Source organism: Carex rostrata, chromosome 21, assembly GCF_964058835.1.
Source record: "Carex rostrata chromosome 21, lpCarRost1.2, whole genome shotgun sequence".
Lineage (NCBI taxonomy): Eukaryota > Viridiplantae > Streptophyta > Magnoliopsida > Poales > Cyperaceae > Carex > Carex rostrata.
This window is the reverse complement of record NC_135938.1, coordinates 6,824,930-6,897,018: the sequence shown is the minus strand read 5'-3', so window position 1 is coordinate 6,897,018 and position 72,089 is coordinate 6,824,930. Positions and strand designations below refer to the sequence as shown.

At 33.0% G+C, this 72,089-nt stretch overlaps 5 protein-coding genes and 1 long non-coding RNA gene across 8 annotated transcripts in view; 2 read left to right on the top strand and 4 right to left on the bottom strand.

Moving 5' to 3' along the window:
- LOC144573097 (uncharacterized) overlaps window positions 1–1,179 on the bottom strand; it is a 3,087-nt gene extending 1,908 nt beyond the window's left edge. Inside the window, exon 1 of the mRNA XM_078322785.1 lies at window positions 1–1,179. This exon is cut by the window's left edge and continues 102 nt beyond it. Coding sequence (XP_078178911.1) covers window positions 1–1,170 — 1,170 coding nt within the window. The 5' untranslated portion in view covers window positions 1,171–1,179.
- A 30,933-nt stretch (window positions 1,180–32,112) lies between these two features.
- On the top strand, window positions 32,113–33,550 carry LOC144573490 (uncharacterized). Its single transcript, XR_013517987.1, has 5 exons — window positions 32,113–32,346; window positions 32,421–32,565; window positions 32,664–32,971; window positions 33,081–33,432; window positions 33,522–33,550. It is a non-coding gene; the product is annotated as an uncharacterized LOC144573490 (long non-coding RNA).
- A 7,553-nt stretch (window positions 33,551–41,103) lies between these two features.
- Window positions 41,104–46,995, top strand: LOC144573681 (uncharacterized). 2 transcript variants are annotated; one of them, XM_078323458.1, is made up of 3 exons: window positions 41,104–41,284; window positions 41,392–41,501; window positions 46,796–46,995. In XM_078323458.1, exons 1-3 carry the CDS (start codon window positions 41,161–41,163, stop codon window positions 46,916–46,918), a joined length of 357 nt encoding a protein of 118 aa, XP_078179584.1. In that variant the 5' UTR covers window positions 41,104–41,160; the 3' UTR covers window positions 46,919–46,995. The 2 variants fall into 2 exon arrangements, with proteins under 2 accessions (XP_078179584.1, XP_078179583.1); XM_078323457.1 differs by lacking the exon at window positions 46,796–46,995 and adding an exon at window positions 41,606–41,732.
- Window positions 46,996–51,858: 4,863 nt separating this feature from the next.
- Window positions 51,859–53,659, bottom strand: LOC144573460 (protein IRON-RELATED TRANSCRIPTION FACTOR 2-like). Its single transcript, XM_078323242.1, has 3 exons — window positions 53,334–53,659; window positions 52,536–52,889; window positions 51,859–51,998 (listed from the first exon to the last, which is right to left on the bottom strand). The coding sequence occupies exons 1-3, from the start codon at window positions 53,601–53,603 to the stop codon at window positions 51,918–51,920; spliced, it is 705 nt and encodes a 234-aa protein (XP_078179368.1). The 5' UTR covers window positions 53,604–53,659; the 3' UTR covers window positions 51,859–51,917.
- Window positions 53,660–59,450: 5,791 nt separating this feature from the next.
- Window positions 59,451–61,257, bottom strand: LOC144573367 (protein IRON-RELATED TRANSCRIPTION FACTOR 2-like). Of its 2 annotated transcripts, XM_078323141.1 has the most exons (4): window positions 60,884–61,257; window positions 60,332–60,440; window positions 60,087–60,178; window positions 59,451–59,583 (listed from the first exon to the last, which is right to left on the bottom strand). In XM_078323141.1, the coding sequence occupies exons 1-4, from the start codon at window positions 61,151–61,153 to the stop codon at window positions 59,497–59,499; spliced, it is 558 nt and encodes a 185-aa protein (XP_078179267.1). In that variant the 5' UTR covers window positions 61,154–61,257; the 3' UTR covers window positions 59,451–59,496. The 2 variants fall into 2 exon arrangements, with proteins under 2 accessions (XP_078179267.1, XP_078179266.1); XM_078323140.1 differs by having other exon boundaries at window positions 60,087–60,440.
- A 7,027-nt stretch (window positions 61,258–68,284) lies between these two features.
- LOC144573096 (protein IRON-RELATED TRANSCRIPTION FACTOR 2-like) lies at window positions 68,285–69,927 on the bottom strand. Its single transcript, XM_078322784.1, is given in 4 exon segments — window positions 68,285–68,407; window positions 68,880–69,081; window positions 69,125–69,234; window positions 69,658–69,927. Coding segments are annotated over 4 exon segments (663 nt in total). The 3' UTR covers window positions 68,285–68,326.
- Between the last annotated feature and the right edge of the window lie 2,162 nt (window positions 69,928–72,089).

Sequence of the window (72,089 nt, the reverse complement as noted above, 5' to 3'; positions counted from 1 at the left end):
TTTAACCAGCAGGAAGACACCCTTCCCGTCTAATGGACAACGTGCCACTCCAAGCTCAGTGTTCCCGTTGAATTCTTTCTTCTTCTTACGGTATGAGTGATTAATAGGAAGAAACCTACGGTGCCCCATGAAAACATTCTTTTTACAATTTTTCAACCTCAGCACCTGCGTGTCATCTTCACAGATAGGGCACGCTTTTGCTCCTTTAGTACTATAGCCCGATAAATTTCCGTACGCGGGAAAATCGTTTATGGTGCAAAATACCATGGCCCGCAGCTCAAATTGCTCTTTACCGTACGCATCCCACACCCGGACGCCATCCCTCCACAATTTTTGGAGGTCCTCAATTAATGGTGCGAGATATACATCTATGTCATTTCCGGGTTGTCTGGGTCCTTGGATTAGTAATGACATCATTATATACCTGCGTTTCATGCACAACCAAGGAGGAAGATTGTAAATGCATATAAGAACTGGCCAAGTACTGTGCCGACTGCTCATGCTTCCAAACGGACTCATTCCGTCTGTACTCAACCCTAGCCTAAGGTTTCTTGATTCGCCACCAAATTCTGTGAAATCTCTATCAATGTTTCTCCACTGAGGAGAATCAGCTGGGTGTCTTAGTTTACCGTCCCTTTTGCGCTCGTCTTCATGCCAACGCAATAATTTCGCATCTTTGGGATTTGCAAATAACCGTTTGAATCTCGGTATTATCGGAAAATACCACACCGACTTAGCCGGAGCCCGACCCTTGTTTCCTTCATCGTTACCATCGTCAGTGTCCTGGTTCTTACGTCTGTACCGTGAAACACCGCATTTAGGACAAACATGCATGGCCTCGTACTCTCCACGGTACAATACACAGTCATTCGGACAGGCATGTATTTTTTCGACCTTCAAGCCCATTGGACAGATCAACTTCTTCGCCTGATATATTGTACAGGGTAACTCGTTGTTATCTGGGAGCATTTCTCGTAAGAGCTCTAATAAGGACGTGAAACTCTTGTCGCTCCAACCATTGTCTGCTTTTAAGTTCAACAATTTCAACACAGCTGACAGTTTTGAAAATTTGGTACACCCGGGATATAACGGCCTTTTGGATTCATTAGACATATACTGAAATTTTTTATAATTTTTATCACTAATTTCATCTTCCACATCACGTAACATGTCTTCTAGATTTTCAATAAAATCGTATTATGCATTTTCATCAATATTCACACAATCATCCTCGTTGTAATTAAGTTCAAGTAGATTATCAAAATTTTCGACATTCTCAAAATCATCGTTGGAATGAAGCTCAAAATTATCATCAACTTCTACATTAATATCAACATTGTCTTCCAAAACAAAATTTCTATTGGTAGCACTACATTCCCCAATTTTCTCACCATGCATAAACCAACACGTATATCTCTTCTGAAATCCCCAACAAATCAAATGAGCTCTAATTTCTTCCAAGTCCCCAAATCTTTTAAAATTGCTACAATCTCTACAAGGACACAAGATGTCGTTATCCTTTGTCTTCGCTCTATAACTCTCGGCACATTTTATGAACTCATCAACGCGAGCCAAATATTCTGCAGTATCATGTCGCAATTCGTACATCCAACTTCGATCCATCTGTAAATTAAATTAAAATAATGATTCCAATTAGTCATGGTGGTCGAGCAACATACATTGTTACAAATTCTTGGCTTACAAACGGGCCGGTTTACAATCGTAACCCACTCCTTGAATATTATGCCTCATATGTGAACACATTAATTAGCGGGATTTAATTAGTGTTTAAGAAAAATTCGACAGCATTTCCCCTTAACTCCCCAAGTATGCGTAAACCACATACTCGTAGGAGCAATAAGGAGAAATGCTGACGAATTTTTCTCAAACACTAATTAAATCCCGCTAATTAATGTGTTCACATCCTAAATGAGACACAATATTCAAAGAGCAGTCCCAAACGGGGGACTATCCAAAATTAATCCCTATTAGATTAATTTTGAACGGGCATGGACCTAAAAGCATCAATAGGTCGGTTATTGGACCACAATACACTAATTATTTACATTACCTTAACAGATCAAGCATGCATGCATTAATAAATAATTGACCTAAATAATTAAGCAATAATAAGTACCAGAAAATTAGCGAGAGAAAAGAGGAAGACTAACCCTAGCAAGATAGAGAGGAGAAATGCAAATTAACTTCAAAGATCTCAGCTTCGGTCTCGATCCTTCTGCGCAGAAATCAGACCAACAGAGAGAGAGAGAGAGTAATTGATCAAAACGGTGCTGGAAGAAGGCCTTTTTGTAACCCTAAACCTTTCTACACGGACATTTATCTATAAAGCCGTGTAGAAAGTCGAGAGAGCTACACGGACTTTTATATAAACAGCCGTGTATAATTATTTTTTAACTCTTTTTAATTAAAAGAAACAACCTTTTTTAATTCTACCTTTCTACACGGCTCTTTATTAAATGTCCGTTTAGCATTGTATTTTTTTTTGGTTTTTTTTTTATGTTTTTCAGATAGCAAAACAAACAATTTCCAAAAAAGAGGAAGACATTTAAAATCCTGAATTCCAAAACATATATAGCAATTTGAACAAAAAATTCATGTACATTAATTTATACAAAAATTACAAATTCTTATTGAGCATTAATTACAAAAGTTAAATCCATATAAACTAAAAAATTCTATCAAGGACTGGAAGAGGTGGATATATGAAGGACCCTCAGAATCGGATGGAGAGTCAGATGAAGACGATCTCGTCCGACTCCCCACCCGGCTCTGGTCCTTCATCCGACTATCCGGCTCTGAAATTATCCTCCAAAAAAACTTTAGCGCACAAATCAGACCAATTAATTGGGGAAATGAAGCAATTCGCATGGGAATTCGAGATGTAGGTTATCAATTATATCGGACTGGTCATCTTATGAGCTCCAAAAATAGTAGCTCATCTTTATAGATTTGCGATCCGAAATAATTGATAAACCTAAATTTCCGCCCAATTGTTAACTGCGAGAGGGAGAGTACAGATTGATCAATATGTTCTAATAAAGAAAGAGTTCAATAAAGATTCATATGTAAACTAAAATTTCCATTAAGGACTGGAAGAGGGGATCCCCTCTTCCAGTCGTTAATGGATATTTTTAGTTTACAAGTGGGTGATTCTTTCCTTTTGGTGCCAGTAGGGTTTACAGAGGGTAATATGAAGATACATATTTTAATAAAGAAAGAGCTAGCTGAAAATAAAAAGTTGGATGAAGGACCTTCAAAAAAAAGAGAAGAGGTGGATGAACAACCTTCAGAGTCGGATGAAGAGTCGAATGAAGAGTCGTCCGACTCTTCATTGGACTCTTCATCTGACACTTCGTCTGGCTCTGAAGGTCATTCATCCCTCCTCTTCCATTTTTTTTGAAGGTCTTCATCCCAACTCTTTATTCGATCAGCTCTTTCTTTATTAAAACATGATCTTCATATTACCCCCTCTGTAAATAATCAGATTACAGAGAGAGAGAGAATTGATCAAAACGGCGCTGGAAGGAGAAGGCCTTTTATATAACCAAGTCAACTTGGTGCTCGAAAAGGCGCGCCCTTACCAAAACCCTAAAATAACCTTTCTACACGGCTTTTTATTAAACGTCCGTGCAGCTCTCTCAAGCTTTCTACACTGTTATTTAAACAAACATCCGTGTACAAGTTGGACATTTCTTCACGGTTCTTTAATTAAATATCCATGTAGCTCTCTCAAGCTTTGTACACTGTTATTTAAACAGACATCCGTGTACAAGTTGGTCATTTCTTCACGGTTCTTTAATTAAATATCCGTGTAGCTCTATCAAGGCTTTCTACACTGTTATTTAGACAATAAGCCGTGTACATTCCCTAATAAACGTCCGTGTAGCTCTCTCAAGGCTTTCTACACCGATTCTTTAATAAAAAACCGTGTAGAGATTTCACAGATATTCCGGGCACCCAAAAAATTACAATTTCTCCACGGTTTTTACGTAAAATTGTCAAATCCGTGTACAATGTGCAGTGTACAATGACCATTTTTGTAGTAGTGACGGTTTTTAGAACCATGTATTTTTTTTATACAATTAATAATGGGCTAGCATCCATAATTGCTAGCTATTAAACATACAATATTACACACCCATAATTTAAGAAATATTGAACAATTACATCATACAGAAAATAATATTCAATATACATATACATCCATAATTCAACAAATATTACAACAATTACATATTCAACAAATATTACATGTTTTAATTTTTATTACATGTTTTATCTTTCAGTGGTCAGTTTGTCATTTCAAGACAACCATTGATTTTCCTCAAAAAAAAAAAGACAACCATTGATCAAGAATGCACATTAGCTTTAGAAATGTGGCGGGCCAATAGAACATCCATATGGTGTTTGACCCGACTATTTTACTTGAGCTGAGTTGATGTATATATAATTTTTTTCACGTAAAGAGATTAAATCATTACTCTCATTCCAATTAGTCAGATGTGTCGAACACTACATGGACGTTCTATTCGCCTTACACATTTATGAAGCTAACAACAATTCTTGATCCATATATAGTAATCTTAAAATAACAAACCAATCATCCTACAAATAAAAAATGCTGTAAAAAATTAAATTAACAAAGGTAAAAAGAAAGGAAAAATAAAATCCCAAAACCATTCCCCACAAGAAAATTCAAAAAAATAATAATAATAATTACAAGAACCTAACAAAATAAAACCTAAAGAAAATAGAACCTTACATTAATTTGTGTTTTGTACCCAGTGCATGTGTCAGATTCTGCTTTCAGTTGGGATGATAAAATTAAATTGCCATTAACACCACACTACTCCACCCTTAAAAAGGAACTATGCCCATATTTCTTATCATAATTTACACATATTACTAAGTTATTACATACTTAAATTAACTAATTAGTACCCAATGACTAATCACTACTACAAAAAAACACTTTGCTATCGGTTGCAATCGCGTTCTGCCATCGGATTTCGAACCAATGCTTACCGCCCCGATAGGAAAAGTACATACATATGCCATCGGCTTAAAACCGATAGCGTTAATAGAAATAACATCGACAACGCATGTTCAGCCATCGGGTTAGGCGAACTCAACGCCATCGCTTTCGTTTTGCCACCGACGGCAAATGTGATTAACGATGTCTACTGAATTTCAATAGCCGATTTCAATAGTGTCTTGCACAATCAGTTTTGTTTGTGTTGGCGTTGGCAAATCCTAGTTTTCTAGCGAGTCATTAAATTCTGGGCCGATGGTGATCTATATGTAATTATTATTATTTTTTATTATTAATTCTTGTATTATGGACTAGCCTAGCCATTTTTAAAACATATAATATAGGGGAAATTGGTTATTTGCCACTCCAAAACCTTCAAATTTGAAAAATGCCATCCCAAACTTTGAAATTGTAAAAATGCCACTCTAAACTTCATTAATTCCTAATTTTGCCACTCCAAATAATTAATGACAACCCTTCTCCTCCTCTTCTTCTCTTGTGTTTATAAACCCCATAGCCGGAGGCCGATGCGCTTGATTCACTGTGGCACACCGCAGACACCAAATTCAAACCCTCTAAGACACCTCAACTTTTGTGCACTTTCGGAAAATCTTAACCGTTCAAATACGTTCTGCATGAATATCAAAGGACAAATAATATTGACCCTCTGCGCTATCTTCGAATAGGCACCAGACACGTCCGTCACGCAAGAGTTAAGATATCATACACAGTAATTACGTGTACAAAGCTGCAATGGAATCAAATAATAGTCATTTCTGCCATGGCAGGAGAAATTATGCACCTGATAGTCTGCAGTTCGATTATTATTTATAAGTTTATCGTAATGCCATGGCAGGAGAAAAAGAGGAGACAACAGAAGAAGAAGAGGAGAGGGTATTTTCGTCATTAATTATTTGGAGTGGCAAAATTAGGAATTAATGAAGTTTAGAGTGGCATTTTTACAATTTCAAAGTTTGAGATGGCATTTTTCAAATTTGAAGGTTTTGGAGTGGCAAATAACCAATTTCCCCTATAATATAATCAACAAAACATGCATCAACAACACATAGGCATCAGTAACATAGGCATTGATATCACATTATTAGACCTATTATTTCGACTTATTTCCATACAAAATTATATGTTTTGAACCAACAAATAGTGTCTTTTACATTGAATATCCATAGAATGTGGTACTGCTATGTTTTGGTTCTTACTTTGCAGGAATCAGGCGAAATCGGGTAAAATCAAGCAAATGGAAGACTTCAGGAAGATCTGATGCGAGTCACATTCACCTGATGCGAGTCGCATCAAAGCCCAAAGCGACCTGCGATGCGACCCTCACTCCTCACTTGAAGACCAGATGATGCGAGTCGCATCCACCTGATACGAGTCGCATCAACTGTTGCCGCCCAATTCAAATTCAACCCGATAAGCCCCAAATCAGATCCGTTACCTATATAAGTAGGTCCTATGCCAGAATTTCGAGAGCTTTTTTTCCCCTTTACATTCCAGAACACTTAGAGAGCAGAGATCAAGAGAGAAGAAGGAGATTGGAGCTTGCTTGAAGAAGAAGAGAAGAGAAGATTGCAAGATCCTCTCCAATCCACCTTGGATCTTCGAGCTTCATTATGATCTGCCTATTCTCTCTCTCTTTTGTGCTTTATTTCATCATGCTTGAGTAGATTCTTAGTTCCTAGGGTTAGGATGTAATCTCTAAACTTTGTCTTTTGAGTTGCATGTTGTTTTGACCTAAGTTTGAACTTGTGTGATTCTTTGTTTGAGTATTCATTGATTGCTTGATTTTGATTGCTTGATTGATTCTTGATTGTCTACTGTTAGATGTCTATAGCATCTCTTCTAGTAATTTGACCTTGATGTTTCTTGCAATTGTGATTGAGTATTTGGAGTAGATTTATGATCAATAGTAGCCGAGAGGTGAACTTTCCATTATCGAAAGGTTGTGGATACTTCTAGCAAACCAGACAATCAATTTAGGTTAGATACCAGTAGGTGAGAGCTACAGGTTGAAGCCTCGCACAAGAAACCAACTTAGATACGAACACATGTCAGCTCTGCTCGAGGGCCATGCGACCCGCATCAGAGATGATGCGAGTCGCATCATACGGGTCGCATCAGAGATGATGCGAGTCGCATGATAGGTCCAGAGAAGGCAAAGTTTGGGATGAAACCTGAAACCCTGGGAGCGCCTTTTATCATTGTTCAAAACCAAAACCTTTAATTGCTTTCATTTACTGTTAATTGAATTGTCACTTGAAATTAGGAAATATAAACAAACCAAACCCAACTTTTCACACTTCTAGTACCTAACTCAAATTAGTAAGAATTTAGAGTCGAATTATACCGTCCCTGAGGATCGATACCTGATTTTACTATACGAGCAGGGCTGTGCACTTGCAGCCTTAATCGAGAGTAACTCAAGGTTTTAAACTGGTACAGTTAGCTGTACCTGAAACTTTGTAGCATACTTTTGTAAGCGAACAGGCATCAACAAAATATATATTATACATATACAAGTTGTTCTCCTAGATAGGAAATACAATAGTTAAAATTAACTTGCAAGTCGTATTCAAATCATACAATAGTTACAAGTTGTCTTCATCCTTCCCTCTAGCCTGCAGCCTTTGTGCTTGATCAAACTCATTAAGTGCAGGAGTGACCAATATGTTGATCAAATAGATACATCGCGGAGCCTCATCCGATGGTCCTCTCTCGGAATTATCTTCATATATATTAACTACTAGTGGCTGAAATTAGAACAAAATTTGAGTGCATACATTATTAATTAAGTAACAATGAATATTTTTCAAAAATTAAAACAAAATACAAATAATTGGCTTTACTGCCTTTTGGAGATATTAAATATTACAGTATTGGTCTTTTCCTCCAATATCACGTTGAAGTTCTCCATATCAGCTACTAACAAATAGAAAAACTTACAAGCATTATCATTTTGTTATAATTTAAATGAACATACATGCATGTTAAATGCCATTCTAAGAGCCACATTCAGAGAGGAGATCGATGTAGGTGAACATACGTACACAATAAGTAACATTGAATTTATAATAGTTTTCTAAAATTAAAACAAAATACAAATGATTGCTTTAATATTGCAGCATTGGTCTTTTCCACCAATATCACATTGAAGTTCTCTATGTCAGGCCCTAACAAATAGAAAAATTAAAAAGCATTACCATATTATGTTATAATTTAGATGAACATACCTTTTGTTCAATGCCATTCTGTGTGCCACATTTAGAGAGGAGATGTAGGTTTCGAATATTATCATACCTCTCCTTGATAGATGAAATATAGAAGAAGTCCAATACTATCATAAAACCTAAATCACCACCCAAGGGTTGAAGCTGTAAATCAACAAAAGAAATTGGCTCAGATCGAAAACCCGAAGTCCTAAACCCATTTAATTCCTAAACCCTAGATAAACCTTAACAAAAGACATTGGCTCAGAAAATAACCTAACCTCTAAAAGAACCAAAAAATTAACCTTTTAGAGATAAATTAATAAGTAACAAAAAATATTTTTCAAAAATTGAAACCTACAATTAATAAGTAACAATGAATATTTTTCAAAAATTGAAACAAAATACAAATGATTGGCTTTACTACCTTTTGGAGATGCAGCCTTGGTCTTTTCCTCCAATATCACGTTGAAGTTCTCTATATCACCACCCAAGAGTTGAAGCTGTAAATCAACAAATGAAATTGGCTCAGATTGAAAACCCTAAGTCCTAAACAAATTTCAAAACCCAAACTCTTAAACCCATTTGATTCCTAAACCCTAGATAAACCATAACAAAAGACATTGGCTCAAAAAATGAACAAACTTTAAGTTCAAAAAAAGAACAATAAGATCTTGACCTAGGTATTTAATCTAGGTAAAAACTACTAGAAACACTGCATAAAATCCTAGATAAAAAAAAACTAGACAAAGAGTGATAACAAGGAACCTTGGAAGGAGAGAGAGCTCTGATGGCGAAAAGGTTATTTCAAGTGAGAGAGAGAGGAAGTTTCGAAATTTGAAATTGGGGCCGGCCAGGAAGATGGAAGGATGACAAACACAAAGTGATCCAATATTTATAAAATAATGAACCTGCTTTAGCCATCGGTTGAAAATTTGTTGTTGTTCTAAAGGGATAACAGTACCCTGTTATTTCTATCAAAACCGTTCAAAGTTTCTCATGAGCGAATCTCAGGAAAATATGTCTTTTTGACCGAATCTCAACAAAGGTCAATAGCTAGGATCAGAATAACTGAATCTTGTGATCCCTTTAGGAATAATAGCAGATTTATTTCGGATCAAATGATCGTCATCGGTTTAACCGATAGTATAGGTACCTTGTTAACACAATGATCGCCATCGGTGCATTACGATAGTGATTCAACTTCTGGGGAGGCGCGTGATGATCATAAATTATGTATACTTTTGCCTAGGGTTTTTGACTAATTTCTATGCATTTAGGTTAATTTAGTTTAGAAGTATACCAAGAATCAAGTTACTGTTAACATAATGATCTTGATTAATTCACCTTCCATTATTGGTTGCTTGCTCCCTAAGTCACAAAATAGCTATAAAGGAAAGAGGAGGCAGCAAGAGCAGGGGATCTCTCCTTGGAGGGAAGCATCTCCCTTTTGGGGGAAGCCTTCTTTGGACACCACCATTCTTCTACATATTTGGAAAGATGAGGCTCGGCTGGGAACTTCTTTTCTTGGAGTTTTATCATTTCTTTTTTCTTTCTATTTGTTTTGTTTTCTCTTTAATAATGTTAGGTTAGACATTTTTAGTTTCTAGGATTATGATGTAGTCAAATGCTTTGTTTTACATGCTAGTTATTGGAATCTGTTGTTGAAATTTGTGTTTGCTTGTTTGTGTAGTATTTTAATTACTTAGTTGAAATTTTTTGCATTTGATTGGTTTACTGTTAGATTAACAACTGCAACTTTCTTGTATTTTGGCCCTGATATCATCTCAACCAGACTAAGTATATGAGGTAGGTTTGTGAACCGAGAGGTGAAACCAAGTAATAGACGAAAGGTGAACTTTCCTTGTGTCGAGAGACGAAGGTTACCTTTAGTAAACCAGACAAGTAACTTGGGTAGGAAGACCAACAGACGACAGTTGATGTTTAGAACCCTGAGAGGGCAGAAATTGCAATTCCAGTACGAGTTTATTAAGCCAACAGATGACAGTTGAGGTTTAGGAACATCAAGTATGGTCAATAGAACCCTACACAGAGTTGCCGACACAGAAACAAATAGCTGCTATATTAACTCGAGTGCCACACGGACCAACAAACGAGAGTTGAGGTCCCGTGTACATTGGACATGGCCCGTGCATGAGAGTCCATGGACCGGGCACCGAGAGGCAAAGCTGAGATGAAGTCAAAAATCCTAGAAACTCTTTTTTTTATTCTTTCTAAAACCAAAACCAAAAATCTTTAGGGGAGTGCTATATTAAGGGCATTTTTTCTGATTTTGAGAGCTAAGAGAATTCTTTTATCTAAATACCAATTTTGTCCTTTTACCTTCTCTCTCACTCATTTAATAGCATTAACTAATAAAGAAAATACCTAAATGGATTATCATTACTTTCCAATTTTGATAGCATTAGTTTCCAATTTTGAGAGCTAAGAGGTTGATGTACCAGTTTCAACATATTTCTTTTGATTTACTTTTCCTTCTTCTCCTCTATTATTTTTATACCATATGGTATATACTGTTGTTTCTACTACTGGTACGGCATTGTCCTTATTGAATCATGTATTGTAATAACAAGGTAATTATTTACTGTACCGTTGTAATACAATATTGTGGTTCAAATAAAAAGACCAAAATGCAGACCAAATTTTGAGTATTTACAATGTTGTGTAATTATTTGTTTTTATTGAGTATTGTACCCACTGTTATTAAAACCGGACCGGACCGGACGGATAGACCGGAATAAACCGGACCCGGAACCAAATCCGGTTTGGTTCGAATAAAGGACCGCATATGCATACAAACCGGAAGAAAATAAAAAAACCGGACGGTTTTCACAAAAATCAGTGAACCGGTTTGAGTTGGTTCCTTCATTTTTAAAATTTTAAAGTTTGAACCTTGCGTGAACTTCCAGGGTCATTTATTGCTTTTACCTTTCCAAAAAATAAGCAAAAAGCAACTAACATGGGTTAATCTGTGAACAACTCTATGTTGTTTTTTGTGTTGCTACAGGGTATCATCTTTCAAAGTTCAAACAATTATGTATTCGATAGTCGTCGTGACATTATTTTATAAAAAATAAAATTCAAACTGCACAAAATTTTTTAATATAGATTGTTGACGAATTTTTGTATAAAAATAAATAAAGAATTTTTATGATGTTAATTTTTTAATTCTAAAATAAAGTTCTAAAACTGCAAAATCTCCTTGATATTGTTTTTATATATAATATTAGAAATAAGCTCAATCGATATTAAGCTTCACAAAAATATATTTCTTACATTTTGATACCATTAAATTTAGAGTTGGTTTTCACTTTTCTGTTTAGTGTTTTTTAAAATCTTCAATTATTAATAATAATAAAAATTAGGATGTTGTATATGAGAATGTATCTTACTAAATTAATTGGACAGATTTGATTATTGAATGTCAATTTATTCAGCTTTAAAATTGAATTTTTAATCATTTAGTTTTATTGCTGATTTTTTTATTCATTAGACAAATTAAACTTTTATTTGATGTATTAGTTCAAAATATACATTTTTATATCCTTGCACTTAGCTAAATTAATCAAGAGACAATACTTTCATTTTATTTGGACAATAACATGTCTATTTATTAATATATTTAGTATTATTAAAAAATCAGCAATTAAACCGGTTGAACCACCGGTCCGACCAGTGAACCATTGAACCGAAGCTTTAGCAGTTCGATGTCCGGTCCGGTTATGATAACATTGATTGTACCTCATTCATACCTGATTCAAACCTGTGCTTTGAGTATATACAATTTTAAGTGTCTGATTCATACTTGATTCATACATGCGCTTTGAGTAATGTACCTGATTCTCTCTATTTTGAGTATTTACAATTTGAGTGCCGTACCTGATTCATACATGCGCCTCACTTTTTACTTGATTCCCATTGTATCAATAGGTTTCTTAATTGAACCAATTCGATCAATTCCAGACTAGTATGTCAAGGACCTTAACCTAATCAAATTAAATGCTAAGAAACAACATACAATCCAATGATTCTAATTTACGAATTTTAAAATTTAAATATAAAAGAGTTGTGTGCTGAATTCAACAATAAGATCAAATAACTTACATTATGAGGTTTTGACCAATTAATGCAAATATTTATTTATCTCAGAAGAAATTATTTCCTTTGTTAACATTTCCTTTATTAACTTTATTAATTAATTAGACAAATGTAAGAAAGAAAGAGTTGAAGGGTAAAATAGGTATTTACAAAGATAAATTTCTCTCAATACTCAATATTCAATTACAAACCTTAAAATAGCACTTCCCAAATCTTTATTGTTTTAAGTACAATAAAATTACCATTTCTCACTTCTAGATTTTAGTTAACTTAAGTTAAGTCTGGTAAAGTTTAAACTGTCCCTTGGATCGATACCTGATAATACTACGCGACATGATTGTATACTTGAAATCTAAGTCGAAAGTGTAATCAAGGTTAAAAAGTATAGCTTGCTATACTGAAACTTTGTACTATACCTTTTGGTGTAACAGGCAATGTCACTGCCGCTTGCAATATAGATTGTCCCGCAAGGCAACCCATATACGGTACTGTCACTACCCGCAGACACCTTGTGATTTATGTTTTATGTGATTTGAAATGTTTTCCGATCTTTCGATCAGCTTTTGGGCTAACAATTAAGAATGTTATAAGTATGCAATTGTCTTCCTCACACCAACACAATTGGTCATATCCTATCCTACCCCAAATTAATATCCCAAAGACCCTACTTATGTCTAAGTAATTCCTAATATAAATAAAAGACGCAACCTATAATATCTTGCCAAGGGAGCACCTTGGGTTCTAACCCTAGTCTTTGAATCGATGCTATGAATCGTTAGCTTAGGTGGTAGTACTTACATGTTTGTCCCTCACACAATGACGCAACGACTATGCAACCTTATGGCATGTAGATTACTTTGGCATTTAGTAGACGGAACTATGTATGCAAAGATATTTATAAAAAAGGAATTCAAGAAATAAAGAAATCTCAAATCAACATAAACAAAATATAAATTATACTAAAACATAATAAAGAATTTGATACACCTAAACCCTAGAGATGAGAATATTAGCTTTTCAAAGCCATGACAAAATAAAAGGAATTAAATAAGAAAGACATAACCTAAAATCAAACCAAAAATGAAGATCTCTTCCTTAGATGACACATTCTTCTCCCATCTTAGACCTTGAGAGCTGCCCTTCTCTTCTCCCGAATTTACGCTCTTATTCTACTCTAAATTCTGGAATTTAACGCTACTAAACAGACACACTAAATCCTATTACATGAGGGGTTTATATAGTAATCCTAAGGGTGTGGAGTCATGGAGATCATGGGAGAACATGGGTGCCAAATATAGCATTTTGTGCAATATTTGGAGCGCTAAAAATAGACTTCCAATCATGGCATACGCCGAAAATAGCTCTCTAAACTTGGAGGTAAGGTATGTGTGTCCTTCTAGAAGGATTTCAACTCAGGAATAGCATCAACGGATGAGATTTGATCCAAATATGATAGTCCACGGATTGAATCCGTGGACTCTTGCGACCACTGGTTTAGTCCGCATGCGGTATCAGTTTAGGCCGCACGCGGGTCTGCGGCTGTTGAACCGTCAGACACTCAATCGTATTTTGGCCGCAGTTTGGTCATCTTAACTCTGATTTAGGTGATTCATAGCTCGTTGGAAACACTACTACAAAAAAACATTTTCCCATTGCCTCTTTACCATCGGATGTGCTTCTGCACAGATGGCGTTCGTCACGAGTGGCAGCGCTGTAATTACATTGAACTTTTTACCATCGTCCTGACCCCCTCCTTTGCCATCGGTTGAATTTCACGAACCGTTAGTACTGGGTGACTCTTCTACATCGGTTTGGCTAAACGGACGATGGCACTGAGGGGATTACTTTTACCATCTGGCTGTTTCATGATCGATTGGCTTTCGGGTTAATCAACACTGACTGATATCCTTACTGGACCGATGGAGATATTTTTTAGTTCCAGTGGTGGTAAATAATTAGAACTTAGTCATGTGTGTACATCAGTTTAACCAATGGTGTTAGGGCGAGTCCTTGGTAATTCTCTAATCCAGCCGTCTAGCTCTAGCTCCTTATGAGCGAATTTAAGGTGATATATATATATATAAATGATCAGCATGCCACATTAATTTCTGAGTCATTTGGATTTAAGGCACCACTACCCTTCACAGTAATTATTCTCTCAAGGTTAAATATTATTTATTTTTCTGTTATTTTGTTATTTTAATTTGTGTCATTAATTTAATTTTTTATCTGTAATTAGTTTAACCAGATTATTAATTGTAGATATATATGGATCCCGAGACAGAAAGGGTTCCGCGAAAAGTTTGTATGTATGACTGAGATTGTAATAGTCCTGAGTTTAGGCAGGGTGTTGATGAATTTATAAAATGTGCTGAGAGACATAGGAAAAAGGTGGGAGCAAAAACTATTTGTTGTCCCTGTCGTGAGTGTTATAATATTAAAACGGTTGATGACCCTATTGATATTAAAATTCATTTGATTTTTAATGGGTTTAGAAGTGGCTACACACGTTGGGTATAGCACGGTGAGGGATCAAAGAAAGGAGAAATTGTTGGTGATGTTGGGCAAACTAGCAATGGTGCTGGTAATTGTAATAATAGTGATGAAATTAATGCAAATGAGGTTTCTGGTGGGGAAAATAAGGAAATTGGTGATGATATTGGTAATGGAGAAATTGGTAGTGGATTTGGCTATGATGATTATGATTCAGACCTTAATAATGATGACTTTGATGATATTTATCTTGAGGTTGAGCAAGAATTTACTGAAAAGGAATGTAAATGGTTTTCAGATAAATTTCAAAATGATTACAAACGAAAATTATATCCCGATTGTACAAGATTTACAAAATTACAAGCTGTTTTGAGACTATATCGTTTGAAGGCTAGTAATGGTTGGAGTGATAAAAGTTTCAGTGAATTATTAGAACTCATGGGAGAGATGCTTCCCGATGGCAATGAGCTCCCAAATTCATGTTACAGAGCCAAACGAATGTTGTCCATTGAGTCTGAAAGTACAAAAAATATGTATGTTGTATGTTATCTAATCTGATAACTTTTATTACTTAAGAATGTCAATAAACTCAATACACAAATTAATACAAATTGACACATACATACAAATTTTAAACATATCAGTTGAGAGGGTGCAAATGCATCGTACATTTTTTATTTTTTTTAGAAGCCATGTTTGGAGATTGGCAGAATCATACATGGTTTTTTTGTTTTGTTTTAGACATGTATGAAGTGGTAAAATGGTACACAGTCATGTTCTTGTGGACAGTGTGTGTATGGTACGTTGGGCGCACCTCCTCCTTTTATACAATCTATTGTTGAAAATTTGTCATATCCATGTATGATATGCCGTGTATGATTAACATACGTTTTTGTAGTAGTGTATGATTTTCAGTATTTAAATATTTATCATATCACGTTTAAGCATAATTTTAACGAATTAATCCAATTCTTTTTATGGTGTTAACCCGTGAAATTTATGCATATTGTTTTAATAGCCATTAATAAAATTTTGATACAATTTTTTTTTTTGGTTTTTGAATTTTTTTTAATACATTAGCATTGAAACTCTCCAGCTAGTTATAATACAATTTTTGTTAGCTCAATATTAATTATGCCGAAATTTTTATTAATAGGAAATATATTAAATAAATATCGAGATTAGAGAACGCTTTTGGTTTTTATCAATAAATAGGGAAAACGTGATGGAAAATCACAACCTCTGGCCGTTATGAATTATCATGGTCAGAGTTAGCACTTAATTAACTGAACCATAAAAAAAACTGGAAAAAAAAACCTTCTTCGTGATAGATTGGAACGGCCAGGCGAAAAAAAAAAAATTATGTCCGTGATAAACAGTAACGGCCAGGCGCGAAAACAAATAAAAAATCTTTTTTTTTTCAGGCCGTGATGGGCTATCACGGCCAAGCCTTTTTTTTTTCCACCTCTGGCCGTTATAGATAGTAACGACCAGGGTTTTTTTTTTCTGGTTTTTTCATTGTGCGATTCAGTTAGAATGGATGGTGATTAATTAAGCGTTAATGCTAGCCGTGATAATCCATAACGTTCAGAGGCCATGATTTTTCATCACGCTTTCCCTATATCTCGAAAAAACCCAAAAATGTTCTCCAATTTCGATATTTATTTAATATATTTTCTATTAATAAAAATTTCGGCTATACTATGATCAGTATTTTTTAAACGAGACCGTAAAGCTTATTCAGTGATATTCACATGCACATGAAGCATGCACCTCATATTCAATATCAATCTATAAATTTAAAATAAATAAAAAATAATCATCTTGTTATATAGATAGAACTGATGATGATATGATTTTTTTTTAATAAATTTAAGATTATACTAGTATGTTATTGTATTTTGTTGTTTATAACTAAAATTATTTTAAAAAATATATATTTTATTTATAAGTTTTAAATTTATTTTCAAAATATATATATATACATGATTAGCAGTAGAACTAGGGTGTTTAAGCCCACCAAGTCTCTAGCTGTGAGCTTAACTCAAAAACTTAACGAACTGACTTCAAACAACACATTTAAAGTGTTGAAACCATCAACTTCACGAGTAATGTGTTTACATTTCAAATTTATAAATTTTAGGACTAATTTCACATAAAGTCAAGTGGTAAAAAAAAGATGGTTTATAAGTTAATTTTAAAGCGTTCATTTTTTAACATTTTTTTACCGCTTGACTTTCTATTAAAATAATTCAAAAATTTATAAATTTAACATATAAACACATTACTCGTGAAGTTGATGGTTTCAATAGTTTGGAGACGTCGTTTGAAAATAAATTGATAGGTTTTGAGTTAAGCTCACAAAGGGATTTAGTGAGCTTAAAAACACTGAAGTTCTACTTCATGATTAGAACTAGAGTGTTCTTAAGCTCACCAAGCTTATTGGTGAACTTAACCTCAAAACCTATCAGATAGGACAAATCCAAACCGTTGAAATTATACTACTTCACAAATGATTAATTTGCATGCAAAGTTTTTTTTTCAAATTAGTTTAGTATATAGTCAAGAGGTCAAAAATATTAAAAAATTAATACATCAAAAATTAATTTATAAACCTTCTAATTTTGACCGCTTAACATTGTATTAAATTAGTTAGAAAATCTATATTTTTTGTATTTAAATGCATCACTCGTGAAGTAGATCGGTTGAAACAGTTTGAATTTGTAATTTGAAGCTAATTCAACAGATTTTGAAACTAAACTCACTAAGAGACTAGTAAGTTTAAAGACACCCTAGCTAGTTATGCTCTACATACTATAGCGAGGGTAGCTGTCAGTAGCGAGGAGGTCTAGAATATGGATGCCATAAATCGGGACCCATACTCATGTTGAGTCCCGCTACCAGAGGCCTCCATATCGTGAGCCCTCTCTGGATACGGCTGACACGGGGAGACAGCTGTATCATATGGTTCACCAAAATCATCAAGGCTGAAAGTGGTGTTGTCCTCGTATGTAGGGTGGATCTCCAAAGATTCATGCATAGGCTGGATCTCTAGAGATCTAGCCTGCTGCTCAGGCGGTGGCGGCATCTAGGCAGGACCCTACAAGGATACCAATAATTTATTAAATCTTAGAATGACATACCGGGGGAAGAACTCAATGTCCATGCTCGTCAAAGAAGCTGTGCCAACCTGACATGCTTAGTACCCAACGATGGTAGTCCCACTCTGGCTGCTCCGGGAGGGCCGGTGGCATCTCACTAGCCCTAACATGTGGCTTTTCGGGCACATCCTTTGTACTTTGTGCCAATCAATGTCCTCTCCGGCGTCTCACAGCATAGTGACTAGCTTTGCGGACTGGCTGTGGTCCTCAATGCAGGGGCAACCGAGTTCAACATCACATGCCCAAACGCTCTGTATGTTGGGTAATGCTTATACTCTTGTTTAGGCTTAAGGTGCGGAAAGACCGTAAAACAAAAATTTTACTTCTATCTTAAGCCGAGGATATTCTCCCTGATTGATTTCTAAAACTAAATTTATTTAACATTTAAATAAACTAAAACAACATTTATACCTTGTTCCAAATTCGAATTGGAATTGAAGTCTAGCTCGTCTCGGAGCACCAGACGTCTTATGCCTCTACAGGTTATCCACCAGGAACAACCAGAGAGTGGATATTTCTTTTGCCAGAGAACCTGCAGTATTCGTAAAAACACTATTCACGGAAGGCGTAAAAACACTATTCATGACTCACGGAAAACTGATTCACAACAATGTGCAAAAATAGAAATACCACGACTTTCGTAAAAACACTATTCACGACTCCCGTAAAAACACTATTCACAACTCTCGAGAATATATGTGAATTACGTATGCCTTTCTTTTCTAATCGAATCACTATTTGAGAGAGAAAAACACGAAAGAGAGAAAACTGACTTTCAGATCGATCAGTCAGATTATCAGAAGTGAATTATTAACTTTTCTCTTTCACCCTTCACGCCTTTATATATGCCTTAGGGTCGATTTCCAAAATTACCAAAATGCCATTATGAGGATAAGGATGATGGCATATTACAAAAATGTCATTTTACCAAAATGTCATTGAAAGGATAATGATGAAGACATTATGAAAATGCCATAAGCCCATAATTCAATTGATTAATTTTGGGCTTTTGAATTAAATTCTAAATTAATTTAGGTCCAAATTCAAATGGATTTAAGCCCAAAATATTAATTCATAATTAATATTTGTAATCCATTTAATATCTATATAATTGTTCTGAACAATTATATTTCTTGTGACTGTTGTTGCGATAAATTTATACCGTGTCATATACGCTTATAAATTTAATCTGTTTAAGCGTGTCATCTTTATGACATTTATATTAATTATAACATTTATAATTAATCATAAACTTCTTATTGTTGATTATAACAATTTATAACTAACCATAAGATTCTCTAATTACTTTCCTTTCGATGTGACCCGATAAGATCTGTGTTATATTAATAAATAGAATTAAAACTATTTTAACTTATACAAATCATAAGCGGCACCTGGCAGAATACATTATGACCATCCAATTACACAGATGATCTTGTACAGTACAATATCCCAATCCAGTAAACTGTTTACTCGTGTTAATTCTTTCGTCTCATAGTATCAGATCAGTTTCAAGGTAGGTGTGTGTCATCCTTACAAACTTAATCTTGCCTCGATCTTAAGCAGATTATCAAATATGATTAACTCTAGTAATCATACCGCATGTAGATAACCTTACTTCATCAAGAGAACTAGTGATACTATCACTCGTATAGTAATACTAGGGACAATAGTAGTCTTGGAGAACATCTCCCCTCCGCATAAGTCATGTATACTGAAATGTCACTGTTATAGCTACTTTTTACAGATAATGTTAGACAACACTCACGAATACACACTTCTCATGTAGGAAAGACGAATACCTCATACTTTAGAACTTAACACTGAATGAAAACATTAATGACACGAACACAATTTCATTTAACGTTTCATTTAGGGTTTGTCAAATACCATGTTCTGTAACATATATCTATGTGATTTAAATGACATCTCTTTATCTATGGTCTGTAAAACTTAACCATCATTTAATCCACGTACTAACATTTTAATGGTCAATTAGTGTTCCTGCTAATTACCACGGTTAGAGACTTTTAAGAGTATTTATCATCTATATTATGGAGTTCTACAATTTAAAGTCATGAACTCGAAATGATTCATAAATGCGATAATACTCAACGAACAAAATGATATCTTTATTTATCATCCAATTCATGAACAAAATATATATGATACAATTATTGTATGATTGACTTCTATATTATTACACTAACACTGTAGCCATGTTTTCCAAAACAAATGATTGAATGCCCGGCACCTTTAATTGCTAGTAGCAACTAAAAAAACAAAGTTAGATAAAAAATGTGTTTTTTTAGGTGCATTATCTAACGAGCACCTTTCCGGCCAGTGGGGGTATAACCATCATTGTTGAAGATCTTCAAGCGAAGGTAATTACCGTAATCTCCCTCTAGATACACCAATGTCATGCAGACCCGCAGGTACCAAGCCTAATACCTCAATAGGGGAGGTCCCTGGAACTGCATCCCATCTAATGACATCTGCCACAAGTTGTCACTCATATCCACTGCCCTATTGTAATGTATCGATAAATGCTCACCTCCAATCTCTATTGGCAAAATTAGCGTGGGTTGTCCTGTAATTAATGTGTTAGTTGTAATTTAAAGTCAAGAACTAATGTTAAGTACAAAATGCTAAAAGAACATAACTTACCCGTGTAGACTCTGATCACAGATTTCGGGAGTCTGGATCTACGGGGATGAGTATATCATATCCAAAATAATGGAGCACCCAGTCTGGATAGTGGTGCTCCACTATCCAGAAGCACACCAGCGGACCTCTATAAAGCCACTTGTCCTGATCATCCAATACAATCTGCGGCAGTCTCCCCTCAATGTATAACTCATGGTACGAAGTCCAGATCACCTGTGTGTCACCCAGACTCTGAATCTGACCTCGGACCAGCCTAATATCTACTGGCTTTCCGTTAGGCTGGTCCTTGAAGTCCAGAGTACCATTTCTTGCCAAATGCCAGCCAGTTTTCACCATCGGGCTGTCCCCAGTCTGGCGAGACATTCGGCTCAGGTACTCCCACTGGTAGCTGTGACCATGACCAATGCTGCAGTAGAAGTACCGGCCCGTAGATACCCCTACTTTTCTTCTATAATTTGAAGAATATTAACCATCAGGGACAAGTTAAATAATTAAAATAAGACAACAAGTGCATGACAAGTTAAATAATTAAAATAAGAAAGTAAGAGCATACTAACCTGGCAACTGGCACAAGTTGGAGTAAAGATGTGCTATGATAGCCCCACCTCAGTTGTACTTGCGCAACGGCTGAAGGTCTTGCAGCAGCTCTAGATACATCATCGGGATGGTATCACCCGTCAAATCATCGAACATGACAGAACCAAATAGATCCATCACGAAGCCCCGTGTGTATCTGTAATATCGAACGTGTGCAAACCCCATAGGGCAGAAGCACACCAGCGAACCCTTGTAAAGCCATATGTCCTGATCATCCACTACAATCTGCGGCAGCCTCCCCTCAATGTATAACTCATGGTACGAAGTCTAGATCATCTGTGTGTCACCCAGACTCTGAATCTGACCTCGGACCAGCCTGATACCTACTGGCTTTCCGTGAGGTTGGTCCTTGAAGTCTTGAGTTTCTTACCATTTCTTGCCAAATGCCGGGCAATTTTCACCATCGGGCTGTGCCGACTCCTGACATCTACAATTTTTGTACTCTGCGTTGAAAAAAGTAAACAACATAAAAACCTGAAAATACGAAAACTCAACAAAATTTAAACTTAAAAAAAACAAAAAAAGATAAGTAATTAAGTACCTAAACTAGAGGTGAAAACAGAGCGGATAATGCTTATACCATATCCATGTCCACCTTTCAATGAGCATATACGAATACAGATATGGATAGTAAACGGATTTCAAAACTCAAAATCAAATCCACCTTAAACGGATATGGATACGGAGCATATAGTCTACGAATATGACTTTGAATACGGATACAAAACGAATAATGATCGGATAATTAAGGTATATGAATTTTTAAGATAGAAATATTAATTAATAAAAAAGTTGAGATAAATAGATTAATGTTCAGATCCATCTATGTATACAAAAATAATAATCACTGGAGGTGGCTGTTGGTCCAGTAAATGAAGACGATTCAGTGGAAAGGAAAAAACAAAATCAGAAAAAAAGGAAACGGAGAGAGTGAAAAAGAGTGAGAATCCCATTGACACCACAGTAAAAAAAAACTTCACCCCATTATTTAAATATAAATATCATCTACTCAAATCAAAACTCAAATAGGCGAGGCTCTCCGCTACGGAACTTTAATAACTTTCAATAGTCCGACTTAGGAAAGATAAATTAGAAAGAGAGAGCGCTTATATAAAATGGGAGCAGAGCGGGAGCATTAATAATAGCGAATACGAGACTTGGAGGGTTTTAGATAGCGAATTCAAAACTGAACAGGATTTCGGATATATTCGCGTTTACAGATTATCAAATTTATCCGTATCCGATCCAGATACTGTTCACTGTATATGGAAATATTTGAATCCGTTTCATCCGAATTCGGATATTAAATGGATACGTGTCGGATTTGAAGCGGATAATTTGTATCCGTTTTCAGCCCTAACCTCAACAGATGCCAGTGAGACTCGGTGGTCATCGTGTCTCATCCATAATAAAGGATTGAAATAGTCCTTGATGTCCTCGGAAATGGGCTCATCAACAGGGTCAGCTGCTGGTGGTCTCTTAGGCCGTCCCCTAGCCATCCTACGTTAAAAAGAATAAATAAACATGCTACAATTGCCTAAAACACGCTAATTGCGTAAAACACGCTAATTGCGGTAAAAATATGCTCAAATTGGCTAAAATACGCTAATTGCGTTAAAAATATGCTAAAATACGCTAATATGCAAAAAATATGTTATTCGGATAAAATATGCTAAAACAAGCAAAAATATACTCAAATTGGCTAAAATCGCTAATTGTGGTAAAAATATGCTAAAATACGCTAATATGCAAAAAATATGTTATTCAGGTAAAATAGGCTAAAATAAACAAAAATATATTTAAATTGACTAAAATACGCTAATTGCAGTAAAAATATGCTAAAATATGCTAATATGCAAAAAATATGTTATTCGGATAAAATATGCTAAAATAATCAAAAATATACTCAAATTGACTAAAATACGCTAATTGTGATAAAAATATGCTAAAATACGCTAATATAAAAAAAATGTTATCCGGGTAAATTATGCTAAAACAAGTAAAAATATACTCAAATTGGCTAAAAAATTAAAAATATGTTAATTACGGTAAAACTTTGGACTAAAAAATTCAAAATAAAATTAAAACTAACGGTGGTACCTTAATTATCACTAATTACAACTAATTTTGGTACCTACATTAACACTATTTACCACTAAATTCGGTACCTTAATTAATTAACCCTAATTACAACTAATTAATACTAATTATGGTAAAATTTTGGACTAAAAAATTCAAAATAAAATTAAAACTAACTTTGGTTACTTAATTATCACTAATTACAAATTATTTTGGTACCTACATTAGCACTAATTACCACTAAATTGGTACCGTAATTAATTAATCCGAATTTCAACTAATTAACACTAACTCAACTAACTAAATATAATTAACACTAATTAAAACTACATTGTACTAATTTGGTATCTTACTAAGTTAATTGGACTAATCTACAACTATTTTTATACTACAATTGAAATTTTAAAAAAATATAGGGGCTTACTTGCAAATATGGAGAAGAGATGAGAAAAATTGGAGAATTTTCTGATTTGAGGAGAGAGTGTAAATTTGAGAAAATGAAATTGGAGGAGAGAGAAACCGCTGGACAGGGCTTTTTATACCCCTGGGTCGTAGGATTTTTTGGCAACTTCAAAGTCGCAGAATTTTCCTGCGACTTGGGTCGTTAATTTCAAGTCGCAGAAAAATCTGATGCCTTGGGTATTTTTAAAATAAACCCAATGACCTGATTATTTTTATCAAAATATTTTATAAAAAGAGTAAAAATAAAAATGTCGGCAAAATACGTAACCATGTATCAATATCAACCTTTGCATCATCAACATTATAATACAGAATTAGTTGTCTATTAAATCAATATTTTTTCAAAAATGTTCATTTTAAATTTTTTTTTTATTAGTATTTGTATAGTTTCTTTCAGGAACCAAAGTTTGTGGCGAACTAAAAATAAATGGGCTTGAGGGGTCTTCCAAGAAATTTACCTTTAGACAAGATTACAAATATTCATGTATATTAATTGTCCTTGAAATGTCATTGTTTTTTTTTATTTGCAATTCATGTCATTGTTATTTTACCTGTGTAGAATTATTTCCCTTGTATATTCATTTTCATTTCTTTTCTGGAATAACTGTGCAGAACTGGCCGCTAGAGGAATAAGATACTCTCAAGATCATGGCGCTGCAATAGGGAACAAGTCTTATGTAGTTAAATAATGAAACATGATAAGATTTTAAATATTTTAAAAAACATAAACTAATGAGTTAATTATTAATTTTATAGATTGTCAACTTCGAAGCTAAATTTTTTTATGTACTAGCTAGGTGTTATTATAAAGAGAAGTACTTGAATGCTCAATTTTCTATATTAAATTATGATCACGATTTTTTATTATTAATTAAAAGGAGCCTGATAATTGTACCCCAAACAAAATCCCCGAGCGTGTCTCTCAAGTAGTTTAACAGAAAAAACTTTCAATGTTATCTAACTTTCATTTTCAGCGCCAATATCAAAACATTTAAAGCTCTGTTTATAACATTTTACAATGCTAGTCGCAAATATTTAAAACTCTATCTGCAAGCATTAAAATTCTAAATTTGTATAGTTTTAACTCATAACTACTTTTGTTTCAAACCAAAAACAGAAATATTCCTTTCACCCATTTTTCTATTTTTTCTCTGATCATTCTCATCCATTTTCTCAACGATCCGTGATTAATTTTGCGAATCTAAAAATATGAACATTTTTTTACCCGATTTTCTCTTTCAAATGAGATCCATGAAGAATAACTTTTAAGTTATATTTATGTCGTAATTTTTTTTATCACTTTAAATCTCTGTGACTCAATTTTTTTTTATTTTGCTTCAAAATAAGTTAAACCTATGTTTACAAACATATAAACCTCATTAATAACACTTCAAATTTCTAGAATAAAACATATAAACGTTATGTATAAAGAATTTAAACCTCAACAATAATACTTCAAAGCATATAAACCTCAACAATAACACTGCATTTACAAAGCATATAAACCTCATGTACAAAGCCTTCAAAATTTTAATGGTTGTAGACTGATATTTAAAAACTTGAAAATTTAAAGTGCTCATGAGTTTTACTTTAAAAAAACCAAATGACTTTAAAATTACTCAAAAGTATTTATTCATTGATCTTATTTGAAGATAAAATCAAATAGAAAACGTTCGTATTTTTAGATTCGTAAAATTCATCATGGATCGTCGAAAAAATAAATTACAATGATCAGAGAAAAAAAATAAAAAAGAGTGGGTGAAAAAAATATTTCCTTTTTTGGCTTGAAGACAAAAGTAGTTGAGAGTTAAAACTATCTAAAAATGCTTTCAGATAGAGGTTTATATGCTTGCGAGTAACATTTTAAAATGTTATAAACATAGCTTTAAATGTTTGGATATTAACACTGAAAATACAATATTAAAAGGTTTTTTCTGTTAAATAACTTGGGGGACACACTCGGGTATGATGGCTCGGGGTACCAGAATATTTCTCTAATTAAAAAATAAATTTCAAATAACAACTATGAACCTTTCGTCTTGTTCTATTTATAATGTTATGCATTTGAATTAACAATTTATAAAACTTTGAGGTTGATGTCTACAATATTAAAAGGTGGAAAAAAAAATCAACAATACATATTAATTACAATAAAGTGTTTACTTTGTAGCTCTTGTTGCACAAAGTGAATTTTCAACTTTAAAGTGAATACAATATATTCTAGAAAAAGAAATAAGGCCAATATTTCATACTTTTTTTGTTTGGAATTTGGAATTTGAATTATTAATGAAATAGCTAATCCCAACTGTATAATTCCGAAATGCTCTCACTTTTATATATATTTACAAGGATATATATGTAAATTTCAGTTGTGCCATAGTTCCGAATTCATACTACGACTCAGCACTATCTTGACATTTATTTGGAAATAAAAATATAAACAAGATGTAATACAGAAATTATATTGTGCGCATAGCTTTCATAACCCCACGGTGACAGGAAATAAATCTGCTACACATACAATCCCTCTTTTTCTGAATCCAACTATTAAATTGTTTCGAGATGTGTGCACATAAAAGTTCTGAAAAAAATTGTTTTGAGATTCGTTCTTAAAAAAAATAGATGGTTGGATTCGGAAAAGTAGAAATTGTAGGTTTACTATTCACCCATGGGGATTGTAGCAGATTTATTTCCCACAGTGACATGATGCCATATTATTAAGCTTAGCTGGCCTACCAGTAGTTTGTAAAATACTTAATAAATAGCAATTTGACTAATTTTTGTAAAATACTTAATAAATAGTAAAAAATAAATAAATAAAATGTTAAATTTGATCTGGAAGCACATAATTTTATTGTGTAGATCATGTTGAACGGTTTGGATTGACGAATAGAAATTTGAAAATGTAAAAAATAGTTGTGGTAACTTTGTGGTAACTCAAAATTGTGGTAATCGGATCCCACCTCATATAATATATCATATTTCATATTGATTGGTGGAGTTTTTGTTCAAAAATATTTAGAAATTAATAAATTTAAATGGTCATGTGAATCTAAATTGTCTATGCGAATTTTACACAAATTAAACAATTTAGACCCAACTTTAAATAAAATTTTGTCCAAAACCCCTTGAACAAAACAAAATTTGTACCCTGGAGGTACCATAACTAAATCCGATCTTTTAACTTGGCATGAATCTCAAAATAGAAAACCTATATCTTCCATAGACATCAGATTGAATTTGGTCAAGTTGAAATTAATTCAAACTGTCCATTACTCATTGAACCCCTTCATACTAAAGGTCGATAGATCCGAACAAAAATTGAGTCCGCTAAGAATAAAGGTCTTCGGATGGTTGTTAGTAAACAATAAGCTATTCACCATAGACAACTTGAGAAAAAGGGGGTGGCCGATAACAAATATGTTCATCATGTGCTGTCGCGAGGCAGAATTAGTGAGACACATGGGGCAAGAATGCTCCTTTGCAAAGGAAACGTATCAATGCATGGATATTGACCCGCAAATGAGGCACTCACGCGAGGGGAAATCAACAAACATGCAAGAGGAACACTGCTAATTACAATGATTGTCATATTGAGGGAGAGATGTGCAAGGACTTTCAAAGACTCCGCAGAAACACTGAGGGACCTATTAGAGGAAGTGGCACAACTGTGTCAGAGACGCGATCAACAGTCAGGAAAAAAGTGAATCAAATGCTTATCTATTAGGACACTTTTTGCTTATTTTTTTACCTCATGCTTTTATTAGCTTAGTTCTTTTCTTTACTTGCTTTTTACTTTGATGCATTATTTTTCTTTTCAGCTCAATTTTTCTTTTGAGAACTTTGTTTTTTCTACCGTGCATGCAGTTGCAATTCTCTTTTAACCGCGATTATCAATTAAATATGGGCGTGACCCTTATTTTTCCTCAAAAAAAAAAAAATTAATGGGCTAATTGGAGCCCGTATTTTTGTATAAAAGATAGAAGTTTAGCTTTCTAAATTTCAATGTTTATAAAAAAATAATTATTTGAATTTTGAATCTACGATCTTTCGCGGAGATAGTGTACTTCTATTTTATTCTTCAAGAAGAATTCTCTAGAAAATTGTAAAGTCAGTAAACAATTATGTTTAGAGATTGCAAACCTGCGCATAAATCCCGTTGCTCAACCCTCCCTCCGTGTATCAAAACCTTCGGTCTCTCTCTCTCTCTCTCTCTTGTGTGCTTGCGACAGGTAAGCTTTGAAAATAGAGTTTGAAATCAAGGCTATTAAATTGCAATGCTTTGTTGGTTAATTGTAGTTAGGCATCAAATATGTAACTTCGCAAATCACGTCTCTTTTGTGTGGTTAAGCGTCAATTTCGATCTAGTTTTAGCATCAATCAGCTCTTGAATTGCTACTAATTTTCAACTTGCATTTAGTTTCCAAAAGTCAGCCTTGATTGCTCTGGGTTTGGTTTCCTCATGCTTGAACAGGAATGTGAAACGGGACACTGGTATCTGCTGGCAGATTGAGACCTAATATTCTATTGCACTGAATTTTATGCTGACATGTATACTATACATGGTGCTTTTGAATGTACCAGTTCCTGCCCAATTACTTGACAGTTTTTTGCCCAATGAAGTCAAATTTAGCCTTATGCTACAATAAAGTTTAATCTTGTAAGGAAGCTAGGCTTAAGGATCAGCACTGTAAGGAAGGCCTTATCGTATCCAATTATGTTTCAATTAAGATTCAGTTGTGCTACTTTGCTTAAACCCTGATTCATCCTCAGTTATGCCCAGTAACGCAATTTCATTATAGATAATTCATTAAAAAAGAGAAAACATTGAAAAAAAACAATTGGCATATGAAACTGCGATTACAGTTCTCAGATTTCTAGAGCTGTGCTACTCCCAATTTTCAGTTGTGTTATATTACATGTTTCCTTTATATGAGTTGGGTGCAATTTAATCTATTTAATTATTAAATTTCTATTTTTGGAGGGGTTTTTAGTAGTTTGAAATTAGAAGTTAAGAGGATAGTAACCCAAACTTGCGAAACCAGCAAATAAGAAGTTCACATCCATTGAATGTGAACCAGGCAGTGAACCAAGTTTACACCTTGAATGAAAACCATGTCAAAGTAAGAGAAACTATTTCCATCCTGGTTTCTTATACAAAACATTACAAAAGCATTAGGTCCTGCATGCAAAGTTTTATATTAGTTCTTTTCCTTATAGATTAAAACAGCCATGCAAAGTTTTATATTAATTTAACTTTTTCCTTATTGATAAAAACAGCCAAATTGAACTTGAACCAGAAAACAAATTTGTAGTTTACTGGAAATTATGGCTTGTGAAATTAAAATCTGTAGCTTCTTTTCTAAAAAAATTATTGTTCCCCATGTTACTTTATATGAGCTCTTGATTACTATGTTAAAAATAACTTAATTAACAAATTATGATTAATTAACTGCACAATTAATAAACAAAGAAATAAATAATATATTTTCTTGTTAAGAATTATATTGTATATATATTAGGCGTATCAAACTTTGAAGACTTTGACCAGAGAACCACCACAAGTTACAAGTTTCAGTTTCAAGGAAGGCATTCGGTATTTCCAGAGTCCGGTTCATTGGAAGTAACTCAAATTTTGAGTTTACATCCAAAATGTTAAATCAGAATTTACATTAATTGAGTATAAGATTAAATGTACAGATCTCTTAAATATTCGTATTGAAGTATCTGGTCCGAGATAGAATGCACGGCACCCTTTAATATTTGTGCCATAAAATAAAATAAAATCAAAATCAAAATAAGGAAAAGAAAAAGAAAAAAACTATTGTTGCAGCATTGCAGCTAGGAATCGAAAGCGCTAATTGTATACGTGACAAAATGAATTACTTATTTCATCGCAATAAATAAAATAACAATGAATATACAAAATGTTATGTTTCCAAATCAATTATCCATTGATTGATGTGTTCAATTGTTAAGTAGAGAGAGAAAATTTTACCGTTAGACTCAAATGCAATTGCTAAGGAGAAGTGTAGCGGCAGAAATGGAGGGGACAAACACAGGAGCATAGATTCAAGTGTTTTCTTAAAATTGCACAAAATATGCACTCCTCTGCATGCCCCTTCCAGTTCTACTGGTACCATCATTGTCGCCTCTCTAACCATCGCCCCACAAAATTGAACTAAACCGGTACACAAGTATGCTCAAACAAAAGGGGTGTTATTTGTTGAAAAGAAAAAAAAAAAAAAAAAAAAACTCCGCTGTCAATTTCTTAGCTTTCGATTGTTTGTTTCTTTGTTTGTTCATTTGGCTTGCCTGTTTCTGACCTTAATTTATAGTATGTGGAAAATTTTTGTAGTAGATTGAAGCCGTACTACACGAAGGTTGAGTAGTACACTGTACAGGGGCAAAAAAAGAAAAGAAAAAGAGAATTAGTTGAAGACTTGAAGTGGTACTTTTAGAAGGGAATTAGCATTAGTACCGAAGTACCAACTGTACTGCGGGTTTGCTCCATGCGGAGTTTTCACACACACAAATAATTGTCAAATGGACTAGTGCATGTACTCTTATCCTTCTCCAATATAATTGTCAAATGGAACACGCACTACAGCAGAAGTTATTTTCAGCGACCGGTATCAGCGGCCGGTGCTAACGCCGGTCACTGAAAATATTTTTTTCCAAAAAAAAAAAAAAAAACTGATTTCTCTGGCGACGAAGGATTTTCTGCAACCGGCATTAGTGGCCGGTCATTTCGCCAGTCGCCGAAAGTGATTTTTTCGAAAAAAAAGTGCTAGATCCTTTTCTCTCGCGCCAAACCCTAATCCGCTAAACCCTAACCCTAACCCGCCAAATCCTTCTCTGTCGCGCCAAACCCTAACCCACCAGATCCTTCTCTCTCGCTCCAAACCCTAACCCGCTAAACCCTCTATCTCCTCCAGCGCATCTCCCTCCTCTGGTGCCTCTCAAGCGGCTCCTCTCCATTCAGTGGCTGCCGTCATCTCTCTCCTCTCAAGCGGCTCCTCTCCATTCAGCGCATCACCGTCTCTTCTCCAGGTATTTCAAGTTTGATTTTGATTTTGATTGGATTTTGATTGGGTTTTTGTTGTGTTTTTGTTGTGTTGAGATTGCTTGCCGGGTTGTTGATTTCCCCGGAAGCATTGAGGTTGCCTTGTTTTCCTTGTTTCCTTGTTGCGGCATACCTCCCTATTTTGGCCATTTGAGGCCGTGTATGGTTCTGTCTGGTATATGTGCATGTGTGCTTGTGTGTTTGCTGCCCTGCGTGCCCTTGCCACTGGTTGTGTTGTTCCTTGTTCCCTCTTGTCTCTGTCTGGTATATGTGCATGTGTGCTGGTTTTACCAGTATATGGGTTACAGGGACCTTGCTGTTAATTTTTAAGATTGAGGGGTTGTTATGCAAATTCTGATTTTGAGCATAAAATGGCATGTTTTAAGCTTGTCCAGCATGGGTTGAAATTTTAGAGCCTAATATCAGCTCTGCTTGGAAATTAATAGAGATTTTAATAGTTATTTGTTTGTACTGTTTCCTTTGATCACTTGGTCGACATGGAAATTGATCATGCAGATTTAAATTTACATAGAAAAAAATTTAAGATATTGTCAGAAGATGGGTAAAGAATTAAGTAGAAATGCCTCAAATAAATGTAGTTGCAGCCCAACTGAACATAAATTTTCCAGATTGTTTGCAATTGGCATTGACACATTTTTTTTTAAAGTAAAATAAGCACCCTTATATATATATATGACATTCTGTATATGTTTTGTAGGGTTTAAGTAAAATAAGCACCCTTATTCTTGTTAGCTTTCAATTTACTGCATTTAGTTTATGATGGTCTATTTATAAGCATGCATTTTATATATACTTGCATTATTATTTCATTATCATAGTAGCAAGGCAAGACAAGGCAAGGCAAGTGAAGCGTCCTATCTCTCTGGTACGTACGTTTAAATTCATAGTTTATGTAGATGCCGCTTGTATGGCTGTATACAAGTCCTATTGCATGGATGATGCAACACTTGATTGTCATTTCTTGATTTGATTGTGAATTTCTTTCATGACTTGCTTTAGAGGGTCCGTTCTCAATTGATGATATCTAGAGAGTCTAAAGTATAGATCTAGATTTTTTGTTACGTCAATTTTATTATGTCAATTTTATGGAAGTCCGTTATTATTTCTTTGTTACACAACCTTACTTGATCTGTATGTGTATATAGTTGCATACATAGTTGCAAATATAATTGCTTGATCTGTATGTATTAGAACATATATAGAACATATATAGTTATTATGAAATGCAAATCTTTTTCTTGCATCTCAACTCTAGATATGGCACCGAGTAGAAAGGGAAAAAGAAAAGGCACCGGCGGGTGACGAAGGAGAGTCTAGTTAGAGAAATGTTCGCGGTCCAAATGCATATATTTCGCCGCCTCTAGATCTGAGTTTGCGACCAGTGCTTCGGTTAGGAAGTTACAAGTAATATTCATTTTTTGTGTATGTTGTAATTATGCATTAATTGTAGTGATTGTAATAATTATTTATATTTGCAGGACTTTTGATACAGAGCATCCAGAGCAGATGAAGCAGGTCGCCAAAATTATTTTGCAGGAAGTGCGTGCAGCATATCCTGGCCCGTACTCCTATTACACGGATTTCCCTGATGAAAATAAGTTAGTTATACAAGCAGAGTTTTTCGTAAGTAAAATTTTCTGAAACAAAACCTCTAATAATTACTTGTTTCCTTTTTTTAAGCTAACCAATGATATTAATTTTTAACTATGCATTGTATGTAGCTTTGAGTGAGGCATGGGCTACATTTAGAAAGATAGCTGACAAACGGCTGCAGGATATTCTTAATAAATGCAAACTGGCATCAACTAAGTCGTATGGAGATTCCATGCTTGAGTGGAAGGAGCGTGGGGCTGCTCCTCACCCCTACGGCTATTGGATCAAGCCGAGCCACTAGCCCGAACTCATCGATCATTGGTGCAGCGAGGCTTTTGCCAGTCAGAGCCAGTGGAATGCCTTAAATGGGGCCAATGTTAAAGGTTCAAGGGCCACAACAGGCTCTGTGAACATGCTTGTTCCCAAACAGTGCTTCGTAAGTTGTTTTTCATTAAATTAATTTATTTTCATTCCAATTGAATCTAATCGAACTAACCTTGATAATTTTTTTAAAATGAAATTGTCTTTCAAATTCTTAACAAGAGCAAGAACAAGGGCGCGAACCCAGATGGTCTGATGAGCTATTCCAGCCTACCCATACGAACAAGAAGACGGGGGAATACATTCCTTGAAATTTTAAATATATTTTTAGTTTTGTAAGATAATTCTAATTGTCTTATTTTTAATGTTTCAGATAAGACGAGAGGCATGTTTCGCTCTAGTGGGTCTAGCAGTGCTCAGTCACATTCTTCCCAGTCATATTCTTATATGCCACCAGCTTTGCCTCTCACAGAAGAGTATATCGATATGATATCTTCTCGGGTATATGATAGGATGGAGGCTTGGCTTATGCCCAAGATCACCGAGTAGATTAGCTTAGCTTTTAGAGCTTCTCAGGTACGAAATTTGATATTTCAGTATGTTTTAATTGTGAACTCTAAACCCTAACTCCTAATTATCTAAACTACTTTCTTACAACCTCATAGGGAGGTTGGGGCTCGCAGTAGGCCTCGATGCCCTCTCAGGATGACGAAGATCATGAGGACGATGATGACGACGATGATGTCGGTGGTAATGGTACTGCTTAGATGGTTAGGTATTTATATCTTGTTTAGATGGTACCTTTCAGATGTTTAGGTATTTATGTCTTGTTTAGATCATACTCGACATTTAGATGATACTATTTATGTTATTCGGCATTTATGTTTATGTTACTTGACATTTTGATGTTTATGTTTCATGATATGGTATACAGTTTCCCAATATTTATGTTTATATGTGTTTTGTATGTATCGATGTCACTACTTCAAAATAGACATCTTGCAACAGATTATTGCAACCGGAAGAGAATTGGTTGCACTAAATTAATGATTTTGCAACAAAAATAATTTGTTGCAATAAATATTAAATATTGCAACTAAATTTGATGGTTGCCCGAAAAAAACTTTTTGCAACAAAATTATTTGATATTGCAATGGACAAATTTGTTGCATTAAAAAAAAATTCACGGGTTAAGTTATGGTAAAAAAGGAAGTACATATTCCGGTAATATTTTTTCTTCTAAATTTCGGTAAATTTATCTATTTTTGTGCCAAAAGTTTTCTTTCTTCTAAGTAACTGATGGGAAAAAAATTAATATTTCAGTGGATGCTATATATGTGTCTATTATTAATAGTGAGTACAAGTAGTATGGTCCTAGAAATTTATTATTTAATGTTCATTGTTAAAAAAATATTTCAAAATCAAAATTATATCAAAGTAAAGATATAATTGAATGTAATAAATATAATTAAGAAATGTCAGCAAAATATTTGTTGTTTGACAAAGGGCATTAGTGTTGTTAATATTAAATTTCGAGTAGAAGTAGGGTATTCTTAAGCTCACTAAAGTGTTTGGTGAGTTTAACTCCAAAACCCATTAAATCGGTTTTAAATGACGAATCCGAATCATTGGAATTCGCCTACCTTACGAGTGATGCGTATACATGTGAAAATTTTAAACATTCGAATTAATTTAGTATAAAGTCAATCGGTCAAAATTAGAAGGTTAATAAATTAATTTTAGTGCATTCATTTTTTGAACGTTTTTTTACCGCTTGACTTTATACTAAATTAATTCGAATGTAATTTTCACATGTAGACGCATCACTCGTAAGGTAGGCGAATTCAAATGGTTCGGATTCGTCATTTAAAACTGATTTAATGGGTTTTGGAGTTAAACTCACCAAATAATTTGGTGAGCTTAAGAGCACCCTAGTTCTACTCTTAAAATTCATTATAAATTATAAGTATAATTCATTAGAGAACATATTATAGATCATATCTAACCATTTAATTTTGAAAATTTTGTTTTAAATTTAAAATAATTAAAACTAAAAATAGAGATAAAATGGAGAAACTAGAAGTCGAAACATTTGAACTATCTTTTTAAATAATTATAAATTAAAGTGGCGACATCATTCAAAGTATTCAAAACTTGCTAAATCAGATAACAACATTCAACAGATAACAACTATAATTGAATTACATATTTAAATTAACTAAATAAAACAACATGGCGTTCTGAATTAAACACACGTAGCATAGCATTTAGACAAATTTAACTAACTCATCATGTGCCTTGAAAATATTTGATTTGTTGTCCTTGTTGTCCTACCTCTGCAACAATAAAATAATAAAATTAGCCACGAGAGTGTACGACATATTGCTGCAATTTATAGAATTTATTTTCATTAATTATTGTCTTGAGAAAAAAAAGCAAAAACTATGTTACTATGATACCTCAACATACATTTAACTAATCAATTCACATTAACTTGCGTCACTACAACAGATCCGACTTTCTGTGACTGGTTTTCCGGTCGCAGAAAGTCCAGGCGTCGGTCGCTAATAGTGATCCCGATCACATAAAGTCGATTCCAGTTGCTGATGCCCCGGTCGTTGAAAGCATTGTTGCAGATACTCAACCAATGACATCACCGGTCTCTGAATGACGTCACCCGGTCGCTGATACTTTTTATGCGACCAATTTTATTTGGTCGCTGTTGTTTTTTTGCTGACGTCACTAAGAGGTATCTGCGACAAAAAAACGGTCGCTGAAAGTCAAACCCGGTCGCTGATAGCCAAATTATCAGAGACCAATCTGTACGGTCGCTGATAGCTAAAACCGGTCGCTGATATTGTTATGTCAAGTTTTTGAGGTTTTTATTATTATTTATTTGCATCATTTAATAATTAGTACCACACGTACCAACATACAACATACAACATACAACATACAAATAAATATAAACATAAACATCGATACATACACATGCATATATACAAGACATGTTGTACTTTCATTGGTGGTAATCTAGTCACTTGGAAGAGTAAGAAGCAAAAGGTTGTTTTCCGATCAAGTACAGAGGCAGAATATAGAGCTATGGCAAACGGGACATGTGAGGGTATGTGAATAAAAACATTGCTTGATGAGTTGGCGTTTAAGGTAACACAACCAATTCCTTTATATTGTGATAATCAAGTAGCTCTTCATATTGCTAGTAATCTCGTTTTTTGTGAACGAACAAAGCACATAGAGGTGGACTGTCACCTGTGCGTGAGAAGTCTGTGAAGAAGAAAGTGCATGGTTAACCCAAAGCATGTGAGATCTCATGAACAACTAGCAGATGTGTTTACGAAAGAGTTGTCTGGAAAAAGGATAGAAGAGATATGCTTCAAGTTGGGCATGATAAATATCTATGCTCTAATTTGAGGGGGAGTGTTGAGAAATAGAGTTGTTATTGTACCTTTTGTGTTTAATAGAAACTCTAGGGATGCATATGTAATTTTACACAACATATGGACTGTTTTATAACTTTGAAATATAGTAACAGATGAGGCGTCAGAGAGAAGAATAATCTCTTGAACCTGTTTTTCTGAATCAACTCGTTCTTTCTTTTTGTGCTTTACTGTACTCTAAAATCCTAGAATCAACACGCCTGCTGGCACATTTGAAAGAATAGGAATGCTGTCATATTCAGAGAGGAGCACATATCTCCACAGATTCTAGCTGGAAGAATCATTGAAGAAACGGCCTTGTGGTTAAAATTTTGTTAACCGGCGCGGTAAACCTAGAAGAAGGATCCGAATAGAAGTTGTTTTTATTTTGTGCTTAGTTGTATCTCAAACCCCGAGCGGTACACAGCTAAGCTTTTCCTAGTCTGTGGTTATTTTTTTACTTTTTATTTCCTGATGTACTGGTACGATTTGTAACAGTATTTGGTATTAATATACAATCCCTTGACTACATCAGTCAAGTTTTCAAAAAAAAATATATATATTAAATTAAATCAATTAATTTACGAAATGTTTAAAAAAAAAATAGTCTAAGAAAATATCAGTTAATATAAACAAGGACAAAACTCTTGTTCTTTCCTAAAAAAATTAAATAGTATTAGATTGAGTATATTTTTTATTATAATCTCATTTATTAGTCTAAGATTTTAATATTATTATGATATGTTCAGATAATTTTTTGAACTTCTAGTAGTTAAATTGGTTGAGATGCTTTTTTTTTCTTCTTTTGAATAAAATAATCACTATATTCTTAAGTTAAAATTATTAATTATGTATTATTATAAGATATACCTTAATATTTCAATTGTATTTTAGAACTACCTTTTCTATGTACTAAAATTTTAGGCCTTTTCATTTTCATCCTTAACTATAAAAACAAGGTAATGGTGCTCCGTTTATTTTTATTAATTGAATCTAAAACATACCTACTATTGTGAGGTTTGGTTTGTAATGGCGCATTAGCGGAAGAATTTTGAAGACTCGGCTCTACAAAATGAGAAATTTTACATAATATCTTTTTTTTTGAAATATAGAACAAAATACCCTCCTCTCAAAATTCTTAATGAACAAAATACCCTCCTCTCAAAAATTCTTAATGAACAAAATACCCTCCTCTCAAAATTCTTAATAAAATGTCTTTGTGGGTCCCACTTTTCTCCTCTTTTTCCCTCTCTCCCAAGAATTTTTTTAATTAACCATAATTAGAAAAAAGATTTTTATGAAACCAACATCATTACTTTTTTTTTTTACAAAAACCATAAGAACCGAAATATTATTTCGGTCTCATCCGTTTTCACAGATTTTGAGAAAAAATACGTTGAAAAATTGTAAAAATACATGGGACTGTATTTCCATTTGGGTCCTAAAAAAAAAATTTCGGGACCGAATTGGCATTTCAGGTCTTATGGTTTTCGTAAAAAAATAATAATAATTATGTTGGTTTCATAAAAAACGTTTTTCTAATTATAGTTTATAAAAAAAAAAAATTTGTCTCCCACTCCCTTTTCACTCCTATTTATTCTTTGTTTAAGTAAAATGTGATATATATAGAGGTTAGCTATTATACTTCCATAAGCATATGCCTACATATGCTTATAACTCATTTTTGTGTTTCCAATGTCCAAATGGTCGATCTGAACTGTTAGATGTGATCTCTATATTGAAATGTGCTTGGAGACCAAATTTTACATTTTTCTAAATTTTTTTTACTATTTATTAAGCCACTTTGAAAATCGCTGATCCAACGGTGACTTCTGATTATACTGTTTTGTTAAGCCACCGTTAGATCAGCAATTTTCAAAGTGGCTTAATAAATAGTAAAAAAATTCCGAAAAATGTAAAATTTGGTCTCCAAGTACATTTCAATATAGAGATCACATCTAACGGTTCAGATCGACCATTTGGACATTGGAAACGCAAAAATGAGTTATAAGCATATGTGGGCATATGCTTATGGAAGTAGAATAGCCAACCTATATATATCCAAAAATGTGATTTTAAATGCTCGATATTAGAAAATTTGTTGAATAATTAACAACTAAATCAATAAAAAATACAAGTATTATTTTGCCCACGTATTCATAAAAAACTGTGGAATTTTGAGTTTATTCACAAACATCAAAATATTTTTTTTAATTTAAGTACATTTTTATGCTTGCTAAAATTGCAACGGACATGTTAGTAAAAAATTTAAGCATGTATACAGAAGATGATATTGATCATGTATGTTAATTTAATGTTGTAGGTTGTTTAAAGTTGTAAATGATACATTTTCTTAATTTTTTAGAAAATGAAGATTTGGTAAAGACTTAGAAAAATGTGCGCATTTCAAGCCTCAACAAAACTAAACATTGTTCAAAGATATTTGAGTTGGTGGGACATCATTTTTTTATAATAATAATAATAATAATAATAATAATAATAATAATAATACTATTTAGTGGAGTGCTGAGTTACCTGAAATTATGGAAAAATAATAGCACGACTCTAATTAAAATAGCTAGTTTTAAAAATAACTAACGAGAAAAAAATCTCTCACAAAAAAAAATTCTCTAAAAAAAATTAATTTTTCATTAATTTTAATAGACAATTGAAATATTAAGATACGTTTATCTTAACATATAATTAATGATTGTATTGAAACTAAAGAAAAATATAGTGATTATTATTAACAAAAAAAAAAAATTAAGAAGAAGGGCATTTCAATCAATTTACAACTAGCAGCTGAAAAAATTTATTCAACATTGAATATATAGATTAGCATCAATCCCCAAATATTGATCTTGTCAAATCATACCCAGTTAGTTAGTGAAAGACTGTGTATGATTAGCATCAATCTCCAAACACATATTTGTACTTTTCAATTGTTGTCTTTGTTCTCACTTTCTCAAACAAACTATGTTCAAAATTAATATCTTAAAGAGATGTTCCCTCGCTATGTGCAGCTTTTTCATCTTCTGCCCCTTAAATTCAAATTAAGTCATGTTCCTTCTTTCTTATCTCTTCATTTTTCTAAGATCATTCTTCCTGGAATCACACCATAATTATTTCACCACAACAATTAAAACATTTGATAGGATTTTCAGGGGTGGATCTACGTATATGCCAAGGAGTGCTAAGCCACTCTATGATTTTAAAAATCTTAATAATGTGTTTTAAAATTTAATTAAACTTTTGAGTTTTTTAAACATTTATATAATCTAGCTTCCCTCATAATATAACAAATGTGTGTTGATAGTCTAGTGATTTGAGTTCTAGTTAGTATGTATAATTAAGGTTATGTGTTCAATTCCTACTAGCCACACTATTTTTTTCTTTATCACATATTACATTTTATAAATTAGCCCCTTATTCAAATTTTCTAGTTACCCCTGAGGATATTTCAATACAATATATTGACTATGTGATAAGCCTAAACTTAACTGCGCTGGTATTAGTCTCTTATAAGTCTTGTGTAAATTCCATCAATGCTGGTAGCTTCTACCATCATTTTCAAAATAAATGAAGTCTTGTGTAAATTAATAATGAACCTTACAAGGTGTGAGGCTAATTTAAATGTCACGATTTCTATTTCTAATTTAATATGCATTTCCTATTAATATTTTAATTATCTAACATGCTGGCTTGAAAATCGAAAACATCCACGAAAAATATATTATTCATATATAACAAATGATGTGATTTGATGTATGATTCATCGTACATTTAATGCTTCAAATTTGGACGATCCAAAATTAATGTTCACTGATGCATTATCAATCAAACCTTAAATTGAACGTACATTAAAAATTTGTGGATCGATCATAATAAAATATTAGAGTTATAATAAATATTATTAATTGTGTGAAAACACTCATCAGACATCGCTGGAAAAAAAAAAAAAAAACAGACTTTGAATCGGTAAATTTTCCACTTTTTTTTTTTTTTTTTTTTGCAGCGGCCTACGTGGAAGCTAATTGGGCTTAAGTTTAATGGATCATTTGCTAATTATTTCATCATGGCCTTCTATTTGCCCACACTTAACGAAGCTCTGTCTTCATATTAAAAAAAGTTGTTTTCAAGTAACTTCTAACAGTTTAATTTAAGAATTTTGTAGAAGTTAGGATTTTCTTTCCGGAGTTATATTAGATTTTCATTTAATTGCATGTTGATTTTATTCCATTCAATAACTATCAATATATTATAACAAAAAATTGCTCTCCTGCCAATAATTTTCTAATAACACATTAACGGGACCTTATCTTTGACCTTAAAATAATTATTTTTAGTAATATTTAAATATATGAAAACTCACATGCGGATCCGTATTCAATAAAATTTTGAGAATCTAGATATGAATTCATATCCCTTAGATTCGGAGTGGATTCAGTCATTCAGATTATATTGAGAATTTTACTAAACATATTTAGAATAGTAGTACATGAAAAATCTGAGTGAATAACTGAATATAATTATTTTGTTATTAAAATTATATATTAAGATCAATAAATTTAATTAAATTAATTTATATGGATAATTAACTAATTAGTTTAAATAAATCCGCAAGTCCATATAGTTATGGACCATGGACAAGGTATAGATTTCGTCAGGAGTACCTTAAAATAATTATCTCACATTCCATTCTGCGCTAATTAATTCCAGTCGCATATCCACTCTCTCTCTTTCTACCATCTTCTTGGTTCTTGCACTAGCAAGAAGAAACACTGAGCAAGAACAAATGTCTGAGAAGAGGAAAGTAGTTATTTCCAGGAAAATAGGCGTGGCGTTGGATTTCTCCAAGACTAGGAAGATGGCACTCAGCTGGGTCATAGGAGATCTCAAACTTGGAGATCATCTAATCTTGATTCACGTCATGCCTCCGGAGCTTTTCAAGAAGCACCATGGGATCAATGACACCCTCAAATCAGGCTCCGGTTAGTTCTATATATCTTCTTTCCTTTTTCTTTAATTTATAATGATTACTTTTGTATATATTTGTCTATTTTATTTGATATCTGATCGATCTGTTGTGTTTTAAAAGCTCTGATACAGCTTCACCACTACAAAAACCCAGAAATGATGAAGCATTACGGTCTCCAGGTTGACATGGAGGTGGTTAACATGCTTGACGCTATCCCCCGTGAGAAAATGGTATAGATCAGTCGATTAATCCCCATTCCCTTCCAAACTTATTTCTCTTGTAGCGACCTGCGCCTTTATAATTTTAATTTTGTATGAAATCAAATGATAAATAGGTGAAGGTTTTTGCCAAGATTTACTGGGGTGATGAAGAGAAGATGCTGCGTCAGGCATTAGGGGATTTAAAGCTCAATTCGCTTGTCACGGGGCCCAAAACTATGTCTCGGCCGGTCCAGCAGTAATTTTTATTTTGGTAATTAATAACTGGTTTCAATCTTAATTTGTTATTAGCTACAACTTAGGTTTCACTATTTACTGTGTGAACGTTCTCTGTACAAGTTGATTAAGAAACAGACAAATCTGTCTAATTATCCATTTTATTTTGGCGTGCTCTTCAGTTCTTCGCATACATTAGATGAATATGTTTTTTATGATTACAATGTCACAAACTGTCCACCATGCACCTATCCGATCTCATTTTTCCTTTTCAATAAAATGGACAGAAATCTTAGTCAATGCTTGACCGGGTTATTTTGGTGATTAAAATTTTGACAAACAATTGTTCAGTCCCTTTGTAATTTTGGTGATTAAAATCTTAGTCAATGCTTGACAGAGTTAATTGTTGTATACTTGTATAGCTAACCTAAACAATAGGACTCGACACAGTAAAATTGATAGCTTTTTGGGATCAAATTGCAAGTAATATTATTATGCTAATCTCCGTCCCTTTGTAATATTTATGCAGGATTGTGCTAGGAAGGTTGACAAACTATAGCTATCACTATGTGTTCTTATGTGCTTCGTGCTTGTTGATAACTATTAGAAGTGCCCTATGAGAAATGACATCTTAGATTTTTTTTTTTTTTATCTGATATCACTTGGATAATATCTTGAAAATAACAGGACATCTGAATTTTCGATTCTGAGAATAGATTCCTTACCTAGATTGGAAATGTTATCTTTGTTAACTAGTTTTGGATCTGTGAAGAATTGTGAGTGTTGTTAAGCAAATGTTTCACTTTTCATTTTTGTTTTTATGTGAATGAATAAACTTGGATATATATCGATCATTTAATATTCAACCAAATATTGTTAAGCATAGATCGTTGCAAATGTTGTATTATTTTATGATTGATGAAATATGCAACAAAATTTCTTCACTTTTATGTGTATTATATGCATTAAAGATAAATACATGTAATTATCGTCGGATTTTAAATTGCAAGTTATATTTTACGTTGTGAATTTTTTTAAGTTAATTCAGTATATAAATGAATCTGAAGTTAATTAAGTATCAAATCTCGAACATAAATATTAATAATAAAAACTTTTACCTCGTTCATTCGTTTTCTCTGTTCTTGGCAGTTTTACTTCTTGATAGAATTGATGTCCTATGTTTTAAGTTCAATGAAAATACCTATGGATTTCAATTAAAAAAAAAAAGACAATTAGGCACATATGTAATTAGGACAATAAAATAGAAATTAGCTAGCGACTAACAAAGGTTGTTATGTCTATTAGATAGATTGTTATGATTGTAAAGTTCCCTTGTAAACAGAGTGATAAAAGAAATCTCCTTACTCAATTGGGATGATTGCCGGCTATCTAAAATGAATGGGGGATTGGGCCGGGGTTGCGAACCTTGAGCTCCAGAACACAGCATTGCTAATGAGGTGGCTCTGGAGACTATATCAGTCGAAAACTCAACTCTGGGTAAAGACAGTCAACTGCCTTTATGCCAGAAACACTGATGCACAGGCACCAAGGGTCTGGAGAATGCAAGGATCTTTTTTCTGGTCAATGCTACTTAAGCTAAAACCACTGTTTCATAGATGCTGTGCATGGCAGGTTGGGTGGTAGATCGATATCGTTCTGGTTTGACAACTGGGATGTCACCCCTCTGGTGCAATATCATGACAACAACAGACCCCCATACTCCCTCATATCGCTTAGGGACGGCATGCCTCTGATTTATGCGGTTTCCCCTACTTTTGAAATCTAGTTCTCAGATCAAAGGGATGTCCTGGTCTGGAGTCTGACAAGCAGTGGAATCTATACTTCAAACTCCTTATACAAAGTATTACGAGAAGGGGGCAAATCCCGATGGCCACATATGGAGATTTGGAAGGCAAAGGTACCTCCCTCAATCCGCGTGTTCTCTTTTTTAATGCTCACTGACAGGTTGCCTACAAGAGAGGTGTTGTGCAACAGGAATATTATTGGTGAAATGGATTGTGCGGTTTGCCAATCTGGGACAGTGGAGACTGTATCGCATTTACTATTCCACTGCCCTTTTGCGAGAGGAGTTTGGGGCTTTGTTTAGCGGGCAACAAACAAAATGCTTTTAAATCCGGTAATGGTACAGGATTCATCCATACAGGAGATGCTACAGAGTTCATGGATGGAGGTTAAGAGGACAACATGTATAAGCAAGGTTGAATGTATTAATAGAATTATGGCGATCTACTGGTGGCTCTGGAAGAGCAGGAATGAGTTGATCTTCAAGGGTGTGCAGATGAGATGTGAGGTATTGGGTAGGAAAATTTTGCAAGATGGGGCGTTATGGTTTGCTTGTTGCTGAGTTAGTCCTGGGCTGAGGGCTTTTGTAATTTTTCCTTTTTTGGTTTGTAACCCTTGACAGCCTCTGTCAAGTCTCTCAAAAAAAAAAACAGAGTGATTTGTAATCGAAGGAGATAGTAAAATATAATAAAAGAGATGGAGAGTAAGAGACAAGGGTAAAATGGGAAAAGTACATTATAATAATATTTAACAGTAGATAATTATTTCTATGGGTAAATAGGAAAAGACAAACAGACTTAAGAGATATATTAGATATAACAAAGTGCAAGGCTCAATAGAAAACTGTTAAAGTTTTGAAGAGTATATAGAAAATTAAAGGGATAATGTACAAATTGCACTTCATTTTCAAGCCAACAAAGAAAATACCCCTCTTCATAAATTATTAACAAAATGTCCTTATGGGCTCCACTTTCTCTTCCCTTTTCTCTCTCTCTCATTTCTTCTCATTTACTCTCCATCATTTTTTATTTAAAATGGAGGGTTATGCAACATACCAACAAATATAAACACATTTCCTTGTTGCATAATTTGTTGTGTTTTATTTAATAAACCAATCTCTTTATGCAGTTTTTTTTATTTCAAATGGAGGATTATACAACAGATCATAAAATATAAAATGGATCAAGATTGGTTTATTATTTAATGTGGGTCATTAAATTACTTTCAATTTAAAAATTGTAATAAAATTATTTATTATTATGTTATTAATATTTTCTACTAGATTCATGAAGTCTGTAGCGAATATTATTTTCTTCATATTTTGTACTTTATCCATAAAGTTTGTAGGATGTAGCAGATATTTATTAATTTTTTTTGTTGCTGATTAAATTGCATTGAGATTGTTTCATGATGTGTTAAATTAGTTTATTATTTTTGTAGCAAATATGAATTTTTTTGTCGCAAATATTTTGTACTTCATCGCAACAAGATTAGTTTATTATTTTTGTTATATCATTTTTTTCAAGCTTGCGTACAGAGCAGGAACAGATGCATTTTATATCATTATTTATAATGTTTTTAATCATCCTTTTAACTACTGTTGTTATGTTAAATTCAACTATTTAAATTTCAATTGTCGTTTCTGGTAAAAAAAAAATTTTCCTACTGCACATTTCAAACTGGTACAAAGAATGTATGGGGGTGTCATTCATTTTAATTCATGTCATGGAGCTAATTTAACACATCATGAAACAATCTCAATGCAATTTAATCAGCAACAAAAAAATTTAATAAATATCTGCTACATCCTACAAACTTTATGGATAAAGTACAAAATATTAAGAAAATAATATTTGCTACAGATTTCATAGATCTAGTAGAAAATATTAATAACATAATAATAAATAATTTTATTACAATTTTTAAATTGAAAGCAATTTAATCACCAACATTAAATAATAAACCAATCTTGATGCGTTTTATATTTTATGGTCTATTGTATAATCTTCCATTTGAAATAAAAATTGCATAAGAAGATTGGTTTCTTAAATAAAACACAACATATTATGCAACAATGAAATGTGTTTTATATTTGTTGGTATGTTGCATAACTCTCCATTTTAAATTAAAAAATGATGGAGAGTAAATGGGGAGAAGTGAGAGAGAGAAAAAAAGGGAAGAGGAAGTGGAGCCCTAACAGCATTTTGTTAATAATTTATGAAGAGGGGTATTTTGTTTGTTGGTTTGAAAATGAAGGACAATTTGTACATTCTTCCGAAAATTAAACCTTAAATAAATAAATCCGCAAGTCCACATGGTTATGGTCTTATGGACCATGGACAATCAGGACAAGGTATAGATTTCGTCAGGAGTCCGATCTGAACCGTTTAATCAAATTCACGCGTAGATTTTTACAATCCGAGCCAAACAGTTCAGATTGTGTCCGCTCCAGTGAATACATCACTGGATTTGAAGTCTGTCCAATAAACTATAAATATTTTCATGAACGAGGTAAAAGTTTTTGGTTTGACTTTAGGGATTTAATACCGCTGGTGATGATCCAACTGGAGGAGATAACAAGATCGTGCTGTCCATTTGAACTTTGAAGTCCCCGTCCAATTGAATTACCTTCCACGTGACATGTAATTCACCCAAACCGCCGCATAACCGTCTTTATCTCACATTCAATTCTGCGCTAATTCCAGTCGCATATCCACTCTCTCTCTCTCTTTCTACCATCTTCTTGGTTCTTGCACTAGCAAGAAGAAACACTGAGCAAGAGCAAATGTCTGGGGAGACGAAAGTAGTTATTTCCAAGGAAGTAGGCGTGGCGTTGGATTTCTCCAAGACTAGGAAGATGGCACTCAGCTGGGTCATAGGAGATCTCAAACTTGGAGATCACCTAATCTTGATTCATGTCATGCCTTCCGAGTTTTTCAAGAAGCACCATGGGATCAATGACACCCTCAAATCAGGCTCCGGTTTGTTCTATATATCTTCTTTCCGTTTTCTTTAATTTAGAATGATTACTTTTATATATTTTATTTGATATCTAATCGACCTGTTGTGTTTTAAAAGCTCTGATTCAGCTTCACGACTACAAAAACACAGAAATGATGAAGCAATACGGTCTCCCGGTTGACATGGAGGTGGTTAACATGCTTGAAGCTATCCCCCATGAGAAAATGGTAGATCAGTCGATTAATCCCCATTCCCTTCCAAATTTAGATCTCTTGTAGCTATCTGCGCTTTCATTTTAATTTTGTATGAAATTAAATGATAAATAGGTGAGGGTTTTTGCCAAGATTTACTGGGGTGATGAAGAGAAGATGCTGCGTCAGGCATTAGACGATTTAAAGCTCAATTGGATTGTCACGGGGGCCAAAACTATCCCTACGAACCAGCAGTAATTCTTATTTTGGTAATAATTGGTTTCAATATTAATTTGTTATTAGCTAGAACTTAGGTTTCGGTGTTTACTGTGAACATTCTCTGTACAAGTTGATTAAGAAACAGACAAATCTGTCTAATTGTCCTTTTTATTTTGGCGTGCTCTTCAGTTCTTCGCATTAGATGAATCTGTTTTTTATGATTACAATGTCACAAACTGTCCACCATGCACCTATCCGATCTCATTTTTCCTTTTCAATAAAATGGACAGAAATCTTAGTCAATGCTTGACCGGGTTGTTGTATACTCAACACAGTAAAAATGATAGCTTTTCGGGATCAAATTGAAAATCGGAGCTTTAATTTTGTAACAAAGTGGAACAATTAATTTTATGTGTATTATAATTTTGGAACAAAGTAGTCTTAATTTGATCAACCTTCTATAATTTTATTAGTGATGAAATATGTATAACAATTTATGTATCATTACTTTTACTGAAACTTGAGGATTATTATGCTAATCTCCGTTCCTATGTACTATATATGCAGGATTGTGCTGGGAAGGTTGACAAACTATAGCTATCACTATGTGTTCTTATGTGCTTCGTGCTTGTTGATAACTATGAGAAATGACATCTTGGATTCTTTTTTTTATCTGATCGATATCACCTGGATAATATCTTGAAAATAAATAGGACATCTGAATTTTCGTTTGTGCGAATAGATTCCTTACCTAGATTGGAAATTTTGTAGTGGACTATGTTATCTTTGTTAATTAGTTTTGGATCTGTGAAGGATTGTGAATGTTGTTAAGCATAGATCATTGCAAATGTTTCACTTTTTGTTTTGTTTTTTATGTGAATGAATAAACTTGAATATCATTTAATATTCAACCAAATATTGTTAAGCGTTGATCGTTGCAAATGTTGTAATATTTTATGATTGATGAAATATGCAACAAAATTTCATCACTTGTATGTGTATTATGTGCATTAAGTATAAATACATTCTTATCGTCGGATTTTAAAATTGCAAGTTATATTTTAAGTTATGAATTTTTTTTAGTTAATTCAGTATCTAAACATCAAACATAAATATTAATAATAAAAAATGAGGAAAATCATTTAAAATTAACACCTAAAATCACCACCGTGGTAAAAAGATCGTTTGGGGTAACTCAAAATTTGAATTTGAATCTGAACCGCCCGTTTAAAATTTGCAGGAAATATAAAACTATCCGCTCCTAAAATTCGTATCTGAGCCCAAATAAACTCAGAGATGCATTTCTAAGCAAACTCAAATTTTATGTTAATTGGAGCATGATATCATGAAAGCTTAATCTCTCTCGATGTGTATCATTTTTTGAAAACATGGGCCGGATCAAAATGATACCACTTCCAAGGCCCGTTAATTTACTTGGACCATGAATTATTAAATTGGGCTAACTATCATCAAAAGTCATTTTGCCATAAAATCCCGGCCTCCTGATAATTGACATGTGCAGACTTATTATAGTCCAAAAGAAAATTTAATAATAAAGATAATTGATGAACTGCACCGACGTATCGATTTTTTATTTTATTTTATAGTAAATATATTTTGAAGAATTACAAAGATAATGAAAAAAAATTGATATCGTAAATAGAATTGTATGGTTATGTGTCTTAACCAATCATAAAAAAAAAACATGCACACAGGTGAGGCAAATTTATAAAATGAAAGACTATGTCATATTTATTGTGGAATAAGAGGTGAGGTAAGTCCTCAGGAATTCAGATCCTGATCATGTTGAATGTATCTCGTTCGTCTATTTTAATTTGGATATAAATATCAAAATGGAACCTCGTATATTTTAAATGGGTACCGAATTGATTTTAATTCAGTTAGGAGAGTATTCTACTTTTTGCACACAGTCACAATTACGTGGGATATTCCACTTAAGCTGCCAGATGATAGGTAAATAAAAGTGCAATTTAAGTTAATTCTACATAAATTACTTCACCTTCTCAAATAGATTGAGCTACTTATCATAGGTAAAAATTTATTTACCAACATCTTATATTTTTTTCAGTTAGATAAATTTAAATCATAATATAAATTGTTAAACAAAATGTAAATTATTATAATTAATGAAAGTAGGTCAAAATTTATAAATTTTCAAATTAATTTAGTTTAAAATCAACAGGTGAAACAATAAAAAATGCACGTATTAAAATTAAGTTATAGACCTTTTTTTATAGCTTGACTTTATACTAAATTAATTTAAATATTTAAAAATTTAACATATAAACTTATCACTCGTGAAGTAGATCGGTTTTAACAGTTTAGATACGCTATTAAAAGTTATTCTAATAAGTTCTGAGGTTATTAAGTTCACCAAAAAAAATTGATTGAGCTTGAGAACATCCTTATTTCTGAAGCTTCAAAACAAATTAAGCCATGATGAAATAAATAACAAATGGCTCAATTAGCTTCCACTTGGGCAACAAAACAATAATTTAGCAACAGAAACAAAAGAAAGCTATCAGCAACTTGATACCATTTAATAATAAATAATTAGCAACCTCACCGATTCATTCATTTATATATCATGTTTGTCTAGCCTCAATGCAATGATCATCCCCCCTTGGTGTTATTTCTCAGATAAATTATAATATACATTTGGAATATATTTTATCTGGCTAACAAATTGTTCTGTGTGATTCCTCTCCAGATTCTTTTTGGGTCTCTTATTTAATTCTTTTGACCAGACACGAGGCTTTCATATATTGCCACGTGTTATCCCACAGCCAACACGCGCCCGGGGTACTATTGTTAAATTCTTCTCCAGTCTCATACCAAACTGTACATCTCCATTTTCAATATGGAGCATTTTTAATTCCACTTTTAATTTCATATATGATTTGACATAAGTTGCGTTCACTGGAACTAATTGAAAATATTTTATATTTTATAAGGTGCTAAATAGTTAAAACTCTAATACTTGTTCCTAATAAAGTGACAAAGTTTGATTATTTAAGTAGAGCTGGACTTTCAAACTATGAGAGTTAAACACACATACACATGGCCAATCATATAAAATGTTCTTGCAGAAAATGAAGATCAATCTTATAGTATCATAAAATTGTACTCTAAATTATATAAAAAAATATATCATATATAAATAGATATATTTTTTTTTAAAGTTTGAATTAATTGAAATATGTTAATTATCAAAATAATGTCATATTCTACAATTGGTACATTTAGATAATGAACGAAATAATCAATATAACAACTTAATATCTAAATATTTGTTTTAATTTTGCTGACCTTTTTACTTGGAATAATTTATAGATCACTGGATCTTTAGAAAATGGTCAACACAACTGGAGATGAATTTACATGGTCGAGATTGCACGAGCCATCCACGTGTTTCCCCGTGCTTCATATCTTAATTCGGTTTCATAATGCAACTCGGTTTCGCCATTAAAGATATATAAACGGTTTTATTCATGTTTGACTTGAGCTCAAATTTGGTAATTATTTCTGTAACTAATTTGGCAAGTGTCGGTGTGTTACTCTCTCTCTCTCTCTTTTCCCTCCGATTTTCTTCATATTAATATGATATTTTATTTTTGGATTTTCTAGTAACGAAAACTCTGCAACTAAAGGTGTAGCGGTGGTATATATATACAGTTACAGCGGCCGGTTCAAATGCCTTGTTTTTTCCACAGATTTTATATATACTTCATTATTTTTTATTTTAATTAATTAATTAGTAGATCTATAGAGAGTGTTTAACAAATTGAAGTCGCTACTTATTTATCTACAATATTATTAAATATCTTAACTTATAATATAATAGAATATATATACAGTTATAAAATAACTAATAAATATATTGAAATATTCTCTGAGTAAAAGGTTATGGGTTCAAAATCTGAATATATGAATTATTTATATATTAAATACAGTTGGTAGACTAAAATTAATGTTTCTTTCAAGAAAAATGTGCCGAAACATGGTTAGGTTTTGCACCTAGTTATAATGGCATTCTACAATTTGAAAGGAATAGTAATTCTAAAATTATCGTTGATTATATATATATGAGGAGGAATCAAGTTACAACAATTTTTGAGTTACAACAAGTATTTTTGACATTTTGAAAGTCCAAATCGTCGATCCAAACCGTTAGATGTGATCTCTACAATAAAATGTGCTTGGAGACCGAATTTTACATTTTTTGGAATTTTTTTACTATTTATTAAGATGTGTACAAAAACTAGTCAAATTCAGACCATTGAATATTGTACCAATTTTAATGAATAGTAAAATAATTCCAAAAAATGTAAAATTTGGTCTCCAAACACATTTTATTGTAGAGATTACATCTAACGGTTTGAATCGACGATTTGAACTTTCAAAATGTAAAAAATGCTTGTTGTAACTCAAAAAATGTTGTAACTTGATCCCTCCTCTCTCTCTCTCTCTCTCTCTCTCTCTCTATATATATATATATATATATATATATATATATATATATCTTCACTTTAAATAAACTGTATATAAGTGTAAAACTCATCCATCTTTTGATTAGATATCGCATTAGTATATATTTTAAATAAATGAATTATTTAGAAATGATTATGCAGCTCAAATATATATGGTATATATTATTTTTTTTATAGTTAACAATGAATTTTAAGGGGACAGAGAAATAAAAACGGAGTAGCACACATCCTAATCTTACTATTTTCTCACCATATTTTACTCATTCTATTTGAATTTGTTTCATACTAAAAGTATATTAATGAAGCGCAGTTGTATATATCAACATTAATTTGGTGTCTATTCTTTGTAAGTAGTTGCATCCCCCCCCCCCCCCCCCCCCCCCCCCCCCCCCCTCCCAAACCAAAAAAACACACACCAAAAAAAAAAAAAAAATAGTATCCTACATTAGGTAAGGTATATACCAAAGAGACCAAATATTTTGGTGGTCACTGAAGAAATAACTTTCTATTGTTTGAGTAATAGCAAATCATATTATTCCTCTCTCTCTAACAGCTCTAGTGAGGTATTCACAGAAGACTTCCCCCTCCATGTCGTTCCCTTGCAATACCTGTACAAACATATAAACAAAATAAAAATTAAGATATATAGCGCATGTCAATTCCATATTTTACAAATGAAAATGTAATCAAAATCCAGAGGTTCACCAAAAGGTTATTAAATTAATAACGACTAGCTTGTTTCTTAAGATATATATAATTATTTTGTAACTTATCAAATTAAAGATACTACATTTGTAGACATCTCAGTGCCAAAATATATATATATATATGAAGAAGAAGAAGAAGAAAATTGAGACAGCATATTTTTTCCACTTTCCAGTTAATTAATTAATTTGATCCTTCTGGGTACTAAAGCAAAAAACAAATTTCTGTTCATGCTAATATATCAACACAAACACTAGCTAGCTAGCTGCAACAGATCTCTATGAAAGTCAAATAAGAAATAACTCAATTAAATTAGAAAATCCTATATTTCATCATGAACAAATGACACTAACTAATGGTTTGTCAGCTGAGTATAAGAAAATAGGAATTTAGAGATCAAATAATATAAGTACTGATAATGAATAGGATCATATACATACCTCAAAATGGAGATTGTAAAAAGTTCTCTCTCTAAGAGGAGCCGATGTCGTTGAAGCGTTGATTAGCTTAAGGCCTTCTCCTTCCAAAATCTCTAAATACTTGATGAGAGAAGTTTTGTCAGCTCTTTTGCTTAATATGCAAATATTCACCATGACCTCTTTGTCAGTGAGACAGGTAGCAGTAACTACAAGAGAGTCGATACAACGATCCTTTGATGTTGAGTTGTCGTTTTGCCGTTGAGAACCTTTTACAAGTAGCTGCTGTTTCTTTTTTGTCATTTTCTCGACATGTTTCTGAAGCTCTGGTATGTACTTGAGCACTCGTGAGACGGTTACTGGAATACTCATCTTCTTCTGAATTGTTTAAAAAGGACAAAAGAAGAGTATCTTTAAGAATGTAAGTACATTTAGGTGATAATTGAGAAATTCTAAAGTTGGCACTATATAACAATAAATGAAATTCTGGTTTTCTCCGCTGAAAAGAAATTAAACTATTCAGTACCGGAGAGAAACAATCAATACAATGCTAGGATATATATCAATTTTTAAGCAATTACACAATCTATTTTAGGGAAGTTCAATTGCTAAACTATTCAGTACCGGAGAGAAACAATCAATACAATGCTAGGATATCAATTTTTAAGCAATTACACAATCTATTTTAGGGAAGTTCAATTGCTAAACTACTGGCTAGGTACTATTTTAGGGAAGTTCAAGTAAAAATTATAATTGTATTATAATATCGATCGTTAGCCCATGTCTATAGAAATAAAGAAAGAATATATTTCTAGTGCTTACACTTCTCTCAGACTCAGGTAGTAGCATGCGGAGAGACAAATACAAGCTATTGAGCTTCTTTCGCCGGTCCCGTTCGTAAGCATTATGATTCAACTTCTTGTGGAAATGATTTGATGAAGAGGGATTATCTTTAGGAGAGGGAGTAGTAGAAAGGAAGTAATCTTCCTGCCACTCGAGTTCCGGCAAGAGAGATTCGCAAAAATAGTCTGGCTCGATCGATGTGGAGCTTGAGAAAGTATTCTCACACTGGATTTGGGTGCCATGGATCATTGTGAGGGAACTTTGTGAAAGATAATATGCAAAGTGATAATTAATTTCGAGTAGAAGTCTTGGGGCTGTATTATTTATATTGAAGTGCAACTTGGCCAATTGTTTTATCTGTGAAGATAACTACAACAATTAATATTCCTTAAGAAATAAAAAAATAATTAGAGTTGCGTAATCAGTGAATTTAAATAATTTAATATTGTGTGAGGAAATATCTTTGATCAATAGTGAATTATCTGTACAATAAACAAATTAATTAGTTACATGATCCATTTTGTGGGGAAAAACTGTATGCATTCATTGGACTCTTGTAAGTCTGTTATTGGAATATATAATATTGTTTGATTGCCGTTATGCATCTCAAATTCACTAGTATTGAGGAAATGTATAAGACTTTCGTGTACTCGTTAATATAGACATATTTTGTTCATTTTAAATGAAAATTTGCAAATCAACTCCTATCATCAAAGCTCCTTAAATTAGAAAATGATCACAAATTTAACTTTTTATTCTTATATTAAACTATATACAAATCACGATTTATCAGTACTATACTACATCAAAAACAACTATACGTGGTTGAAATTGCTAATGACACACGGTCCTGTGCTAAAACAGGAGATTTACATGGTCAAGATAACTGTGTATAATAACAAGGGTTATATACACGGTTTCATCATAAAAACTGTGTATATTTTGAGAGAATCATACACAGTTGATTTATATAAACAATGTATTTTTACTCTTTAATTTGTATACGGTTTTTTTTAGAACTGTGTTTTTTTTATACAATTAATAATGGAATAGCACCCATAATTACTGGCTATTAAACATACAAATATTACACATCCATAATTTAAGAAATATTGAACATTTACATCATACAGAAAAAAATATTAAATATTAAATATTCAACATTCAATATACATATACATCCATAATTCAACAAATATTACAACAATTACATATTCAACAAATATTATAACATGTTTTAATTTTTATTACATGTTTTATCTTTGAGTGGTCAGTTTGTCATTTCAAGACAACCATTAATCAAGAATGCACATTAACTTTAGAAATGTGGCAGACCAATAGAACATCCATAGAGTGTTTGACCCGATTATTTTACTTGGACTGAGTTGATGTATAATCTCTTTCATGTAAAGAGATTAAATCACACCATATGGACGTTCTATTCGCCTTACACATTTATGAAGCTAACAACAATTCTTGATCCATATATAGTTATCTTAAAATAACAAACCAATCATCCTACAAATAAAATATGCTGTAAAAAAATTAAATTAACAAAGGTAAAAAGAAAAGGAAAAATGAAATCCCAAAACCATTCCCCACAAGAAAATTCAAAAAAATTGATTACAAGAACCTAACAATATAAAACCTAAAGAAAATAGAACCTTACATTTGTGTTTTGTACCTAGGGCTGTCAACGAGCTGGTTCGGGCTGAGCCGGGCCTTAGCTCAGCTTGTTAATTCTGGCCTGAGCCTAGATCGAGCGAGCTAGACCTAGGTCACCTGAGCCAAAAGCCCAGCTTGAACTTGTGACAAGCCAGCCCGAGCTAGCTTGCGAGCTAACGAGCTGGCGAGCTGGACTTTATTGGGCTGCTATTATACAAATTCAAAAATATAAAATAAGAAAGCTCATTGATTATTTAAATAATCCAAGCCATAAAATATGATAGAATTCATACATAAATTCACACAACTAATATATACCAACAGCCAAGCCAATTCACAACTAAATATTATAAATCCACATAAAATTTATACGGGAGCGGGGCTATACAGTATAGCTCGTTATGTGCCGAGTTGACGTCTAGCTCAGCTTGATTATTTCGGCCCGAGCCTGGGCCGAGCTGGCTCTTTAACAACTCGGTCCACTATCGAATGAGCTAGAGGTGAGTCACGAGCAATCCACGAGTTACGAGCTTTTTTGCCAGTCCTATTTGTACCCAGTGCATGTGTCAGATTCTGCTTTCAGCTGGGATGATAAAATTAAATTGCCATTGACACCACACTACCACAACAACAAAGTAGGCATTTTTCGCAAGAGAAAAAACGCATTTATGACGATATTCCGTCGCAAATAGAAAAATCACGTTTATGACAATACTCCGTCGCGAAAAGTAATTTAATTTTTACCCTCGCAAAAAGTGCTAGTCTTTTGTACCCATATAATTAACTATATGACCATTTTTCGCCAATAAAAATGATTTTTACCCTCGCGAAAAATGCTAGTCTTTTGAGTACTAATTAGTTAATTTGTAGTATGTAATAACTTCTTAATAATATGTGTAAATTATATGTGTAAATTATGACAAGAAATATGTGTAAAAGGAACTATATATATGCCCATATTTCTTGTCATAATTTACACATATAATTTACACATATTATTAAGAAGTTATTACATACTACAAATTAACTAATTAGTGCCCAATGACTAATAAACCCTACTGTGGTTTCAGCACCCAATTATACATCATCAGCATGGCCCCAACAAAACACAACCCAAATTTACAAAGTAAATTTAGATCATGCAACAAACATTTATAACTAGCAAAACATTGGACAAAGCCAATTTTATGCATGTAATCCAAAGTTGCATTCAGGTCCTGTCAATTCAAGGTAGTGCGCCAATATATATACTCATTTTCATACAATTTTTTTTTTTTTCTATTCCATCCTAACCCAAATTTGGGTAATTAACACATGTCAAACTCAATAGATTCCTGCATACAAATAAATTAGATTCGAGCCCGAGTAATAAAAAACAAGCAATTCAATCAAGGAGCTCGGCTCCTATACTCTGACAAGGCATACTAGCTAGATAAATAAGTTAAAATTAAAAAGTACGTACCAGAACTTGCTTCTAATTTCGGCTTGGCAAAGGTCACACGGTACCAAGGCGGGTGACGAGAAGTAGCTTCCTACTTCGCATCAGGGTCGGCCTCTGAGTCCACGCAACAGTAAGCAATATGAATTCATGAAAACTCTAACCAGGTTTTTAAAAATAGATTCGAGTGAGACATAAAGTGGGATGGGAAACTCTAAAACAATTTCGACACTCTAGAGAAAAAACAAAAAAAAAAAAAGGTGATAGATAGTGGCGCCAAAACTCTAAGGGTGTGCTCCACAAACGGAGGGCAACTCTCTCATTAAAGGGAAAGAAAAGAAGAGTTCAGAGGGGACGCTACTTTTCAAACAGTGATTTTACATCTCAAACCGGAGGTGACAAAATTCGTCAAAAATCAACGCTATGCAGTTACGCTCTCCCCTCTGAACAGTACCTTTTCACCTCCGCTCCCTCTCTGGTTCTTCTCTTCTGGAGCAGGGGAAACCGTCGTACAGATTCGATCTGGGATGAGCGTCTCCCTTCTACAGTGATTTTTTCTTCCCCTTCCTTCGTCTCCCTTCCACAGTGATTTTATCTTCCCCTTCCTTCGCCTCCCTTTGTCTAGAGCACGCCCTAAGAGAGAGAGTGAAGTGAGAAGAGATGAGAGAAATAAAAGGGAAGGAGACAGAGAAGAGAGGAATTTGTATCCTCTGCGTTAACTCAAAATGGAATCTTTTGAGTTAATGAATTATGACCATTTGATATGTTTTAAGATTTGTGCAGACTAGATCCGCACTAATATTAAAGGGCCCCTATATCATAAGCAGTAATTAGATTGGCTCTGTTTCAAATCAGACGATTAAGATTCATTAACTCAAAAGATTCTTTTTTGAGTTAATGCAGAGGATACACATTCGAAAAGAGTCATAATTTGATTAGATATAAAAGAGGTGAGAATTAAAGATATGGCAGATATCGAAGAGGCGTGCAAAAATAGAAAATCATAAGGATTTTTCATACAATATTTTAGACAAAAAAAAATACCATATATAATATATACTAATCAAGAACTTATATTTGGTCTAGTGACAAAGGCACATGACTTCTATATGGAAAGTCATGAGTTCGAAACTTATAAAGTGAAAAGAATTTCTATATTAATACTATAAGTGTTTGAAATGTATTTTGTGACTTGATCTCCCACTCATATTTCAAAAAATATACACCAATCAAACACGGTTCTTAATAAAACCGATATATAATTCAGAAGGGTAGTCAGAGAGGTGATTACAGGGGCAGTCAAATAGTCACAAAAAAAAACCTAATAGGTTTTATACACAGACACAGTTCATACAAAAAAAAAAAAACATGTATGAATGGTAATCATACACGGTTCACAGAGTAAAGCCCTGTATAATTTATGTATTTATATCTTTTATTAAATTTAATTACCTTCGAAGTAGAATATTAAATATTTTCATAATTTATTTAAAACTATCTTATAACAACCATTTGCAATTGTCACTTTTATTTTCAATACGCACAAAATCAAGGAAAATTATGTTAGCCTGTTTAATTTACGTTTTAGGTAATTGTTTGTTTTTGGATAGATTCTTATGTATGTTATATACTTAATTTTATTTATGTTGCTTGTTTATGTTGCTAGTATGTTGTATGTTATCTAATCTAATAACATTATTACTTAAGAATGTCAATAAACTCAATACACAAATTAATACAAATTGATACATACATACAAATTTTAAATATATCAGTTGAGAGGGTGCGAATGCAACGTACATTTTTTTTTTTTTAGAAAGCCATGTTTGGAGATTGGCATAATCATACATGGTTTTTTTTTTGTTTAAACCATGTACGAAGTGGTAAAATCGTGCGTACGTACATAGTTATGTTCTTGTGGACAGTATGTGTATGGTACATTGCACGCACCTCCTTCTTTTACACAATCTTTTGTTAAAAATTTATTGTATCCGTGTATGATTAACGTTTTTGTAGTAGTGTATAATTTTCAGTATTTAAAAATTTATCATCACACGTTTAAGCATACTTTTAACGAATTACATCCAATTCTTTTTATGATGTTAACCCGTGAAATTCATGCATATTGTTTTAATAGCAATAGCCATTGATAAAATTTTGATACCTTTTTCTTTTTGTTTTTGAATTATTTTTTTTAATACATAGCATTGAAACTCTCCAGCTAGTTATAATACAGTTTTTGTTAGCTCTGTCATAAGACAATTTTTAATACATTAGCATTGAAACCTTCTAATTAATACATCAAAAACTTCACGAGTGATGCATTGATAAAATTAATACTCTCCTTCTAATTTCAAAAATAATAAAAATTGGTATCCTACAAGTTCAATATATAATTAATTTAATGAGCTACTTAGTTCGAAGTTTCAAATTCGGTTTTTTAAAATTTGAATCGGTAGCACTTCGGCTGAAGTACTACCGAAAGCATATTAGTCAATCTATATAGATATATTACCCGCATATTATAACACATACATATGTTCATGTACAGTTACGATTTTCTGGGTTTTCTTTTTGTTTTCTTTTTTTTTTTTAGAAAAACCCGTAGGCATGGTACTTGGATTAAACAGAAAAGCGTGCATTGTTACAACATTGCATATATCCTAGAAATAAATTGCTAAAACATATAAATTTCAACTGTTTCAGGGATAAGTAATAATAACGTAGTTAATGATGGGCTTTTTGTTCAAATGGCTTTCGACATATATTTATTCATTGCCGAATAATCTGAACTGTTTGATCCGTGTGAAAATTTGTATAAACAGTTTAGATTTATGAAGCCATTTAGATTTATTAAGTTCTAAATTTGTTTGCATGAATTTTGAAACAAATATTTTGCACGGTTTAGGCCTGATTCTTGATAAAATTTGTTAAAGTCCTTTCGACAGAACTCATCAATTAATACCATTAAATAAAAAGAGGTATTGAAAGGGTTTAATATCATTCATTGGAGAAGGTAAAGAAAAGAGACAATATTTTTTATAATGATATTATTCCTCTCTCTCTAACAACTCTAGTGAGGTGTTCACATAAGACTTCCCCCTCCATTCCTTTTCCTTGCACTATCTGTACAAAAATAATAAAAATAAACATGAAAATTAAGATATATAACTTATGGCAATTCAATATATATTCTACAAATGAAGATTTGTTCAAGATACAGCACTTCATCACCCAAGGGTGATTGAAGAACTACTAGCTTGTTTCTTGATATATAATTGTTTTGTGAAAAACTAATTTAAAGATTCTACATTTTTCGACATCTCAAGGCAAAGAAAAAGAAGAAAATTGAAAATTGGGGCAGCATACTTTTAAATTTTCAAGCTTAATTATTTTTCATTCTTCTGGTTACTGACCAAAAGCAAATTTCTATTCATGCTAAAATATCAGCAGAAAAACTCTAGCTAACTGAAACAGATTATGAATGTCAAATAACTCAATTATATTAGAAAACCTTTCATCATGAAACAAATGACACTAGCTAGCTAATGGTTTGTCAGCTGAGTAAGCTGGAAAAAGCTATTCAGAAAACAAATAACTACTGACAATGAATATGATCATGTGTATACCTCAAAATGGAGGTTGTAAAATTTTCTCTCTCCAAGAGGAGCCGATGTTGTTGAAGCGTTGATTAGCTTAAGGCCTTCTCCTTCCAAAATCTCTAAATACTTGATGTGGGAAGTTTTGTTGGATCTTTTGCTTAATATGCAAATATTCACCATGACCTCTTTGTCAGTGAGACAGGTAGCATTAACAACAAGAGAATCGATACTATGATCCTTCGATGTTGAGTTGTGTTTTTTCCATTGAGAACCTTTTATAAGCAGCTGTTGTTTCTTTTTTGTCATTTTCTCGACCTGTTTCTGAAGCTCCGGTATGTACTTGAGCACTCGTGAGACTGTTACCGGAATACCCATCTTCTTCTGAATTGTACAAAAAGGATAATAAAAGAATAGTAACTTTCAGAATACAAGTACATTTAGGCGATAATTGAGAAATTGTAAATTGTTGGCACTATAAGAATTAATGAAATTCAGGTCTCTTCCTGTTTTGCTCTATTAATTTTCAAACTGAAATCAAATTAAACTATTCAAGACCGGAGATAAACAATCAGTACAATGCTACGAGATCAATTTCATGCAATTACACGATCTATTTTAGGGAAGTTCATTTGTGGAACGACTCATTAATTGCTGAACTACTAGCTGTTTAGCTAGGTCCTCTTCTACAAGCACTTATCTTCTAAGTCCCTTCTCTTGTTTTTTTTTTCAAGTAAAAAGTATAACTGTCTTGTTCGTATAATATATAATATCGATCGGTAGCTATGTTTTTAGAAATAAAGAAAGAAAATATTTCTAATACTTACACTTCTCTCAGCCTCGGGTAGTAGCATACGGAGAGACAAATACAACCTATTGAGCTTCTTTCGCCGGTCCCGTTCGTAAGCATTATGATTCACCTTCTTGTGGAAATGATTTGATGAAGAAGGATCTTCTTTAGGAGAGGGAGTCGAAAGGAGGTATTCGTCCTGCCACTTAAGTTCCGGTAATAAGAGAGATTCACAAAAATAGTTCGCGTCGATTGATACGGAGCTCGAGAAAGTATTCTCACATTGGATTTGGGTGTCATTGATCATTGTGAGGGAACTTTGTGAAAGATAATATGCAAAGTGATAATTAATTTTGAGGAGAAACGTCTTGGGGCTGTACAATTTATACTGAAATGCAACTAGGCCAATTGTATTATCTGAGAGGATAACTATTACATTCATTTAGATATTAAAAATAATTAGAGTTGCAGAATCAGTGAATTTAAATAATTTAACATTCTGTGAGGAAATGCTGCACAAATAGTGATTTGGCCTTTAGTATCAAGTTAAGTGTTAGAAAAAATCATAAAAATTGATACATTGTTGGTGTATCATAAAAGGTCATCTTATTACAAAAATCATAAAAATAGTAAAAAAAATTACAAAAATTACAAAAATAGTAAAAATTGATGTTCTACAATTTTTATATAGAACTAATTTACCGAGCTACTTAACTCGACGTTTCGAATGTAATTTTTCTAAGTTTGACCTGTAAGCATATTAGACGGACTATATATATAGTCCGGCTAATATGCTTTTTGTAAGCATGCACTTCGGCCAAAGTGCTTACGAGTCAAATTTTAATTTTTCATGCTCAAAATATCGACCTAAGTAACTCAATAAATTAATTTTATAATAAACTTGTAGAATATCATTTTTTTTTTTAACTATTTTTATGATTTTTGAAATATGGTCTCTTTTGGCCTAAAAATAAAATATGTACATATCACCATTTGTGATTTTTTTTTTGTATTTAAAAATTTATCCTCACACTTTTGAACACATTTTTTTAACAAAGTATATCAAATTCTTTTTACGATGTTAACCCGTGAAATTTTCATTGCGTATTGTTTTAATTATAGCCATTGGTAAAATTTTCATACAATTTTTTTTTGAAATTATTATTTATTACATTAGCAATGAAACTTCAGGTATATCATACAATTTTTGTTAGCTTTATTATGATCAGTATTTTAAAACGAGACCGTAATTGATGCTTATGCAGTGAGATTCACATTCATGCACATGAAGCATGCAACTCATATTCAATAACAAACTGTACATTCTTAAAATTTTCATTTTGTTTGACATATACAATAATACAAGTAAACAACTGATGATATGATTTACTTAATTAATTTAAGATTATACTAATATGTTATTATATTTGTTTTGTTTTTCACTATAATTATTTTAAAAAAAACCTATTTAATTTGTAAGATCCATTTTTCAAAATATATATCCACATATATAATCAGCATATTATAGCCCATATATATTTTACTATAGAACTAGGTCACTCTTAAGCTCACGAGTCCTTTCGTGAGTTTAACTTCAAAACCAATCAAAATTATTTCAAACAACAAATTCAAACCATTAAAATTGATATACTTCACGAGTGACGTGTTTACATGTCAAATTTATAAAATTTTGACTTAATTTAGTTAATATCAAGTCGAAAAAAAATTATAAGTTAATTTAAATGCATTTAGTTTTCATTTTTTTTACTGCTGAACTTTATACTAAATTAATTCAAAAATATATAAATTTATATCTTAATTAACACATACTTTTTATTTGAAGGTTAGTGGCTTTAAATATCAACTAATAATTTCATTGATCAAAAACGTATTTACAACAGGTCAAATTACCGTAATTCCTAAATTTATTATTTTATTCTCATAAAATATAATATAGTATTCTAATCCTCACTCCACGGTCAGATCCGCTTCTTCTACCGCCGTTGTGCTCTGACGGCAACCGGATATACTTACTATTACGCTTCAATCGAGATGTTGATCACTATAATACTTTAATCGCCATCTTGCTTCACGACCAGATCCGCTTCTTCGACCGTCGCCACGCTCCGACAACGACCAGATCTACTCATCACCATCGCGCTCCAATCGAGATGTTGATTACCATAACGCTATCTCACTCCACAACTGGATCCGCTTCTTCAACGTCCACCGCTGCGCTAGCTCCAACAACAAACGAATCTACTCAACGTTGCGTTCTTATGGAGATATGAAATCTACCCTCCGAGCTCCGACGATACCACACTCCCGACTTCGATCGGCTTCGGTTCCTCCCCTCTCTCTTATTCTCCTCTCTACTCAAAAAGTAGAACCGAGAGAGAGGAAAGATATTGTGTCAAGAATAAAAATTACAAAGAGTGGTGAAATTGAATAGAGAGAGAGGGAGGGAGGTTGGGGTGAGGCAGCTGTGTCAAATCCTAGATGGCCAAGCGAATAGCCTTATTTCCCATCCCAGCAAAAGAGCGATAGGGAAAATCAAAAGTTGCCAAAACTTGCATGTATACGCTAGTCCTAATTAACACATTACTTAAAAATATATTGTATTTAACAATTTAAATTTATTGTTTGATTTCCATTATAAATAGATTTTGTAGTACACAACGAACTTTGTGAACTTAAAAACATCCAAGTTCAACACTCTAAGGCTCTGTTTGGCAGCCTAATAAGTAATAGGAATGGAAATAGGAATCAAAAATTTTAAATTAAATTTTACTGTTCATGTAGAAAAAAAAAATCAGTTTAACTAAATTTTTTTCCATGTAAACAGTAATTTTCTTTTTACTGTCGAACAGGACCTAATTTTTGTATGCCATTTACAAATTATGCAAAAATATATATAGAGATATTGATATTTTTGGGTCTATAGTTGTTGACGGGCATTGAGCCCCCCAAGGCCGCAACCTTAAAAAAAAAAAAAAAAAAAAAAAAAAAGGAAAATGAAGCATTGACAATGACAAGATATGTTCTCCGGCTCTCTCAATTTTAATTTTTAAAACGTCAACAAGTTCCTAATTGGGCAGTCCATTGATATTATACAATATCTTATACTGAGACAGTGAGACGTGGCTGTATCACTGTATCAGTTCTCCTCTATTGGGCAAGGCTACAAGCACGTGGTATTCCCCGGCTGGCACGAGGTTCCCTCGTGTGTCCGAACTCTTTGCTCAGGATCAAATCCTCAATGCCGCGTTCACACTTGCCGAGAAATATAAAATTCAGAATTACTTCGAGAAAGTCATACATCTTTAGACCTATAAATCTAACTTGGCCTCATATTTACTTTTAGGCCCATCAAATTTGCTCTTTGCTCTCATTTCTCAGTAATTAAATAATGGGGCAGTTTTTTGTGAATTCGAATCCCCAAAAATAATCCAATCTTTGAGTTTGGATACGGACAATCTGTGTTTGTGAAAAATAAGGATCTAATCCTTATTTGCTTTATTCATAGATGAGAGAATTGTTACAAGTTCCAGGTTTTGAAATAAAAACCCGCGGATTGAAAACAAAAAAGGTTGTGAGACTTGGTCAGGTGGTCAGAGCATCGTTGGTATATCGTGTCTGAATACCACGGGAACAGCCCAGACAAGGCCAGATTGACATTGTCTTTGATTTGAGGAGGTTTTTTGGTGCGATTAATACAGTGTTGTCTTGACCTCTAGAATGAGGTTTCAGCATATATTGGACTGGGAATTTATTCGTATGATTTAATTACTGTTAAAAATTGAAGGTTTTCTTTTCAATTGAAGATCGTTATGATTTTGTGTAGGATTCATATATAAGACGTCTCTGAGTTAATTTGCAGCATGTCATTGGAATCAAATTTATGAATAAAAGATAAAGACCAAAAATAATTGATGCAAGCTTGTTACTGATTGATGTAATGCCATTCACAGGTCATGTATGTTCTATACATGGACAGTTGGTGCCAAAACTTCAATTACAGAATGAACCACCCCAGTGTACTTGTTCAGAATTTGAAGGATATGCATGCCCGAATAAAACATGTATATCATTAGTAGCACTTTTCTTCAAACTATCTAGACATATATATCCAATACTGCTCCTTCTGTGGTACTTGCATGTCTAGTAGCAGTTTGAGCTTTTTATAAGAATTGTCATTCAGTAGATCATCTGACCTGAACTGCACTAGTGGCATTTTGGTCCAATCCTAAGAAAATCATGACAAGAAAAGCAAGAGGTGCAGTTTCAAAATCCGAAAAAGACAATTCTTTGTAAATATTAAATAGTTAAGTTATTTGACCTCCAACCTTTATTAAAAAAAAAATTTAGAGCCTTTAATTTCTTTTCATAAATGGTTCTGCACATATCCAATCTGCATGGAAACATTTTTTTAGTAGTTAATTCTAAGTCCATGGTATTGCTAAAATGACAAAAACAAATAGAAAAAAAATCTTCAAAAATTAGTACTTAATTTTAAAAGGTTGGTTAATGCAAATTAAATATCATGCTAAATAATTAAAGAGCCATTTCTGGTTGAAATAAAAGAAAAATATATAATTATTGATGATCAGAAACTTTAAATGAAGTTTTTAGGTCCTAAACAAATTTTTTTTCGACGTCTCATGGCCATTCACCCGAATACAATGGCCTCCATCTCTTCGTGGGTTTTTCCAATTGAGGTCAAACACTCAAATCAGAGTTTCTCACCAAAAGTTATGGTTGTTTAAAATTTGGAAACAATGCATCGATATTTCATTACAAAAACATCCATGACGCGCTAATGTTTTATACTCTGGTTAATCTCGACAATAGTGCACTCGATGTTTAATTGAAAAATATGAATCTCATGCCGATGTTTAAACTCTGCGTTGTTTCTGCCCTAGAATTAACTGTTTTCCAAAAAAAAAAAAAAAAAATCTTCTGAGTTATGCGCAGATTCAATCTGCATGGATGGTAGATTTGAAATTTTGGAAAAAAAAAAAAAAACCACTGGTAAGATTATAATTTTAATATATTAAGATGACAACTATTTTTTTTTTATTTGTTCACTATAAATGAAATTATAAATCAAATTTTTCCAAATCAACTCCTATCATAAATTTAACTCTTTATTCTTATATTAAAATATAGATATCACGATTTATGATTTTTCTGTATTTAAAAATTTATCATCACACGTTTAACACATTTTAACGAAGTACCTCAAATTCTTTTTACGATGTTAATTAACATGTTAAATTCATCGCATATTGTTTTAGTAGGCATTGATAAAAAATTTATACATTTTTTTTTCTTTTAAATTATTTATTTTAAAACATTAGCAATTAGCAATGAAACTTCATGATCAGTTATCATACAATTTTTGTTAGTTATATATATTATGATCAGTATTAATTAATATTTTTAAACTAGACAGGAAATGCTAGCTTATGCAGTGAGATTCACATGCACCTGAAGCATGCAATTCATATTCAATAACAAACTGTAAAAAAAAAATTAATTTTTCATATTAATTTTTTTAATAAATTTAAGATTATACTAGTATAAATGTTATTGTATTTTGTTGCGTCTTTAACTACAATTATTTTAATTGTTAGTTAAATCTTTTTATCAAAATATATATCTACATACAGAGTCCAACTGTTTATATAAGAACTTCAACATCTTATGCTTATAAGTCATATACTTGTTTTCAAAGTTCTAATTGTCGATCTAAATTGTTCATGACCATGATCTCTATATTAAAATGTACTTATAGACTAAATTTTATACTTTTTAAAAAATTTAACTATTTTTTATAGATAGAAAATTCATGGATTCAAAAGATTCTAGACTATAAAACAACAATGATATTCTATCTATCTAAAAAAATAATAAAATAAATAAAAAATATAATAGTCTTCAATTACATTTTAATATATGCTATGGGTTGCATAGCGACCTACAGTGCTACGGCTCAATATTCGAGTTTTCAAAATCCAAACGGTCGATCCGAACCGTTCATCTTGTTCTCCATATTAATATGTGTTTGGAGACCCAATTTTACACTTTTTGGAAAAAAAATTATTATTTTTTTAGATAAGTAAAAAATCAGTTGATCTAAAAAATTCTGCAATACTATTTAGATATTTGATTTTCTACCTATCTAAAAAAATAATAAAAAAATTTCAAAAAAATGTAAAATTTGGTCTCCAAACACATATTAATATTGAGAACAAGATGAACGGTTCGGATCAACCGTTTGAATTTTGAAAACTCGAATATTAAGCTATAGCACCATAGATCTCTATGCAACCCATAGCACCTTAGCCTTACCCTGAAAATTATGTTGAATAAATCAGACTAGTCGTTTGAACTTTAAAGATAAATATATAACTTACAAACACAAGATGTTGATGTTGTTATTTGGCGTATTAGTCACTTCTGCATATATTAACCGTTACGATTTTGGTGGGATTTAAAAATCAATCATTGAATGACAAGACATGTCCTCCCGCCCCTCAATTTTAAAATGTTAACAACATCTAGAATGAGTGGTCTATTGATATTATACATTATCTTAGTGACACGAGGCTATTTTAATTCTCCTCCTCTCTGTATGGATGCATGCACGTGGCATCCACCGGCTGGCACGAGTGAAACTCGTGTTTCAGAACACTTAATTTGCTCAGGATCAAAAGCTCAATTCCCCATTCACAGAAAAAAAAAAAAAAAAATCAGAATCATTTGAAAAAGCCCATACATCTCTAGGCATACAAATCTAACCTAGGCTCAATATTTTTTGGGCCCTTCAAACTTGCTCTCCGCTCTCACCTCTCGGTAATGAATAAGGATGAATTCTCATTCTCTCCATTACTGCAAATGAGAATCTTTTACAATTAATAAATCCTGACCGTTCTTTTAAACTTGGCACGAATCTGAAAGTCTAATAATATTGCCTCCTGTACTATCCCGAATCCCAAAACAACTAAGATTTAATCTCAAACCGTAAAGTGAGGGAAATCGTCTAAGGTACCTATCTAGGAGGATACGGATCCAATAAGGATGGAATTTTTGTTCTAATGGCTTTAGGCGGAGTTTTATTCAATATCGAATCTAAATTGTTTGGTCCGTGCATAAAATTTATATGAACTATTTAAATTTAAGAGACCATTTAAATTAATTTATTAAGTTCTAGATTTATATGCATGACTTTTGACACAAATCAGACTATTTAGGCAACCTGATTCTTGATAAAAATTTGTCAGAAGTCCTTGAGACAAAACACAATTAATACCATTAAATTATTGTTAAAGTCAAGTTTAGACATAGCAATGACGCATGTTTATCTGAAAAAAAAAAAAGGTTTAATACCCCCCATTAGAGAAAAAGGTGTAGAAAAAGAGACCAAATATTTTTAGTCACTCAAAAAATATTTTTCTGTTGTTCCAGTAATAGCAATTCATTTTATTCCTCTCTCTCTAACAGCTCTAGTGAGGTGTTCACATAATACTTCCCCCTCCATGCCTTTCCCTTGCACTATCTGTACAAAAATAATAAAAAAAAATGAAAATTAAGATATATCGAGTATGACAATATATATATTCTACAAATGAAAATGTAACCAAGATCCAGAGGTTCACCAAAAGGTGATTAAAGAATTACTACTAGCTTGTTTCTTAACATATAATTGTTTTGTGAAAAATCAATTTAATGATTCTACATTTGTGACATCTCAAGGCAAAGAAAAAAGAAGAAAAAGAAAATTGAGGCAGCATTTTGTTTTTTCACTTTCCAGCTTATATATTAATTTGATCCTTCTGGGTACTAACTAGTAACCAAAAAAGCAACTTCTATTGATGTCAAAATATCAGAATTCAGAAGAAACACTAGCTAACTGCAACAGATTATTAATGTCAAATAACTCGATCATATAATTAAGAATCACAACAACAATTAAAGTAGACACTTTTCGCGAGAGAAAAAACACATTTATGACGGGATCATTTGTATACCTCAAAATGGAGGTTGTAAAATGTTCTCTCTCCTAGAGGAGCTGATGTCGTTGAAGCGTTGATTAGCTTAAGGCCTTCTCCTTCCAAAATGTCTAAAAACTTGATGAGAGATGTTTTGTTAGCTCTTTTGCTTAATATGCAAATATTCACCATGACCTCTTCGTCAGTGAGACAGGTGGCATTAACAACAAGAGAATCAATACTATGATCCGACGATGTTGAGTTGTGTTTTTGCCATTGAGAACCTTTAATAAGCAGCTGTTGTTTTTTTTTTTGTCATTTTCTCGACCTGTTTCTGAAGCTCCGGTATGTACTTGAGCACTCGTGAGACTGTTACCGGAATACTCATCTTCTTCTGATTTGTTTAAAAAGGATAAAAGAATAGTAACATTCAGAATGTAAGTACATTTATGTGATAATTGAGAAATTCTAAATTGTTGGCACTATAACAATTAATGAAATTATGGTCTTCCTGTTTTGCTCTATTAATTTTCGAACTGAAATCAATTATTAAACTATTCGATCGAGACTGAAGATAAACAATCAGTACAATGCTACAAGATCATTTTTCATGCAATTACACAATCTATTTTAGGGAATTCATTTGTGCAACAGTTCATTGCTAAAGAACTACTAGCTAACTAGGTCCTCTTCTAATATAGCACTTTTTCCCTTTGCTTGCTTTCTCAAGTAAAATGTATAACTGCATGTATTGTTTGTATAATAATACTGATCGTCAGCTATCTCTGTAGAAGAAAAAAAGATGTCGAGTACTTACACTTCTCTCAGACTCAGGTAATAGCATACGGAGAGATGAATACAAGCTATTGAGCTTCTTTCGACGGTCCCGCTCGTAAGCATTATGATTCAACTTCTTGTGGAAATGATTTGATGAAGAAGGATTATCTTTCGGAGAGGGAGTAGTAGAAAAGAAGTGATCTTCCTGCCACTCGAGTTCCAGCAAGGGAGATTCGCAAAAATAGTCCGGGTCGGTCACTATAGAGCTGGAGAAAGTATTTTCACACTGGATTTGAGTGCCATTGATCATTGTTAGGGAACTTTGTGAAAGATATGTCAAGTGATAATTAATTTTGAGGTGAAGCAGTCTTGGGGCTGTACAATTTATATTGATGTGCTACTTGGTCAATGTACATGATCGGAAGCTGTGCCTGAGTTGCGGAATGTATCTGCCTTATTGGTTTTGACAGATCAGTGGGTATGGCTATTGGGACAAAAGAAGATTTCGCAGGGTTTAGTCTAAGACCTGATAGCTCGGTGTATATATGCTGCCAAAATTTGTTTGATTATTCTCAAGGTTGTCGGGTGAGCCTCACTTATGATTATTGTGTCATCCGCGTACTGAATAATTTCCGGCGCGAAGCAGGCATGCGGTGGCATTAAATGGTTGGCATTTCTGAGGAACCTGCATAGGGAATCTGATGCGAGAATAAAAAGCAAAGGCGAAAGTGGATCCCCTCACTAGTGGAGAATGCACAATTAGCGTCGCCTCATTAGTGTCGGCTAAACGTAAACAACTGACACTAATAGTTTAGTGTCGGTTGTTTATAAAAAGCTGACACTAATACCGAACAATTAGTGTCGGCTGTTTATAAACAGCTGACACTAATAATTTAGTATCGGCTGTTTATAAACAACTGATACTAATTGTTAAGTATTAGTGTCAGATGTTTATAAACAGCCGACACTAAATATTAGTGTCAGCTTTTTATAAACAGCCGACACTAATTGTTGGGAACCATTTTCATTTTCAATCCCGTGCCTCTCTTTCATTTTCATTTTCGCGCATAAACCCGATCTCTCTCCCTTTAGGGTTTTTCAAAACCCACTGCCTGTCATCGCTCTCTCTCTCTCTCTCCCGCCTGTCATCACTCATCAAAATGTGCCTCTATCTGTCATTGCTCTCTCTCCCGCCGCTCATCTCTCCCGTCGCTCATCCCTCCCGCCGCTCAGCCATCCGCCGCTCATCCCTCTCGCCGCTCAGCCATCCCGCCGTTGATCGCTGCTTCAGTTGTTACAAGGTAATTAGCAGCCCCAATTAATTAATTTGTCTACATTAAATTCTTGTACTCCTTCAATTTTTTGTTTTAAACATTACTCCTTTTGATTTCTAGGGTGTTTTCCGAGTAATGAGTCTGAAGTATATGGTCTTTTTGAGTAAAGCGATGAACTTCAGCTGTTTGTGAAATACAGTAGACCGAGGTAAAGTTTTCATACTTACTGGCTATCCCTTTACTGTCTTAGTGCGTTTCTGATTTTTTTTCCTGGTAAGAATGTAAAAATAGGGGTAATCAGTAAAAGACTGCAAGTAATACCCATTTGAGAAAGCGCTATGATTTTGAAGCCATACCAGTTAGTTGTAGCCATTTTCCTTTGAAAATTCAAGTCTTCTGATTTCATTATAATTTAATGATTATCGGTACATGTCATATTTATGTATTAGGTGTCCCAGTGCTCGAATTCAGGCTAAGGTTGAGGTTGGAATTGCAGCAGGTGAATCAAAATTAAAGTTTTTATTTCCTAAAGGGTTACAGTGTAAAAATCCTCAATGTTTATTAATCTTTTTTTTTTTTGAGGGTAGGGGGCAACTTGCCATCCTACTTTTTGATTAATAAGAAAGTTTTTTACAGGACAATGTTTATTAATCTTATTTAACTGAGATAATGCTTGGTCTCTTACTGGGATTTCGGGATTATATGTTTGTATGTTTGTATAATTCATATCTTTCGACTTCATATATGTTTGTATGTTTCGACATTTTGGATAGTGTCCTAATTTGATTTTTTTTTTTTTTAATGCAGTGCCCACAACAAGTTGGAGGTTGAGAATGTGGATATTATGTCATGTTATTTGTGTATGACATAATAACTCGATTCCTTGATATTTTTCCAAACCTCACGGTATGCATATTTTTTTTTTTTGCAAAAGTATGCATAATTAATTTATCTTGCTCCAAAATATGAAATTTTGATCTTTTATCATTTCAAAAATGCAGCACTTCTCCAAAGAGTACACCGGAACAAACATCGAATACATGCGAACATTGTGGAGTAAATTTTTTTCGAAGTATTAGGAGTGAAAAGTAAATCAATTTAGGATGTGTTATTTTGTACTATTTGGTGAACTTTGTAATTAACATGCTTAATTTTAGAATGTGTTATTTAGAATGTTTAATTTAGGATGTATTATTTG

Coding starts and splice junctions, on each gene's coding strand:
- LOC144573460 (XM_078323242.1), bottom strand. CDS start 53,603: ATGATCCATGGCACCCAAATCCAGTGTGAGAATACTTTCTCAAGCTCC. Junction 52,890..53,333: donor TACCTGAGTCTGAGAGAAGT/GTAAGCACTAGA, acceptor TAAACAATTCAG/AAGAAGATGAGTATTCCAGT. Junction 51,999..52,535: donor TTTACAATCTCCATTTTGAG/GTATGTATATGA, acceptor ATGTTTGTACAG/GTATTGCAAGGGAACGACAT.
- LOC144573681 (XM_078323457.1), top strand. CDS start 41,161: ATGGCACTCAGCTGGGTCATAGGAGATCTCAAACTTGGAGATCATCTA. Junction 41,285..41,391: donor CACCCTCAAATCAGGCTCCG/GTTAGTTCTATA, acceptor GTGTTTTAAAAG/CTCTGATACAGCTTCACCAC. Junction 41,502..41,605: donor CTATCCCCCGTGAGAAAATG/GTATAGATCAGT, acceptor AATGATAAATAG/GTGAAGGTTTTTGCCAAGAT.
- LOC144573367 (XM_078323140.1), bottom strand. CDS start 61,153: ATGATCAATGACACCCAAATCCAATGTGAGAATACTTTCTCGAGCTCC. Junction 60,441..60,883: donor TACCCGAGGCTGAGAGAAGT/GTAAGTATTAGA, acceptor TGTACAATTCAG/AAGAAGATGGGTATTCCGGT. Junction 59,584..60,086: donor TTTACAACCTCCATTTTGAG/GTATACACATGA, acceptor ATTTTTGTACAG/ATAGTGCAAGGAAAAGGAAT.